The following is a 72,089-nucleotide window of genomic DNA, read 5'->3' as shown; positions in this document are numbered from 1 at the left end:
CTGTACAGTTAGTATGTTTCTATATGTCAGCTTGTGTTAGCCTTGTCAGCTTTCCAGATTGTATAGTTCTTATCAGTTATGCTTATGCTTGTTCAATTTATCCATTTATTTTCATGATTAGTATATTATCAGCAAGTTTAGTGATGATCGACACTTAGTGTCGGTTATCCGTCGCAGCCCTGGGCTGGGTCGTGACAATCTCTAGGCCTCACTTTATGAACGTATATGGAACTATGACAAGTTGTCCCTATGGGAATCTATAGGTGTACTGAAGTTCTTCGCTTGATACTTTGTCGAACTTACGACTATTGTTATATTTTTTATAGCCTCGGTTATTTATCCTTATTGCTTTACTGCATCTAAGTAGGTGATCAGGGAACATCTGAAGTTATTTTCCTGATCCACCTAGGGATGATACTATACTTCAATGACCGTATTTCATAGCATTCTAACGTGATTCATCTTATGGGGGTATTCTAATCCTGTGCAATTCATGAAATTCCTTCTCTTTGAATCATTACTCAATCGAAGGCCTAGATGTCGTCCTCTTATTATTTATCATAATTACACCCTTATTCTACTACCAGGGTAGCATTCCATCTCTTTTAAATGTTCCTAGTCTTAAACGACTCCGATTTCATTCAGGCTATACTAAGCTTTCTATAACTTACGAAAACTATCAGCTCTCTTGTTTTGATGGGCTTAATCCCAAGGCCTTACCTATTCTCATCTCCTTCTCACTCACCTTTTCTTATCCTTACTCCTATCTACCTAAAACATTGTTGCTCTAACATACTTTAGCTTGCGACCTACACATATCTATTTATACTTCTCGCAACCTTCCTTTAACATATTAGCACCATAGATTTTCTTATGTTATTCTGAAACCTCAAGAGAGACATGACATCATCTCTAAATCTTCTTTACTCTCTTAAATAGACCTCTCGGTACTTGGAAATCATAGGCTAAAAGATATGCTACTGACAATACCACTATCAATTCTGGATAATGAATCACGGTGCTTCTATCCCTCTATCTAAAGTCTGGACTATTCACAACCTTCTGCACTTGAGTATCTCATACCTTCTTTACCTTTACCTTACTTACCTTTAAATCTCGAATTGTATCTTCTGCCGCCTTCATAACCTTCCTTCCACATAGGTGGAATTCACATCCATACCTCAAAGCTCTACTATAATACTCGCATCTCTGGTGTATACACAAACCATCAGGAGCTTCATACTGACTTCTAATAAGGCTGGTACTCTTCTAATTAGCTTTATCGTAGAGCCGTTACAGAGTATAGTTGTTTTAATATCTCTCTTGTACCTCTGATATTAAGAGTGATTCTGCATTATTCTGAGTCACGATTTCTATAATTATCTAGGTCTATAAATCAGACTCCTGATTAACTTAGCTATTGTATCTCTCAGGCTTCCTCTTCTCTCTCAGCCTTTATGTTGGCTTAAGCTATCTTCCAATTTGTGGCTCGGGGTATTAGTTATTACTTTAGCCTTTCATGGACACTATGGAACATCCATGTTATAATCTTCTAACAATTCAAGCCTTTATCTGTGACGTGGACTCAATTCTTTCTTTAGACTTATATCGGAGTATCTTATAACTATAAGAATGTCAACATATATGATGCATGGATAATACTCTAAAATCTTAAGTGTGGTCATAACATAACTAACTCTGGGTCATAGATCGAATAATTCCTTTTGTGCCTTCTCAGTTGTCTTTAAACGTAAGCAATTACTTTTCTTGGTCGTTCTTCCACTTGTTGCATGAATACTTGGTTTATCTTAGAGCTCACGCATATTGGAATTTTGTGCAACTCATATGATCTCGAATAATACTTTTGATTTACTTCCCGTTCATTAATCACGATAGGTGCCACTTTCTTATGGAGTGCATACAATATAGTAGTGAGACTGTTGTTACAAGATCATTTCTTCTTCAGGTTTCTATGCTTAGGTTGAAGCCTTCTGCCTTATTTCTTCAGCTGGTCTTTCGTTGTAGTATTCAGGGGAGACCCTCTGACTCTAGTAAAGCTGCGAGCTCATTATATCGTATACCTAACAGAATTTTTGATATTCTTACTTGTCTATAGTTATTCTTAGTTACTTACCTCTATGCCCTTGTGCTAGTAGGTTTACTTCTGAACTCAAATTTTGATTATCTCCAGAGTGGCACTCTCTTTTATTTCCGTAACAGCTATACATTACCTTTAACTACCCCAACTCCTTTCTGAATATTTCTCAAGGATTACGATCTCGTATCTGCGAGACTCAATTCCCTATGATGGGGTTCACTATATGTATCTTGCAGGATCTGATGATTTATCTGTGACCTCTTGTCTAGTCATAACTAGGCTCTTCCTGAATCAACTACTAACTACTCATTGGTCCATTTTCATATCTATATTCTGCGTAATCTCTCTTGGGTTATGTTATTCGTCTTAACTTACCTCTTGCACTGGCTCCTTATGTATCCATTCACACTTATATATTAATAACATCCTGGCCGGGAACCCTTACTGCCTTTCTCCGATGTCGTGCTTACAGAATATTCTGGAGTCGTAACATATATGTAGGATTTACATAAATGTAATCTCATCCCTTACGCCTTTTATCGCATTCTTCCCTTACCATTCCATAGTTACCTGAACCATTTAACTCCGACTTAATACCATATCACACTATCTTCCCCTATTTAGGGGAGTACTAGCATTTAATGCTCTAAAGTTTTACATGCAGATATTTTACCTCTTCATCTTCGGCGTCTTTCCATATTTTCAATGACCCATACTTGCCTTGCAGTAACCCTTCTGTGCCAGTGATAGCCAAATTTCTTACACACGAGAGTAACACCAACTGTAACTGGCACACTTAGTCCCTTAAGCTTAACTCTTCTCACAGTGCTTGCTTTAGGGAAGTGTCTTCCTAGATGACCTTTAAATGTTATTCTTATATTGTCCATTCTATTATTGCCGGAATACGATCTCTAAAATTCTCACGATGTCAACTATTATCAAATCCTTCGGTCCCTAATTCATTTCTATTATATCTTGTTTACTAGCCAATACTAATTTCTATTACTCTGTGGGGTCTAACTTAGCCTTCTGGTAATCATGTTGGAGTCACCAACTCATTTCTCGAAATAAGGATATGACTTTATGGCATATACTCTTTTATTGTCTCAAGGTTCTCCTCTTGTCTTTTCCTTCACTTGACTATAGACTCTATCATCCTATCATATTTTGATTTACCATTATCACCCATTTATCACATCTTAGTCATAATGCTTCATTTACTCTCTTTTTATTCTCATGGTAATATTTCTATCTATCATTTTATTTTGAAAACTTCAACGAAACATTCTTTCGCTTTAGCTCCCCTTGCTCCATCTTACAGGCTCTTCGGGTTGCCTAACATTATCTCTTTACTAGGGACGGGAGTCATACTAAGGTAAATATTTATCCCTTCTGGGATTCCAGTGCCTATATTCTCAATTTTCTGAACATTCTAGTATTTATATCTGACTGTACTTTTCTAGAGTGCACCACCTGGGTGTCTCACAAGGAGAACTATTATCATGTTTACAATATCCTTCGGAAATGTCAGCTAATGCTAACAATCCATCCACCATTTTGGGTTACTCTAGCCCCAACTGGATCATGATATCCCATCCTCTCTTAAACTATATATGTTAGCTCCCATAGGGCATAACTGAGATGGTTGTTCCCCATTGTACATACCATTGTTATTATTGAAGGTAACTCAGAATGCTTATATTTTTCTATCTGAATTGTAAATACTTATAATCTTCACTAACTGGGTAACCCGTACCCTTCTTCACCTTGCTTCTTTTACCCGTTGAAACTTATACTTTTACCTTCTGATACTCCCAAGGCCTGCTATTGGAGGGGTGTGTTAGATATTCCCGTCTTAGGGTGTTAAGCAGGAAATTTGCACATCCAGTATGCACGATCTGATAGGGCCTCATACTGGGCCACATCGTCATGGACTTTCTCAACTACTGCCCTTGGTTGTTGTTGTATTAGCCCTCTAGCTAGATGTAATCTTTCTAATTGTAAGCAACTTTGTATCATTAGCAAACATAAGTCCTGGCTCAAACAATTATAACTCAGCTATATAACACGATTTGGATTTGAAAGAAGGGTAACAGGCTCCTAAATGCCTTGTAGCTTCCTATTTATATAATGTGGTGCACAACACATCTATAAACAAGACTCTACCAGATGCGGCTTGTAGACTCCCTAGGACATAACTGCTCTGATACCAAGTTTGTCATGCCCCAAACTCTGGAGGGGTAGCCATCAACTTAGGCCAATGAGGCCTACCTACAAGATGAGAATACCAATCAAGGCCGATGAGGCCATATTCTGAATCATCTAAAAATATCGTCTATCTCATCCGAGGGGTAGACATACCCAAAATCTCATATACATAACTGTGTAGGCCAACGAGGCTACCATGAACGTCTACAACCAGTAATACCAAACTAAACATGCACACAGGGCTGGCAAACCCACAATACTAACATACAAAATATACACGACTCATCTACAAGCCTCTAGAGATAACAAAACTATATCATGGTTAGAACATGGCCTCGAGCTACCTATTAAACCTGTATATACAAAATGGACTCCAAAGTCTAAACTTGGTAACTCCGGGGGGATTGGAGTTTATCGATCAAGTTGATGCTTAGTTCTTTCTACTAACAAGGTCAATCTGGTTGTCTATCAGGACCTGCAGGCATGAAATGCAGCGTCCAGGGCAAAAGGGAAGTCATTACAAAATAATATACCAAGTATGTAAGGCAATAGAATAACTGAAAGCTAAAACAGAACTGATAATATAATAACTGAAAGTAACTGGGAGTCAAAGATGATCTAAAGATATGCTTACCTGCTGATACTGACTCAAATCTCTCAATATAGTAAGTAAAATAGTTGTCCGACCCTATATGTCTTGGTACATGTAACTGCTCGGCCGTAGTAGGCTCGCTCATAGGCGCTCGGCCATACTAGGCTTGGCATCTTGGCCATTCTAGGCTCGCTCATATGCACTCAGCCATAGTAGGCTCGGTATATAACTTACTATCCGATCAGAGGTTGCCCAATAGGGGCCTGCCCACCGATTATAGCTCGGTGGTGGTGAAAATACTGTAACGCTGTTATATATATATATATATATATATATATATATATATATATATATATATATATATATATATATATATATATATATATATATATAGACCCTATGCTCTCTTGAATGAAAGAAAATAATACTTAATTGAATATAAATTCACGATAAGGGAGAATAGAATAACTTATGAGATAAGGATAATGTACATAAGTTTAGGAATACGAACTTTTCTTTGTGTCTCGTTATCAAATGCATATAGCTATGGGATCATGCCAAAATGAAAGAAAGGTTTAGCCTTAACATACCTTATCACAATCGGTCCATAACCACATTGAACTCGTCTCTTCACAATTTAATCTAAAGCAACAATAATAATGCTATCGTTAAGCTACGAAAGATGCAACTATCGTACAAGGAACGACAAGCTTATTTTATATTAAAACGGGCAGCATCTCCCTTGTTTTTCTTGCTTTTCCCAAGTCCATAAAAATAACAAGAACACATACAACCTTAAACTATATACATTCAGCACCACGACACAGCCAACAACCCAACAACACAAATCAATCTACACAACAAGTGCAAAAATGTCACCAACGGAACTACCATTTAACACGACAAGCGGTAAGCTTGAATTGAAACCAAACCAAAACTCTTTCTCCCTTATCCCCTGTACTTACAGCATGATCAACAATTCCAGAATATAAACATATATATTGACATGATATTCCAACCTTATATCCATCATAAAAGTAACATCAAACACCCCAACCAGATATAACAACAACATAAATAACTTCTAGGTATTGTGTGGTCGCTTCTTCTCCTAATTACAACATCATCAACATACTCAACATATTGAAAAGAATAAAAATAATAAAAACATTATAACCAAGCTATTCCCCATGTCCAATAACAGATAGCAACTTCTTATAACACTTCAAGTTCTATCTTGAAACTCTTCATCCAAATAACATAACCAACACATGGATAAGATTAAGCACAAGCAATAGGGTGTTATACTTACCTTAAATAATCCGAAACAACTTGAACCAAAGCTTTTGTTAGCTTACAAGCACCCTTAATGACATCACAACACCATATAGACTCCTTTCTTCACTTAGGCTAACATTTGAGGTTAGGTTTAGGTAAAACCACCTTGGATTCGACTTGGAACCTTGGAGAAATGTTATAGAAGTGTTGAGAGAGTTTGGTAACTTTCCTTGGTCGAAATTGACCAAAAATGAGCCTTCCAACCACTTTAAAATGTTCAAGGGTCGTTCACCGCCTAAGTGGGCCCCATAGGGAGCAGCTTGCGCAGTCTCATGAAAACGCGAATATCTATCTATCCCAATGTCACATTAACGAATGGTTTAATTATTTGGAAACTAGTCTCATAGAATTTTTTCGATTTATCACCCTAGAACTCCGAGTATATTAGGAGAAAAGCTCAGTGATATTAGACTCAAATGTCAGTAAAACTTATGAATGTAACTTGTGATGACTTTTGTTCCACAACTCGCTTGACTTCAAAACTTAACACCCGACTATCATATGACTAAAATAACTCATCAAATAACCTTCATATCATGTTAAGCACCCTAGTCTCACCCCAAAGTATAGGTTATAACATTCCTAACTTGTCGACTTTCGACAAAACTTATTTTCTCCTATTCATTTAGCTTCTAAGCCTTCCAACCCTCTTTGTACTTATTTTTCATGATATTAATTATTTGTAAGATCCAAGGTAACATAACTAATTTAATTTATATACTTTCAAAAGTGATCTCATTTCCGAGCTTACATCAGTTGACTTACGACATACTTTTAAGCATAAAAACATGGGGTGTAACAGTTTTGGGGATTGAGATTCTTGTTCTTGGTTGTATTTATGTTATGATATCTGAATTTATATTTTTGACCACGTTTGAACATTTATATAATATCAATACTTATCTATGAAAATAGAAAAATTTTGCTTATTTATTTCTTTGCTTGTTATAAAATATGTTATGGATTATTGATCGATGTGTTAATAATTGTTGTCTTGCCTAACGGCAACACTGGGCGCCATCATGACCTATGGTGGGAATTGGGTCGTGACAGCTTGGTATCAGAGGACTAGGTTCACTTAGGTCTCACGAGTCTTGAGCAAATCTAGTAGAGTCTTGTGAATTAATACGGAGATGTTTGTACTTATCTTTGAGATGATATAGGACTATTAGGATATATTCCCTTCTTGATTCCTTATCATGCGACTTGATTTCGGTTTAAGCTTATGTCTTCAATTCCTTCCTACTCATTCGAACGCGATATCAAGCATTCGATATCAGTTGGGCACCGACGAATTGTGGTGGTGCTATAGATGTGGTGCAAGATGTTTTTCCAGTGTTATGAAGAAAGAATACTATCATCGTCTTGTGGGGGGGTGTTCAGTCATTTTAGTCCAGTGTTGGTATTGCCACGGGTTCAGGGCTATACATGATGTATTGTGATATTCCTTGTGTTATTATCACGCAGTGTTGGTGTAAATGGTAGGGTGTTCCTAATGTGTCATGGCAGGGAATGCCTTGGGAGGAGGATTATTCGATTCGTTATTGGGAGTTCGGTATTTATTCCAATGCGAGAGAGGCATTTGGGCTATAAATGTTTAGGTTTTGGCTGACGGGTTACGAGATTGGGTATTTCTGAAGTTGGTAGGTTTTTGCTTGTGTTGTTATGCGGTCATCCTTGTTGAATGCACTAAGGCTCGTCAGTATGATGATATTCATTTTGTTTTCATTGAGGGTACAATGTTGCGAGTGGTGTTTAAAAAATGGTTATTGGAGATGATAATGTGTTGCGACTTCAAGATGAAGCAGTGTTTCCAGTGTTGATGGCTCGAAGGAGATGATCTTAGAGGAGGCTTAGAGTTGATGGCATTCTATTTGATTGGGTGCTATGGAGATGGATCGTGATTTGAGGCAGTATGGTTGGTGGCGGAGGATGAAAAGGTTATTATCGGGTATGTCTCATGGTGGTTGAATCCTTAGTAGGTCAAGTATGGGCAAAAGAGATCGAGTAGTTTGCTTTGGAAGCTGGCTAGACCATAGGTGAAGTGGCAGCGTGTCGTATGGATTTTGTGGTAGGGTAGCCACATCCTTTGAGAAAGCTTAGTGTGATTTGGGTCATGGTGGACAAATGACCAAGATTGTGTATTTCAATAGAGATGGTGGATTCTATACTTAGGAAGTTCGAATATGACGAAAAGAGTTTGTTTGGAATGTAGAGGAATGTGAATACTTGATTATCGTTTGAGGCTGCAATATAGCTTCGAGTTTTAAGCGTATTGTTGGACCTTCAGTTGATGTTAATGGAATGAACAGACTCTTACAACGGGTGGATGAGTGTGGACTCAAGAGGATTAACTGATTTCATAGTGGTTATAACCATGGCAATGTCGTTGGAGGATGTCGATATAGGGTTACACAGGTGGGCTATCTCATGTGAGAAGGTTAGGGGTAGCATGATTTCTTATGAGGTTCGTATGAAGAGTTTTACCTTCTATCCAACGGAAGGCATGTACTATGATGCGGGCCTGGATCACTTGAAGAATGTGGCGCGACTATCATGAGGTTAAGTGTGCATTTGGGGCTGATAATTTGGAGGTGTTATGATTAGTGAAACAAGAACTTATGAGAAATTTGGTTGAGTAACAGTGCGAGATCATGGTAGCTAGGAGGAGAAGTCATTGTGAGTCCTTGGATTTTGTGATTGTGGCTTAAAGCCAAGTAGTGGAACCTACCATCGATGTTTGGGTCACCTGGTAATGTGTTTTTGTAGTTTCTGGATGTTGGTATATTATGGATAGATATGACTAAGGAAGAGGACATCAGGGATAATTCCAGCAAGAAATTTGATGGATGTGTTCTACATTTCACCATAATGATACAAGAAATTTGGTACAAGAAATTTGGTACATTATTGATAAGTGAAGGTTGTGGAATGCCTCAGATTTGTTATTTCTTTATGAATGTGATGTGCAAAAGAAAAGATTCATTCAGTTGCTTCTTTTGGAGTATCCATGTGCTAACGGAGCACTAGTCATTTGGTTATATATTTGGGACTAGCTTAGAGTGGGCGACATTCAACGATGGTTCTAGTGGGTTCAAGATTTAAGGTGTGGTGCCTAATGATTTTCAGCTTCGTTGTGTGGCTAAAGATTAAGTTTTGCAGCGGAGTGTGAAAGAGTCTTGGAGTATTTCTATGTTATTACCGGGTCCGTAGTGCGATGTTAGAGAGATGGAAGAAACAGTTTTGGGTCCGCAGGTCTCTTCGGAACGAGCGTATCAGTTGGAAGTACTATAGAGTGCATGAGATGGTATAAAAAGGCTTACGGGTATTAAGGCGGTGTGGTATTGCGAGTTGGGGTCACTCGAAACGAGTGTTGATTGAGATCCATCATGTGCTGGAAAAGAGAAGTATTATTATGAAAGCAAGCCAAGAGGAAAAATCTGAAGTGGCAAGTTTAGCACTGGCTTGGATCATTATGGTAAGGGAGATGATCGATTCCTTCAATATGATAAGGCAATACAAGTGCTTCATGGCTATACTTATGGGTTTGGTAGTCTGTGTGACTCGATTGATTTAGAGGGATTTAGTCATGATGGCTTGGTTATGTGCAGATGGGTCCCAAAGAGTTTATGACGGTTTCGACCACGACTTGAGGTTTGTGTCTTTAGCGGTTATGGGATGTTGGTTGTGTGTTGTGATTTTTCTCCTGAAATGAGTTATGTGAAAGGTTTCTAGCCGATGAAGTGCTTATTCTACTTATGGTTCAGGATTTATGATGAAATTATTGTATTCTCTCGTAACAACATGATAAGTGTAGTGAGCGTTGTGGAAATAAATGTTGCGGCTCAGTTTTGACAGGGATGTCACGAGTTTGAAGGAGCGGGGGAGATTTCAGATGTTCAAAATCTACTGGCGCTATTTTAGTATGGCCTGAGAATGTGTTCCGCGGAAGAGGCATTGTGTATTGACTTGCGGATTCTTGATTAGCATTAGAGAAATGGCATGGTTGGTAGCCATAGATGTACAAATTTTGTTACTTGTTGCGGAAGGTTGTGGAAGTATATCCCATGGGATGATTGTGTAGGTGTCATGTGTCAAGTGGGAGAGATTGAGATTAGGTATGGAGGTTTTGGTGCTGTCGTAGATTGGGGAGTTTATGTTTGAGAGACGCATTATTCCTTTGGTTGTGGACTATGGAAGTTTGTTCAGGATTTAACGGCTGATTGTATGTGTCAAGGATGGGGTCATTATGGATCTTGAGAGAATATTTACTTATTTTGAGATATTCGGAATCGGTTTAGAGGTCCATTTGCAAGCCTAATGTGAATGTATATTCTACACCATATCGGATATGTTTATTAGGCACAACATTTGCCTATGGATGAGTATTCGGGCATGATGGATATTATTCATGTCATCATCTATTTTATGTGTTACTCTTTTATGTTATGTGGGTTGTGAGGCGCTTGATTATTCACATGCGTGTTGTGGTCCTATATAGGTTATATGGTGTTATATGAGCGAGATGGCTCTCGAGATGCATGTATGTTTATTGCTCCTTAGTCGTGCTTGGTCTTTTTTCGTACCGCATTATGCTATCCATCTCCCTAGTGTTATGTTTATGCACTTGGCATGCTTGTGGTTGATGTACGTGTGTCTAGTGAGTATGAGCATTTTGGCTCGATGGGCATTCGCAGATTATTATGTGTGGATCGGGTGGCACGCCGCCACATAAATGATGTTTGGATCGGGTTGCACGCTGCAATAATATCATCTATGGATCGGGTTTCACGCCAGGCTAAGCGTGCATCTGGGGCAGATGTGCTAATGGATGGAGGTGGCTGCATGCTGCATCTAAGAGTTTAGTTCTATGAGACTGAATAACATGTCCTGAAGCGTAGTAAACTCACTTTGCTTAACACAGGGCAACAATGGTGAGATGTTGGGTACGATTCCTTACACTTATTTTATGTATTTTGTTTCTCCTCTATGGGATAGAGTCATAGAATTTATTTGGTTGTTTTATTCGTTACGCGGGCTAGATAGTTCTGTACTTGGGTTTCCTTTCCTAAGTAGTCATATTGAAGTTGTGGCTTGTTTGACTCATAGATCACGTCATATGATATTTTAGATGGTGTTTGATATGGCTCTTTGGCCGAGCTACTTGTACTGGGTGAGACGAGATTGTTAGACCTGGAATTAGTGCAATCGGATTGATATAATGTATGTTTGGAGGAGGAATGTCGCTAATCAGTTCAGAATAGAGTAATTGTTCCTGTCGAGCGGAGGAACTCCGTGATTTATTGATTTGACATGTAGCTATGAGTTTTTGCACATCTCTTTAATCATTGGAGTGTTGCAAGAGTTGGAACAGGGCTTTTATGTGTCATGAGGTATATTACAAGTATCGGGTTCGAAAATTTGCTGCTATTGTGGTTGGAAGGTATTACTATAGGATATGAGCTATGCGGTATATTGTGCGGTTACAACTTGGGTGTATGAATATGCTTTGGTACAACATGTTGAGGGTGATACATTGTAGGTATGCAAGAATCGGACCAAATAGGAAATTTCGGATGTTAGAATTTTTCTAAGGCTTGTGGGCTAAGGTAGCAGGAAGGATCATCGATCGTGGTTGTGCTAATGTGCTTATGTGAATTTAGGTGGCACGAGTATGTGCATGATGAGTTACACAGTGATTTGGAAGCTTGTGAATAATTTTTGGCACGTTCGAGGACGAACATACGTTTAAGTGGAGGAGAATGTAACGGCCCGACCAGTGGTTTTAAGCAATAACCTATCGTTTGGTGGTTAGAGACCATGAGTAGATTCACTTTATTTATTATGACTTTCATGTGTAGTTGGTTTCATTTTTGAGAGATTTGGAGTTGATTTGGAAGAATAATTCTCAATTCAGAAGCTTTAAGTTGGAAAGGTTGACCAAGGTTTGATGTAAGGCCCCATAAGAACTTCACCTAAAACCCAGGATTTCGTGGTGCCGAGGTAGTCTAATGTACTTGAGAGTTGTAGAAATTCTTCGCGGCAAGCTTGCTCGCCGTGGTACGGACTTTTTGGGTTGAACAATGCGTTAGGGGGTTGAAGAAAAATTATTGCAGAACAGGGCATTTTTGCCATCCATTATGCGACCGCAGAACTGATCTGCGAACCACAGAACTGATCCGCGGACCTCAGATCCGTCGTAGAGCGAAGTAAAGAAATGGCCAAATTTTGGAAGATATTTTGCGGCCCATTATGCGACCGCATAACCGTTTCGCAGGCCGCACATTCGTCATAGAAGACAGCATGAGAAATTTTGGAAGGAGGTTCTGCGGTCCTTTATGCGACCGCAGAATTGGTCTGCGGACCGCAGACCTATCGCAGACCTACACAGAAATGCCCAGTTCTGGAGGGCCATTATGCGGTCTATTTTGCAGACCGCAGAAGTGTTATGTGGTCGCATATGCGATCGCAGATTTGCATCGGGGCTTTATTTTTTAAATTTTATAACCCAACCCCATTTCATTTTATTTAGCAATAGGGGTCATTTGAAGGGTTATCTGGTATTTTAGAGAGAAGAGAAAGCTATTTTAGAGAGAGAAAGGGGGGATTCAAGGATTTCATTACTCAACTTAGATTAAGCCGTGGAATTTCATCAAAAGATTTCTTCCCCCAATTCTCCAATTTCTAATTCTGGGTGATGAGAGTAGACATATCACATGCATGAGCTAATAGGTATTGTGGGGAAGTTGTTGGACAATCTTGGGTGGTTTTGTTGTTGAATTAGTTGAGTAAAGGTAAGATTGTCATTGTAGTAGCTCTTTCCATACGAATACCTCTAACCGTTCTTGTAATTATCCCCTCTTCTATAGATTGGCATCGTTAGGAGTGTCAGGACTTTATTGTTACACCACAGAAGGCTCTTTCGAGGTATGAAGGCTAAACTCTTATTCTAGCATCGGAATTCCCGTATTCTTACAAGACTCCATCGTGTGTAGTTTGAACTTGAAACACTGTTGAGGTGGGATATTCAAGTTAGTAAATTGATTCTCAAATTGCATAACGTGTCCAAACCCTCATGTGTTAATGATTTTCTATTTTCACTTAATTATGTTATACCCCTTTTTGCGAAGAAAATTTTGTACGAAATCAATGTGATCAAGTTATTATTTCTCATATGATGAAATCTTATGAACTTATACTTGTTAAGGCCAAAGGTGCCAAATGGTTGATTTGAAAAGAAATCTTTTGTGCAAACTATTATTGTTTTTGGAATCCGAAGTGTGATTGTGAATACACCTCCACCCTCACATATTGGGGTGAGGCGGCAGGGTTGCTTTGTGTAGAGATTGTGATTGTGAATACACCTCCACCCGCAAACATTTGGGTGTGGCGGTAGGGCCTCTTTGTATAAAGATTGTGATTGTGAATACACCTCCACCCACACACAATGGGGTGAGGCGGCGGGGCTGCTTTGTGTAGAGATTGTAATTGTGAATACACCTCCACCCGCACACATTAGGGTGAGGCGGCGGGGCCACTTTGTGTAGATATTGTGGCATTATGGTAAAGGTCATATAGAGGATTCCCAACTTGAAATTTTTAAATGTTATTGAACGCTTTAAATTAATTTGCTATGGTTTTTAATGGCTATTTAAGCTGTTTTATTGCTTCCATGATTCGTCATATTCATGTTGCACTACCAATCCTTGAAGGGGGTGTTTGGTTTTCATACTAGTACTATTCAACATGCACTAACGCCCCTTTTGCCAGGAGCGCTGCATCTTTAATGGATGCAGGTGGTACCACAGCAGGCGACTTTGATCAGTGATAGCGGTGCACCCTCTTCCCAACTGACTTGGTGAGCCCTACTTCATTTCGGGGTAGTATATCTTTTGCTCCTTATGTATTTAGTTTTGAGGTATAGCCGGGGCCTTGTTGTCGGCACTATCATTATACTCCTTAGTATATATTAGAGGATCCGTAGACATAGTGTGGGTAGTATGTTGGTGTTGGGAAGATCAAACTAGTGATGTTGTATTTGTACCACATGTCCCATTTCAAACCATGAAAGTGTTTGTATTTTGAGACTTAAGAATGATGTGACTAATGAAAATGAATTGATGTTGTTTACATGATCCTCCTCATTTTCTAACTAATGAAATGTATCTTCTCTTTATTCATGGGTGAGTTCGGATAGAAGGCATTGTACAGGCTTGCTTGGCTGGGTTATCTCGGTTGAGTGCCGACCGCGCTCCCCGAGGTCGGGGCATAACATTTGACTTTTGCATAAATGACCTCAAAATCGATATTTGAAGGTTCCTATGGGTTTCTTAGGTGATTTTAGACTTGGGCATATTTTGGGTTGAGTATCAGATGGTCCAGGAGCGATTCAACGCTTATTGTGGGAAGTTTGCATTTTGATGGTTTTTGAATTTACTAAGTTTGACCTGGAGTCAAATTTATCAGACTCCAGTTGGTGTTCCGAGACCTTGGATAGGTTTGTTCAGTTGATTGGAACTTGTGTGTGAAGTTTGGTCATGATCTGGAATGTCTAAGTGTGATTCAAACACGTTCGACAAAGTTTGAAGGTATGGAAGTAAATAGAAGGATTTGATTGTAGATTCTTGGTTTGATGTTTTTCATGGCATTTTGGGCCTTTGGATAAGTTTGGATAAAAATGTGGAATTTTTGGTATGATTGGACGAGGTCCCAGGGGCCTCTGGTGTGTTTCGGGATGATTTCAAACCATTTCTCTTTGATTTGCAGTTGTTGGCTTCGGGTGTCAGGGGTCTGCATTGCGATCACAGAGAGGGTCTCGCAATCACAGAGTGTTCTGTGGAGAAGGGGAGAATTTTTTATTTTGCGATTGTGATAGTGGGTATCGCGATCGCGGTAGGTGATAGGGTTGTGCGTCGCGTTCATGTGGTGAGGGTTGCGAACGCGATAGGTTACTTAGGCTGGCCTTGGTCAAAAGTTGTTCAACGCGATCACATAAGGGCTTTCGCGATCAAGGAAGATGAATTTCTGAGGCTGAAGGATTTGGCCTTCGTGTTTGCGGAGCTGAACTCCCGTTCACGTAGGTGTGGCCGGCTGAGGGTCGCGATTATGAGAGGACTTCGCGTTCGCAAAGGAGGATTTCTCGGCGAGACTGGTTTGCCCTTCGCGATTGTGAGGGTGCTTCTGTGATCGCGTAGAACAATGTTTGGGTAGTGTACAAGAATGAAAATCGGTACTTCTCTCATTTTTATCTCAGTTCTCTCATTGGAGTTGATTTTGGGGTGATTTTGAAGGGGCATTTTCATCATCTATCACAAGGTAAGTGATTTCTACTCATTTGGAGCTAAATACATGGATTATATATGGATTTAAACATAGAAATTTGTAGAAATTATGAGATTTTGGAAGAAAACCTATCAATGATATTTGTTTTAGTTTTAAACACGAAATTGGACTTGAAATTGGGAATAAATCATATATTTGGGTTCGTAATGCTATGGGTAATATTTATCTTCGAAAGAAATTCGGAATCCGGGCGTATGGGCCCAGTGTGTGGAGTTCAGAATTGTATCTAATTGTTAAATTACGAGTCTTTAAGTACAATTTGGATGGTTTGCACATTCTTTGACTAGTTTCAGATCGTTTGGCATTGGTTTGAGGTGTTAGAGAGGCGTTGGAGCCGGTTATCAGATTTTGGAGTGAGGTAAGTCTCTTGTCTAACCTTATAATAGGGAATTTACCCTCGTAGGTGCTATATTTGTTATGTTCTATGTGTTATAGGAGCTCGCACGTAAGAGATGACGAGTGTTCGTGCGCATGCTAGATTCTTGATAATGTCCGGGTAGGCGTAGACTCACATCATGCTTTAATTGTACTACTGGAGTTATTCTTGCCTGTTTAAATGCTTTAATTTATATTTTAGCTTGAGACTGGACTTGCGTGAGTATCTAAATTCGCTATTCTAGAAACTTGACGTGCTACTTGATTAGCTGCAAAAATTACACTTTCTCTTATGAATTCCTCTGCTGTTGTACATATTTGTCCAAAAGATTCTTGAGTTCATAACTCACACATAAATTCGTGAGTTGGGCTGATGACCCGTCAAACATTTTGTCATTCTTATAGGATCGGACTGAACGCCTCATCAGTACTATTATGGATCACGCCATATGGATCATGCCATATGACCTCTACAGTATTATGAGATGCATCTATGGATCGGATCATACTCTCTCGGTAGAATCGTGCGTAATATTCAATAAGGAGTCAGCGTACCTATGAGTCTTCCTGACTTGAGATTTGACATTTTATTTGTTATGGGTCATATATATATATATATATATATATATATATATATATATATATATATATATTCCATTCGAGGTAGTATTCGGTAACTGAGGACTTCGTATTTACCCATCTATTGAGGATCGTGGTATACACATGTATATGTTTTCATTGCTTTTACTTGCTATGCTTCGTACATGTCTACTTTTATTGTGCTTTGATTATCAGAACACTAATAAGTGTCATTGTCGACCCCTCGTCACTACTTTTTCGAGTTTAGGCTAGATACTTACTGGGTACATGTTGATTTACGTACTCATACTACACTTCTGCACTAATTGTGCAGTTATAGTGACAGGTATGTTTGGGGGTCATACTGGCACTTAGGCGCAATTGCTGAGAAGTCTTTGCAGTGATCTACTCTGCATGTTATGATCCGCAGCACATGGAGTCCACGTTCTATTCATTTACTGTATTCTTTCTATTTTCTATTCCAGATAGTTATTGTAGCAGTATTGTGTATTCTAGTAGATGCTCATGCACTTGTGATACCGGATTTTGGGGATTTACATTCTCGTTCTTAGTTGTATTTTTGTTATGATATCTGAATTTATATTTTCGACCACGTTCAAACATTTAATATAATATCAATACTTATCTATGAAAACAGAGAAATTTTGCTTATTTATTTCATCTCTTGTTATAAAATATGTAATGGACTATCGATCGGTGTGTTAATTAATTGTTGGCTTGCCTAACTGCAGCATTGGGCGCCATCACGGCCTATGGTTGGAATCGTGACATTGAGACAGAGTTGTGAAAGTAGTGAAAGTGAAGAAGTAAAAATGATGAGTAGCAGAGAAGTTATAGACGGCAAAAATCATGGTCATGATTACCTCGAAAACCGGCAAAAATACTTGCTGAATCACGGGGCAACACGTGTTCGGGTTATAAAATATGAGGAGACGTGCGTCCCTTCAAGTGTCAGAGACCATTCAAGAACTTTCCCGCCAATAAAAGAATGCTCATCTACTTTTCGGTAACACTGAGTTGCGTCACCGGAAAGTAGGGGGACTATCTGTATGGGGTAAAATTGGTTGGTAACAGGTGGTCAAATGGAGATATAACACGTGAAACCGAAGACAGGAAAAAGATGAGTCAGCAAATAACTAGCACCAGGTACAAAGTGTATAATCGGTACAGGATGGATCCCGAAAGAAGCATAACCGATAATAAAGATTCAAAGGTTTGACATCGGATAGTATTTAATAAGCAGCCGTTACCGAGAATATCTGCATACAAAGCCAGTCATTATGCACCCATCAATGGCGTTTTTATTCTCATTCAAGAGGAGCTTGATTTTAGGATCTTGTCTTCCTAAGTATAACTATAAACACCAGGATTAACAACCATTGTAGGACATTGAACATTCTGCACACAAAAGCTATAATTTACTATTTTAAGCACGATCTAAACAGCTTTATCGTTGCTTTCACCTTTTCTCTTGGAAAGACTAAGTTCAGAGTCAGGCTTGTCATCTTCTTTAATTTCAATCGTTAATCTTATTTTTGTTCCTATTTCTTTATCATTTTTGGATCATGTCAATTCCCTTGTCTATAAACCATACTATAAATTCAATTGTATTGTTTTACAGGTAAACAATTGGTGTTATTTTAGAACTCATGCTTTTGACTACTCCCAATTTTAGTTCTCTCAGTTTTCAGTTCTCTTAATTTTGTTCTCTTAACTCTATGCAATTCGTGTATTTTAGTGAAAATTCAGGTGCTTTTGGCATCAATAACAATAGGGATTGTATAGGGTAAAATTGATTTATATCAAAATGATCGAATGGCAACGTGACATGTGGAACCGAAGACAGAGGGATCCCAATTTATGGTGTGAATATCATGGAACTCACGGCCAAAGAACTGGGGACTGTCGGCATCTGTGCGAGGAGGTGGCAACACTATTGAAGAACAGCCATCTCAAGGTGTTCTTGAGAGACTGAGCCAAGAATAATTACAGCCGCAGCCGGGACAACATAGAACCCTCAAAAATAGGAGAAGACCCTCCTTGGTTGACTATCAATATGATTTTCGAAGGGAATGAAAACAATGGAGTAACCTTCTCGGCGGCCAAGAAGACAAAGGTATCAGTGACCCACAGCAAGAGACTTTGGGAAGTCGTTGAAGATGACATCACCTTCACAGAGGAAGATGCCGATTGACTTCTTCTTCCGCATAACGATGCCCTGATAATCTCTCTTAATGTTCTTGATTTCAAGATTAAGCGTGTTTTGGTTGACCAAGGAATCTCAACCAACATCATTCAATGGCGAGTGGCAGAACTAGTCAAATAAATCGGAAGTATCATTTCGGCAACAAAGCTCCACGTCGGGCTCAACTTGGCGAGTGTGACAACTCGAGGGGAGATCCTACTGCCCACGAATACTGAAGGGGTCACGAAGATAACCTTATTTGAAGTGGTGGATGGTGACATGGGCTACAACATAATTCTCTGTAGACCATGGTTACATGGGATGAAGGTCGTACCATCAACATATCACCAATTGCTAAAATTCCCGACCCTAGAGGGGATCAAGCAGATAAGAGGAGACCAACTGGCAGCAAGAGAAATGAATGCAGTGTTGATTTCCAGCAGTATAGGAAAGGAGCCCAACAAATAGCAATTACAGGAACTGATGCCTGCTTCCATGTCAAGTGAAGATGATAAGGGCGAGGATTCATCAGAATCCCACCAGGCACTAAGATACATTCAAGTACCGAAAGAGACAAACGCAACAAAATACACAACAGAAGAACTCGAACAAGTTGCCTTGTTTGAGGAATTCTTGGAGAGAAAGTTTCACTTGGGAACATGACTCAATCCCAAACTCAGGTCAGGATTTATTGATTTTCTTAAAGTTAACACTGATTGTGTTGCATGGTCGCACTCGGATATGACAGGTATCCCGCTAGAGGTGGCCATGCACAAGTTAAGCCTAGACCCGAGCGTCCCTCCGGTAAGGCAAAAGAAATGCCCTATAATCGAGGTTAGAAACAGGTTTGTTAAGGAAGAGGTAACTCAATTACTCGACATCGGTTCAATCCAGGAGGTAAAGTATCCCGAATGGTTAGCTAATGTAGTTGTAATTTCAAAAAAGAATAACAAGTTTTGAATGTGCATAGGTTATAAAGATTGAATAAGGCGTGCCCTAAAGACTTGTTCCCATTGCCATACATAGATCAAATGATTGATGCAACTACCGGGCAAAAGTTAATGAGTTTCCTCGATGCCTATTCCGGGTACAATCAAATAAAGATGAACCCGGAGGATTAGGAAAAAAATCGTTCATAACGAACTTCGGCACACATTGTTATAATGTGATGCCCTTCAGGCTAAAAAATGTCGGAGCCACTTATCAGGGGCTCGTGAACAAGATGTTTGAAAAGCAGATAGGTAAAATAATGGAAGTGTATATAGATGACATGTTGGTCAAGTCTTTGAATGCAGGTGATCATTTAAAGTGCCTCTAAGAAACATTCAATATCTTGAGGAAGCACAACATGAAGCTCAACCCGAAAAAAAAGTGCGTTCAGGGTTGGCTCCGGTAAGTTCTTGGGTTTCTTGGTTTCACAAAGAGGGATCGAGGTAAATCAAGACAAGATCAAAGCCATCGAGGACATACCGGACCAGTTGATGAGCGTAAAAGAAGTCCAAAGGCTAACCTGAAGATTGGCCATTCTAAGCAGGTTTATCTCTCGATCCTCGAAAAAATGTCATCACTTCGTCTCTCTTTTGAAGAAGAAGAAGAAGAACTATTTCGAACGGAATCCAGAATGTCAGCAGGCCTTGAAAGACCTGAAATGTTATCTATCAAGACCCCCGCTATTATCAAATCCAGGGGAAGGTGAACAACTGCTAATATACTTAGCGGTCTCAGAGGTAGCGGTAAGTGCCATTCTAGTTCGGGAGGACGAAGATACGCAATTTCCTATTTATTATGTTAGCAAAATTTTGTCAGGGGCAGATACTCATTATCCACACCTCGAAAAACTAGCCTTAGCTCTCGTAGTCGTCCCTCGAAAGCTTAGGCCTTATTTTCAATGCCACCCGATAGTTGTTGTGATGACCTTGCCTTTGCGGAATGTTCTTCACAAGCCTGAATTGTCAGGCCGATTAGCCAAATGGCCAGTCGAAATTAGTGAGTTCGATATTGAATACAAGCCTAGGACTGCGATCAAATCACAAGTGTTGGCCGACTTTGTGGCTGATTTTAGTCCCGAGTTATTGCCCCTGGCTGCTAAAGAAGCAGTGTTGGTATCGGAAATGACATCAGAAGTTTGGACCTCGTTCACGGACAGAGCTTCCAATGTGAAAAGGTCCGGGCTCGGGCTGGTCCTAATCATGCCTTCGGGGGGAACCCTGAGACAGGCCATAAAAATTATTCTGTTAACTAACAATGAAGCCGAATATGAGGCTTCTGCTGTAGGACTAGAACTGGCTCGGAGACTTGGATCCTAGGTCATAGAAATCAAATGTGATTCCTAACTGGTTGTAAACCAAGTGTACGAGATTTGCGACGCGGAGGAGGAATGCATGCAACAGTACATGACTAAAGTTCAAACATTGCTTACACGATTCAGGGAGTGGTCGATCACGCACATCCTGAGAGAAGAGAATGTAGAATCAGATGCATTGGCCAATTTGGCGTCGTCCACGAAAATGAAAGGATCTAACTGCGGTACTATCGTTCAACTTATGCATTCGGTACTAGATGTGGATGGCTATTGTGAAGTACATACACCAACCTAGTCTGGGACTTGAGAAATGAGTTCATCGATTATCTTCAGCTTGGCAAGCTGCCCGAAGACCCGAAGGCGTCCCGGGCACTACACACCAAAGCAGCTCGCTACAACCTCTTGGGTAGACAATTATATATGAGATCATTCCAAGGCCCGTTGGCCCGATGTTTAGGATCCTCAGAGGCGGACTACGTAATGAGAGAGGTCCATGAAGGAATTTGCAGGAACCATTCCGATGCAGATTCGTTGGTGCTAAAGGTGGTTAGGTCAAGATACTACTGGCCCCATATGGAACAAGATGCAAAGGTGTTCATTCAGAAATGCGACAAATGTCGGCGTCATGCACAATTGGTGCACCAGCCGGCAGAACTCTTGCATTCGGTACTATCCCCATGGCCATTCATGAAATGGGGGATGAATATTGTTGGGTCGCTGCCACGGGGCCTCGAAAAGGTAAGATTCCTTTTAATTTTAACCGATTACACTAAATGGGTTGAAGCAGGTCCTTACCAAAAGATCGGTGAGCGCGAAGTGATCTACTTCCTATGGAAATACATTATTTGCCGATTCGTAATACCGAAGGAGATTTCCTGTGATAACGGACCACAGTTCATAGGCTCCAAAGTCACCAAATTTCTTGAAGACCTAAAAATCAACAGGATTATACCCTCTCCATACCATCCGAGCACTAATGGGCAGGCGGAATCGACCAATAAGGTGATTATTCAAAACCTCAAAATGAGGTTAGAAGCTGCTAAAGGCAAGTGGCCCTAAGAGTTACCAGGCGTGCTATAGGCGTACCAGACAAAGGCAAAATCAAGCATGGGTAAGACATCTTTATCTCTTGTATACGGTGTAGAAGCTCTAATCCCGATGGAAGTAGGAGAACCAACCTTACGGTTCTCTCGAACAGATGAAGAAGCAAATAATGAGGCATTGCTGGTAAAGCTAGAACTGCTCGATGAATGCAGGGACTTGACACACATGACGATGGTGGCTCAGAAGCAAAGGATGGAAAGATACTATAACCGGAGAGCCAATCTCTGCTACTTTAAAGTAGGATACTTGGTTTTGAGGAAAATGACTCAGAACACTCGGGAAATCAATGCTGGGAAGCTGGGTCCGACATGGGAAGGCCCCTACCGAGTTTCAGCTATCACCGATAAGGGATCATACGAGTTGGAGAATAAAGATGGAGTCAAATTGCCTAGCAATTGGAATGTGAATCACCTCAAAAGTTATTATTGCTGATGGATCCTGTCTATAATGAAAGTATGTGCTGTACTTTTTTTCCCTTCGACCAGTTTGTTTCCCAATCGAGTTTCTCTGGTAAGGTTTTTAACAAGGCAGCAACAAAAAGCATACTACAGAGGAAGCGTCATCCGCAAAGTTAAGACCTTTAAATGACAAGGCATTGAGATAATAAACCACTATGGGATGGTTAGATAATCTTTGGCTCGATGGCAAGTTCCTAATGGGAAACAAAACTTGCCATCGAACTAAAGACTATCCAACCGTTCACAAGTGTTTAAACAATGTAGCAATACCTCCAATGTTCCAGTTTGCATATTTCACGTTCGAACACTGGGGGTGATAGTACTGGATACGGCAACAAGGATGCCACAAAAACAGGGACTAGGAGACCCGAGAATGACAATGTCTCGTCGGGACCGGGGATAGCATGGCCAACCCCGTAGAAACAATTTGTACAAGTTAGCCACATGTATTGGCAATTTCTTTTCTTCAGCAATCGAATGCTTATGTACTTTTAAAGATGGAAGGAATAGAATAAAGTCCTTTTGTTTTTATCTTGTTTCTTGTCCAAACGATGAGTTAATTTTATCATTTGAAAGTTAACAGAAAACTTCAAATACTTATGCCGGAATGAACAGGAGACGTCCTCTTTAAGAGCACTGTAAATATAAAAGGGCCCTCTCTTATGAAACCCTCATAGTAAAGGCTTGGTTCCGGTTATGCCTGGTACCCAAAAGCTATCGGACAAAAATACACCCGAAGCCATATCTAATTTGATACAAACAGAATAAACTTTGCGTAATACTTAAACAAAATTCTTCTTTATTTATCAACATGCCAAATGACATAAGTACAAAAGTACAAAGGGAAAACAGCAAAAGAAAAAAGGAAATATCTAAACATAATCGCCACCAAAATGCGGGGGGAGAGAGGCATCTACGCCCCCCGGGAGAAGTGGGCGGATCAGCCACCAATGCGGGACCTGGGCCTTCATCATCATTCTTTTGAAGTTCCTTCTCGGTTCTTGAATATTCGGAACCGGTACTCAAAGAGTTAGTTGCGTCAGGATTAGTCGGGAGACGTTCTCGAGCAGTTAACTCCAGTGCTTGGGCCTACGCGATTTCATCATCAATATCAACGATGACCGCTTTAGCTTCCTCGAAGGTTTTTCTCCTCATATGATACATAGCGTATGTCATCTCAAATACAATGGAATCTTCTTGGAACTAGAGTTTTGACTTAAGCTTGTCAACCTCGACCTAGAGACCATCTCGCTCGGATCTTGTGGCGACAAGGCTAAGATCAAGATCACGGATTGTAGATATGTCAACCTGGTGTTGCTCCATGATCTTCTTAAACCTCTCTTCCATCCAGGCCCGCTTCTCCTCGATGGCAGCAGCCTCTTTGGTTTTGGAGCTCAAGGCTGCCTCCAAGTTATATGCTTGCTCAACAGAGGCAGACTCGCGCTTGGCAGGAGTAAGAGCGGCATCTTGAACCTCATCCCACCTAGCCTTAGCATCTTGAAGTTGTGCATATAGCTGAGTGGCTTCTTGGCAGTGGGCCATCGCCTCTTGCTCACTCTACTGCAACCGGGCCTCAAGCTCGGCCGCATCAGCAGACTTTGCCTCCAGCACCGAGAGGCTCACAGCAAGTTGATTCCTTTCGGCCAACAGTTGATCACGTTCGGACATAGGTTCTTCTTTATCAAGGATCAATCTCTGAAGGCCCTCGGATGCAAGGAAGTTGGCCTACAAAATGTATATCAAAGTCAAAAAACCCATTATAATATATAAACAAAGAACAAGCAGTAAGATAACAAGTACAGTACCGCTACTGCATTGTGCATGGCATTGTTTAACATGCACTCCCCAGAAAGAGAGTGTATATTCTTCTTATCTTTCTCTGAAGCCAGCGGCTTCAGATAGTTGGCAAGCTCCACCAGCCTGTGCAACAGATGGCACCCCTTCGAAACTGAGAGAGTGACACTCCTCCTTCCTAGGGGATCTAGAGAAAGGGTTAGTAATTGTCCCCCAAATTCCCATGGTTAGGGGACTGGAGAAGAGAAATACCCTCTTTTCGGGCATCTGTGGCCGGCGGAGAAGATGCAGTGGATGTTGGTGGCGTAGGAGCACCTGGCGTACAGGGGCGTGAAATTGTTGGTGTTGTAGGTTAAGAAGAAGCTGCAATAGGAGCAGTGCTAATTAATGGTTGCTCATTAGCCGAAGACAGAAGAGGCCCGAGTCCCGAACGCATTGGACCAGGAACAACAACGAGGACAGGACAGCGGGAGTTGGCATTATCTACTAGATCCATCTTGCCCCACAGTGCTTGGGCCTCTTCATCGGTTAGTTCTAAAAGCTCTCCCGGTTGAGCATTCAGTTGAGCTGATGAAGATCGTTGTCTCCACTGAAGGGAAGCCTCTTTATCACTAGATTCCCCGCCATCTTCAATGACCACTGCGGCCCCTGCCAGCTCAGGTGTGGCCTTCTTTAATTTCTTATTTTTATCCTCAGCGAAGGAAGATCGCCGCCTTTTTGGTTGCTTGTTCTCCGAATGGGGACTCCGAGAGGAAGTGCCCCCACCGGAAGCAGACCCAAGGTCACTGCTCCAAGTGAGAGCATCTTGTAGCAATCTCGCAGCCTCCGCAGGGTCGGCCAAAACCTTGACCTCGGGGCAGGTAACAGAGCCCTGCGGGAGTCCTGAATCAAATAAAAAGATATGGTTAGCAAGTTTACTTATGTACATTTAGAGGCAGAAAGTAGAAGGACTCAGTTTACCGTGGTTCTTGGCCTTCTACCCATATTTAGGGGCCATCTCCTTCCACCGACGGGTTTCTAGCGTAGTAATATCCACTATCTTCTGAACCATTGGTCCAGGCCTTCAACCCTTGGTGGTGTCCACCGAACAGCTGAAACAACAGAAACAAAGAGATCAATAATGACAGGAAGCAATCTTTTTACGAGTGAAAGAGATGAATAAATCACAAACTTACTTGAATGGCTCCATGATTCAGGAAAGGATGGAGTTGTGGCCGGGATGATATCCCTAGTAGAAATGATGACAAACAGCTCCATCCATCCACGGTCATTGCCATCATCCATACTAGTAAGAAGGGAGTGGTGGCCACGTATACTGAAATTTATTACTCCCCCACGGAAAATTTTGGGTGAGTAGAGGTTCATCATATGTGCCAAGGTTAGGGTTTTCCTTATCTCCGTGCACAGTCGGCGCTGACAAGCCACTGTTCGCCACATAGAAGGTCCTACTTGTGCCAAGCAGACCTGGTACCGATGGCATAACTCCAAGATCACGGGGTCAAGTCCCCTGCTCAAAGAAAACATGACCAAAGTGAAGGGGTACGTATAGACATACGTAACACCTTTATTGGTGAAGGTAACCCCCTCTACCAGGTCAGGAGCAATGATGTCTATGTAAGGCCCCGAAAGATTTCACCTAGAACCTAGGGCCCTAATGTGTTTGAGGATTGTAGCTCGCCGCGGTACGGACTTTTTAGGTTGTACAGTGCGTTGGGGAGTTGGAGAAAAGTTGTTGCAGAACAGGGCATTTCTGCGGTCCATTATGCGACCGCAGAACTACTCTGCGGGCGGCAGATCAGCTACGGAGTAAAGCAGAGAAATGGGCCAATTTTGGAGTTTGTTTTGCGGTTAACTATGTGACCGCATAATCGTTTCATGGGCCGCACATCCATCACAGAACCAACAGGAGAAAACTTTGGAAGGAGGTTTTGTGGTCCATTATGCGACCGCATAATTGATCTGCAGACCGCAGATCAGTCACAGACCTGTCCAGACCTGCCCAATTCTTTGGGCCATTTTTGCGGTCCCATTTGCAGGCCGCATAGTTATTTTGCAGTATGGTCTGTGACCGCAGACCCGGCTTCGTAAGTTTAAATTTTGGAAAATTCCACCCGACCCCATTTTTATAAAACAACCTTGGGGGTTATTTTAGAAGGTTCAAACTGATATTTTAGAGAGGGGAAAGTGGTCTAGAGTGAGAGAAAGGATCCCTAAGCTAGTTTTTCATCAATCCTTGCTCAAGACTTCAATTTCGAGTAAGGTTCCAAGAGGTAAGGTTCCATACCCTAGTCTTCAATTTCGAGTTTGGGGTAGAAGATGGATAATGAGGGGTGTGATTCTTAGGTATGGGGGTGTTATCTATGCATGCATGTACCAACAAAGTTGTGGGAAGGTTGTTGAGCTCAAAAGAGTAGATATTGGGTTGTGGGATGAGGGAATCCACCATAGGAGGACCTTGACATCATAATGCCCACCTAGTGTTTGATAAAATACTCAAATGAGCTGAACCCCCAAGTATCTTCCTAATTATGGTTTAATTTTGTTATGTTTCTAAATAGATTAAAGTTGCTAGGATTTCTGGAACATTGTAGTAATTTAAGGAAGCTCAAAACGAGGTATGTTGGCTAAACTTATCTCTTAGAATTGAATCCCACGTTGTGCTCGTAAGTTTCAAGTATGATGGGCCAATTCCTTATTTCTCATGTCCCGAGTTGTTCTTTATAAATTTGATTATTTCGAATAAGCTTTGTGTCCAAAGATATGTGTCCAAAATGCATTCTGAATGCTCTTGTCATATTATATTATCATTTGAGAATGTGTTCAAAGTATGGGTTGTGTATTAAATTGTTATGACTTCAAGCCGTGCTTCAAATGAAAGTTATTATGCCAAATTGTGGAAGAAAGCTCAATGTGCTTAAGACTCTTAATTGCTCATTTGTATACTTAAAGTCTTGATTAAAAAATGCTTTTTTGGTGATAATCCGTGATGATGCTTGAAAGTGAAATGGGTGAGCATGAACTATGAAACACGGTCGACGTCCCAAGAATGATATTACATTTGTGGCCACTAGTTCCAATGAAATGAAAAGATGTGTAAAAGGTTATGAATTAAGATAAAAATCCTTTTTATAATAAACATTTTGGGAGTATCGTTAGTCACCGAGGAAGGGTAGGTCGAAATAACCTAACCTTGAAACTACATGTGCCGGTGTAGGAGTGATTTAGGGGCAAATCCCCGAACTGATGTGCTGAGAATATTTTCCCTTAAATGGGATGGTATTGATGTGTTGAGATTATTCCCCTTAATTGGGATGAGATGATTGCTAGTTGTGGTTGATGTCAATCCACATGGCATTGTGGTGAGACGACCTAGCTAATCGGGTCGCGATTGGACGTCATGACACACACATGGTGGTGATTTTGATTGAGATTGTGATTGAGATTGTGATTGGATGTCTTTGGATAAGACGGACTAGCCGGTCGGGCTATAATCAGACTCTGTGCTAAAATTACGGTGATATATCGGTACTAAAGATCTCCCAACCTAAAGCAGTGAAGTTTACTTTAAAACTTATCTTGCTCCTAACTTGATGCATTGGTATTATTTGAGGCTTTAATTTTTATCCTATAATTATTTCTCATTGTATTGTTACTCGTTCTATTGGGAGGGTGTTTAGTATTACATACTAGTATTATTCCATATGTACTAACTCCCCTTTTTGCCGGGGGCACTGCATCTTTAATGGATGCAGGTGGTTCCACAGCAGGCAACATTGATCAGTGATAGCTGTACACCCTCCTCCCAGCTAACTTGGTGAGCCCCACTTCTTTTCGGGGTCTTGTATCTCTTGTCTTCTATGTATAGTATTTTGAGGTATAGCCGGAGCCTTGTTGCCGGCACTATCATATTACTCTTTTGTATCTATTAAAGGCTCCGTAGACATAGTGTGGGTTGTATGTTGGTGTTGGGAAATTCAAACTAGTAATGTTGTATTTGTACCATATGTTCCACTTCAAACTATGAAAGTGTATGTATTTTGAGACTTATTAATGATGTAACTAATGATAATGAATTGGTGTTGCTCACATGATCTTCCCAATGTCTAATTAACGAAATATATCTTCTCTTTGCTCATGGGTGAGTTTGGGTAGAAGTCATTGTACACGCTTGCGTGACTGGGGTATCTCGGTTGAGCGCCGGTCGCGCTCCCGAGGTCGGGGCATGACAGTTTAGGTCTGGGCAGTTACAGTCCTCCTTCATAGTAGGAATACAAGAAGGGCAAATAGAAGAAGGATACCTGCTAATAGCCCAAGTCCGTGGATGCACAGAGGGAAACTTCTCTTGGAAGTCATTAACGGTGCTCAAGTGTTTGGGTATGATGGTTCTTGCCGTAGGAGGATCAACATCGACATCAACCTCTTTATCTTTGCTTCTCCCCGGTCCTCCACCGAATAGAAGACCAGAGTTCTCAAAAGATTCAGTGAATGAAGCCATAATACTAAGAAGATGATGGAGTTTTTGAAGAAAATCGGAAAGAGATGAAAGCAGAAGAAGGCTAAATGCAAAGAGGGTAAGAAACTTATGAAAGTTTTGGAAGTGAAAGAGGTAAGATAATGAGTATAAGTGTAGATATAGACGGCAAAAATCGAGGTCATGATTACCTCGATAATCGGCAAAAATATTGCTAAATTGTGGGGCAACACGTGTTCGGGGTATTAAATGTGAGAAGACGTACATCATTTCAAGTGTTAGAGATTGTTCTGAAGGTTTTCAGAAGATTTCTCACCAAGAAAGGGGATCTTCACCAACTTCCCGGTAACATAAAGATATGCCACCAGAAAGCAGGGGGACTATCTATATAGGATAAAATTGATTTATATTAAATGACCGAAAGATAACGTGACACGTGGAATCAAAGACAAGTAGAAAGTAAATTTTGTAGTAACCAGTACTAGGAACAAAAATTGTGATTGACATCGGGCTGACCTCGAAGGGAATATGATCAGCGTGAGCGGAATCAAATGCTTGCCATCGGATAACATTCAATGAAGAATATTCCCTGGCATTAAATGGAAAGTTGTTGCAAAGAATATTTGTATTCATGGCCTGCCGTTACATATTCATCATTGTTCTTCTTTATTGTCATTTAAGAGAGGCTTGATCCTAGGATTTTGTTTCTTTAGGTATAGCTATAAATAGTAGACTCAACAGCCATTGTAAGACACGAAATCTTTGGCAAAACTTATGCTATATTCTATTCTCAAGATAAATAAAATAACTTTACTGCCCTCGGAGGCATTGCTCGGAGGCATTCTCAAGCTTATTTCTATCCTCGAAAGCATTGCTCCCGGAGCAAGGTTTGTCATTTCTTTCGATCCTGATCGCTAAGTCTTATTTTGAACATAATTTATTTATTATTTTGGATCAAATCAGTTCGCTTGTCTATAAATCATGTAACAAATTCAATTGTATCGTTTTATGGGTAAACAAGGATATACACACAACCCAGTCATTTGAATTCGAGCAATAGTCGCTAGGAGCTTAAATTTTTATTTTTTATTTTTCTTCTTACATGAGGTGTAGGTGAGAAATATGTCAAATTTAATAGTGTATTCAAGATAATATTTAATTATTTTTTTGTAGATTAAAAGTGTCCACTTTTTCTGTAACACCCCAAAAAATTTTGAAGTATTTCAGTGTAAAGCCCCGTGAAATTTCGCAAATGAATTCAAGGTTTCGTGGTGCCGGAGTAGGCTTACATGTTTGAGGATTGTATAAAATATTTGCGGCGAGCTTGATTCGGACTTTTTGGATTGAACAGTATGCTGGGGATTTGAAGGAAAATATTGTGCAGAAGTAGGCATTTATGCGGCCCATTCTGCGACTGCAGAACCACTCTGCGGACCGCAGAATGGTCGCAGAGTGAGTCAACTTTCTGGGTTATTTTGATGTCAATTTTGCGGCCATTATGTGACCGCATAACCACTTCGCGGGACACACTCTTGTCGCATACTCAGTTTTGGAATTTCTCGGAGGGAGGTTCTGTGGCGCACTATGCGACCACATAACAGTTCTGCGGTGCATTATGCGATCGCAGAATAGGTCTGCGGGCCGCATAGTGACCGCAGACATGGTCAGTTCCTTTCCAATTTTAGCACCCAAATTTCGCGGTCATTTTGCGGACCGCATAATCATTATGCGGTCACATATGCGACCAAAGAACCTGTTTCGGAGCTTCATTTTTGTGTTTTTACAACCCGACCCTACTTCGTTAAATACACGATTTGGCCCATTTTTTAGCTAAAATCTGACATTTTAAAGTGAGAGAGAGTGCCCTAGAGTGAAAAGGTGTTCCTCAATTATTGTTCTTCAATTCTTGCTTAAATTGTGGAAGACTAAGAGGGGAAACTCACTTGGTCTTCATCCTAGAGGTAAGATTCTACACCCTAACCCTCAATTTCGAATTTTGTCTAGAATTGGGTAATTAGTGAGATAATATTTAGGCATGGGAGTTGTCCATCTTACATGCATGTGTTAGCAAAATGTGTAGGAAGATTATTTAGCTAAAAATGGTAAAGAATGGGTTGTGGGATGAAGGAATCCTCCATAAAAGGACCTTGAAACCTTAATGCAAACCTAGTATTTGATAAAATGCTCAAATGAGCAAGAACCATGATCATCTTCCTAATTTTGGTTCAATTTGTTATATTTCTAAAATAGATTGAAATTACTAAGAATTTTGGAACATTTTAGAGTTTAAGGAAGCTCCATTGAGGTATGTTGGCTAAACTTTCTCTCTTAGAATCGAATTCCATAATGTTCCCGTGAGTTTCAAAGTATGGGTTGCGTATTAAAATGTTATGGCTTTGAATCGTATTTCAAATGAAAGCTAGTATGCCAAATTGTGTGAGAAAATCTCAATATTCTTAACAATCTTAATTGCTCATATGTGTACCTAAAGTCTTGATTGGAAATGTCTTAATGTTGATAATCTATAAAGATGGTTGGAAATGAAATAATTGAATTGGGGGTATAGTGTGTGGCCAACGTGCCAAGAATTTAAGTTATGATTGTGGCTAGTAGTGCAAATGATTTGAGAGGATGCGATAAAGAATATGAAATGAGCCTCGACTCAATTGGTTAAAAAAATAATTTCGAAAAATAGATTTGCCTAAAACTTTTGTACTCAATTCATGCCCATAAGTGGCTGCTTTAACTAATGCTTTACTTTACAAATATATCCAGTGTGATTCGAGTTCCTACATACTCAGGTGTTAAAATTGTATATTGTCATTTCTGGGAAAGAGTATTGCAAGAATAAATGGTGTATTGATTGCTTATGATTTTGATGTGTGCTTGTATTGCTGGTTGGTATACTATTTGGGAAGAAACCTTTTGTGTGTAAAGTTTTCATTACTAATAAATTTGAGTTATATGATTGCTGAAATATTCTATATGTTGATATTTGATGGTGATCTTTGAAATTGAAAGAGGTGAAAGTGTGGAATATGAAATACGGCCATCGTGCCAGGAATAAAGATTCTTGTGAATGGACAAATGAGCCAAGGGAATATTCTTGTTATGAGTGTCTGGATATACTAATAAGAATTTATACAATGTGAAAAATATTGAGGTGAGTACAATTGTATTTATATTACCTTTGTGTGCAAATCAAATCAAAAATATTTTTGGGAGCATCATTAGAAAAACTGAGGAAGGGTGGGTCATAAGGTCCAAACCTGAAACTACACGTGCCGATGTAGGGGTGGATTATTATTATTCCCCTTATTTGAGATGAAATTGAAATATTGGAGAAATTATGATATTATTCCCCTTAATTGGGATGAAACTGGTAACAATTGTGGATTGGAAAAGTCAACCCACACGGCATATGTGGGAAGACGGCCTAGCTGATCGGGTGGAGACCGGACTCCATGTTGCGTACATGATGGTACTACTCTTAGTAATAACTTTCTTTCGCATCACCTGTCAAACCACATTGTCCGTGGGGAGATGACCTAGCCGATCGGGCATGATCGGACTCCGTGCTAACAAAGATGGTGGAATATCGGTGCTAATGATCTCCTAACCAAAAATGGTATATGAAGTTGTATTTTGAAAATTATTATGTTTTAACTGGACATTTGGATATTGTTGATTGTGACTTGCCATTTCTATGTGTTGTCTTTTCTTATATGGTCATTCTATTTTGAAAGAGGACTTTTAACTTTACATACTAGTAGTATTCGACAGTACTAACATCCTTTTTGCGGGGGGCGCTGCATCTTTAATGGATGCAGGTGGATCCATAACAGGCGGCATTGATGCGTGATAGCGGTACACTTCCTTCAGCTGACTTGGTGAGCCCCATTTATTTCGGGGGTCATGTATCTTTTGTTTCTCACGCACTATGTTTTGAGGTATATCAGGGGCCTTGTTGTCTGCATTTCCCTATTACACTTCTATTGTACTTAGAGGTTGTGTAGACAGGTTATGAGTTGTGGTTGATGTTGGGAATTGAACTAGAAATGTTGGTATTTGAAATCATGTTTTTCGTTAATTCTATAAACTTGTAATATTTTTGAAATTATGATTAAAGTTGATAATGAATATGAAAGGGTAGTTGTTAATGAAATCTTTTTAAATTTTGATTAATGGAGTACATCTCCTCTTTGTTCATGGATGAGTTTGGGTAGAAGAAAATCTAACACGCTTGCTCGGCCGGGTTCACTCGGTTGAGCCGGCGGCACTCCCTGAGTTTGGGACGTGACATTTTCATACATTTAGGACTATAACACGAAGGCCTTCATATCCTTTTACATCAAGGACTATTTGGTGTTTTTTCTTTTTGTTTGTGACTTCGTTCACTACTTCCACAGGTTCTGCCTTCTGCTCAGTCCGCTATTCATCGCCGGCGACACCAATGGCCTTTATTCGTTTGCATCTCCTACTCTTCTCATCTCAGCACTTCAAGATCTCCGCTCTGAAGCACCCTGCCTTAAACCCCAGTAGATTCTTTTTCACAGAGGCTCCTCCTGCTAAAACAATAGAAGAAGAATTTGCAGCAACTTTGACTAAGCAAGAAGAGACATCTGACGTCTTCAAACAATGGGGTTTCACAGAAAATGACATCTCCAAGATTTTCAAGCGCCTCCCATCTTCCCACATAATGTCACAGACCCTTCTTCAATCAAAGCTCCAGACACTCACTGACTTGGGCATTACATCCTCCCACTTTACAAAGATTATAACATATTGTCCTGGTCTCTTACGCAGGCGAATCGAAGGTTGCTGGGAACATCGCCTTCAATTTTTGAAAAAATTGTTTGGGTCAAATGAGGTATTTCTTAAAGCTATTATGAGAAATCCATCATTGCTTACTTATGATTTAGACGACAAAATTAGGCCTGTGATTAGAATCTATGAAAATTTGGGTCTTAGTAGAAGTGACTTAGTATCTATGTTACTGGTTCGCCCTGAAATGATTTCAAGAAGTTCTGTAGAAGATGAGAAGCTTGATTTAATTCATAGAACGAAGGTGGAAAAGGGTTCCCGGATGTATAAGTATATCGTTGCATTGATTCTAGTTTCGCGGGTTGAAACTATCCGTGAAAAGGTGGCTAATTTGGTGAAAAACGGGTTACCGAAAGATGAGGTTTTCCAGCTTTTCGGAAGATCACCACTCGTGAGCACGCTTTCCATTGATAAAGTGAAAAGGAATATGGATTTTGTAATAGGCACTATGAAGCTATTTGCCAGTGTAGTACTTCACAAACCGAGTTTGTTGTTCTTGAATTTGGATACCGTTATTAAACCACAATTTCTTTTAGGGGAAAAGCTAGAAAATATGGGGCTTCTCCCCCAGTTCAAGGGTCCTGCGGTTTTCACAGCATTGAGGATGAAAGAGAAGCTGTTCATGGAGTACTTTATATATTGTCATCCGGAGAATGCTAGGGATGAGCTGCTAGCCTTCTATAGAAGTGCCAAAAGCCCTTTATCTGAAACGAATGCCGAATGTGTTAGAAAGTTGGCAGAGAGTTCTAAATGTAATTTTTTTGTTGATTAACTCTTTAGAACATGAGTAACAATGCTAACTGATTTTTCTTCTCAGGTATTTTGATTTCCTTTCCAAGAAATAATCTTGCATAGTGTATTTTATATCCTTTTATGTTTTTGTTGCATTGATAGGACATGTATCTTAATGGTCATATTATCTGCATTACTATAGTTATTCACATTTATAGAGAGCGTCACTTATTGCTTTTCAGTTATAAGAGTTATATTTTGAAGCTCTTCAGTATGGTAGCAGACATCTTTTGGAGTAAAATACTTTTGTTGTGACTCTAATTAGTTTATGTTAAGAAATGTGGTTAAGGTCATTTGTAGAACCAAATTAAGTTTTCTTTGAAGGGAGAAGTTTCTCAATTTTCTTTAAATGATTTAAAAGAACACAATTTGCATCTTGTGCTCATTTTGTAATCTTTAGACTGCTGCTTTTTAAAATATGATAACTAGCTTTAGTTTTCAACTCAAAAATGGTCTTGAATGATAATTAAAGGAGAGCATTGGAGCAATGGTAAAGTTATCTACGTGACCTATAGGTCAGGGGTTTGAGCCCTGGAAGCAGCCATTAATGCTTGCTTTAGAGAGGTTGTCTACATCACAACCCTTCGGGTGGCTGGACCCTGCATGAACACGTGATATCTTGTGCCCGGGACTGCCTTCTTCTTCTCTCTTTCATTTTTTTGAATAGCTTTCTTCCAGAGTCCCCCCTCTCTCTCTCACCCGCACAGATATTTGAACTTGTCTGGAACATTTAATGAATTTATGTTTTGGGGGTTAAGATGCTCATGCATAAGTTGATTCAGCTTGTTCTTTAACTTTTCAGTATGCCCATTTTGTTGGTCCTGTCATGTGATGTGACACTTGAGCTTCACTTTTGGCAGGTGAGCTTAACAAAGCTTAGTTGTCCACATGTTCAATTCTTTTACCTCATTCTGTTTGCTCCTGGTAAAATTTTGTCCGTTTAACTCCATCTCTCCCTAATATTATGGATTGACAATATTAACCTCAGAAGAAAAACAAAATGAAGAAAATCAAAAGTACATAAGTGAAAAGTGAAATCATAGAGGCTGCGGCAACCATCTGGAGCATCGTAAAATCTCTTCTTCCTCCCGGAGATACTCCCACCAGATAGTCATTCCATTGGAAGTAGCGCTGCTTATCGGGTTTATGCTTAATGGTTCGGCTTATCGGTTATTGGCTTGTAAATGTATTAATCCACTAGCCACCGGATAAGATATCAGGTGGGTTGGTATCGGTTTAGATATTATCAGGCGGTTTATCGGGTAAATCAAATAGACTGTATGAAGGAAACGAGGAGGTGACTTGATTCTTAGAGAAGAGAATGGGCTTTTCGTTGAGTTGTTGCCTTGTTGGTGTCGTAACTCGCAAGAACTGTTTGGTTGAGTTGTTGTTGCCTTAAGTTCAGAGACATGTAGTACTAAAGTTGAGACCTTGAGACCTTTCTGTGGAATCCTTTGGTAGTTTGGTTGAGTTGTTTCCTTGCCTCAACCCTCAAGTTTGGTTGAGTTGTTTCCTTGCTTCAACCCTCAAGTTCAGAGAGTAGAGAGTAGAGACTGAGAGGCGAGAGCGGCGAGAGAGAATGTTTCTGACTGCTGAGGGAAATTAGAAATTAAGAATTCAAATTTTAGCGTTTCAAATAGTGGAGGAGATATTATATACATAGGGATAAAAATATAAATATAAAAATTCTTAATGGGTTAACGGTTTATCCGATAAGAAAATTGAATAATCCTCTCCCAAACCGATAAGCCGTTAATTAAAAAATTTCAAATTGTTCACCATCCGATAATCCGATACCAATAAGCCAATAAGCCAATTTTGCAGTTCAGTTTTTGGTTTCGGTTCGATTTTGAACACCCCTAATTGGAAGACCTCATGGGTCTCCCAGAAGTGTGACCCAGTAGAGTTTAAAGGTTGTGGTGCTATTCACACTTATCCTTTCCATTCACATTTCCTCCAAAACTTTGGACAAAGTAAAAAAACGTGAATTGGATAAGAAAAACAAAAAATTCTTTACTTTCGAAAATTGCTCTTATGAATATACGATGACAAAGAGAACTGCAACATTTATGGGAATCAATGGGGTCCAAAGGAGAGGATGAAAATGAGGAAACTGAAGGTTGGGAGAGAGTGGGCTCAGTTAGTTCGCGCTATGCTAACAAAGAGAAGTGCAAATTTTATGGAATCGGTGGAAGTTAGGGTGGGTCATATGTCCGAGGTAGAGAATGTGGAAACGGCAAGATAGGAGAGAGTGGCCTTTAGTTTGCACTAAGGGTGTTAATCGGGCCGGCCTGGCCACTAACAATCCTGTTCAGCCCGGTTCGGTAAGGGGTGGGACGGGTTGGCTAGGGTAGGGGTGTTGTGCCACACAGGGTCGGGTCTTTTTTGGCTACTGGTGCACCGGAACCCGGTTAGCCCGCTAACCTTTCTAGCCCGGTTTATGTTGTAATTTTTTTTTAAAATTCTGACCGGTCAAAATAAACAATGATCATTGGGCAACGGCCATTTTTTGCACTTTTAGCTATTTCGGCCTATCCCCTTACTAAAATAGCCACGCCAGCCCCTAATAATTGATAAATTACATTCTTAGCCTTTTAATAACTATTAAATAGCACTCCTCTTCTTTATTTTTTTCACAACTTGGTCTCTTCTTCTACTTTAATTCTCTCTCAATTTTCTTTTGATTATTGAATTATTTATTGCTCTCAAGTTCTCAATTAATTAATATTTCAAGTTTTATCAATTATTTAAGGTAGCCACTATAAAATTATAATTATCAAGTGAAGTGTGGTTACCATTTTTGTTAGGTTCAAGTTAAATCATGCCCCGTGCTTCTAGAGTGCATTCACATATTTGGGAACACTTTGAGATGGTAGAAAAAAATGAAGAAGTTCGCAAAGTAGAGTGCAAGAACTGTTGTAGAGTCTTTAATGTTCATCGAAAGTGGGAGGGCACAGCTGGTTTAAGGAGGCATATCAAGTGTTGATGTGCGTCCTCCACGAATTCGTATTTAAGTTGATTTGAGTCAATTTGGATTATTTTGAATTTGTTAGACTTAATTAAGTTTAATGTGTTAGTTTATATGACAAGTTAATTTGAAGTATTATTATGCAATGAAAATATGAAATGAAAGCCTTTGAAGTTTGATTCTTACACATATTGGTCTTATTAAATAATTTTATGTAGCAACTTAATTTTAATTTTCAAATTTCCTCTTTAAAACTTTAAATTTTAAAGTTTAAAACTTTAATTTTATGCCTTAAAATACTTATTTTATGATTTAAAAATTTACAAACACTTAAGTAACAATTACATTGAACAAGAAAACATAATACACTAAAACAAAAAATTAACCCGGCCCGAACCGGACCCGATAAGCCTGAACCCGGACGGGCCCACCAAAATACGGAATATCTCAGCCCACTAACCAGCCCGCCCATTAACCGGACGGGCTATTTTTTCCCATGTCCAGCCCGGTTCAACCCATCCGGTAAACACCCATAGTTTGCACTCCTGTTTAGAAAAAGGCAGCTGCTGATAGAAGAATAGGGAGATGGGTGGGCGAGAGAAAGGTATAGATAAATTATCTTTTTCATCTCTTACTTCATCGATTAATGTGTATCATAATTCTTTCAAGCGTGTTAACGATTCTTGGTTAAACCCTCGAATAAGAGGACAATGTACTCCTTCCACCCAACTTCGTGGCACACTTTTTTAAAAAATATTTTTAAAAAAGAAGGATATGTTTTTATATTTAAAAATAATTTATTTTTAATATTCTCATTTTATTCTTAATTAGATGATAGTCATACAAAAGTCTATGATTTATTTTAAACCACAAGCTTCAAAAGTCTTTCCTTTTTTATCTCCGTTCCCAGCCAAACAATGTCACATAAAATGGGACGGTGGGAGTAATATCCAATAGGCCTCACATAAATGCAGTAGGTATGAAGCACTGATTTGTTGTTGGTAGGACATTTGTTTCTATGAACTTTAGGTCCTGGAGTCCTAATTTGTCTGTCACTTTTCATTTATTTAGAGGCAATTGGACCAACCTATAGAGTTAAATCGTGCTCAGATTTATTTCGTTGTTATAGGCGTCTTTTTCCCAATTTAGAGCATCGAGCCACTAATTCTAGCTCGTGCCTACTCTTTGGTTTATTGAGCCTCTGCGCCAAGCTTTATGTTTTAATCTGTTGTACTATTTCACATTTATTTAAATATTATGCTCGTGAAAAAACAAAAATCGCAAGAACAAGAAAAAAAGGTTTAATGCAGGTGTAGACCTTAGAATTGGGTTACATGTGATGGAGAATGTTAAGGATGATTAACATTGCCCATATCGGATATGTAAAGGTATCCAAATATTATATAAAGGTCATTGATTACTCTATCTGTTATCTTAACATTTAGATTGGATACTCAGATTTTTTAACTTTTATGTTTTTATCAGTGGGAAAAAAAGTTTTTGATTGAGATCTTGGAGCAGACGACCTGGTTGGTGGAGAAGTTTGCTGGTGAAGCACATGATATGATATAGATGGTGGAGCAAGAAGAAAAAAGTTGTTGATTGTAATTGCATGCCAGAAACAGTAAAGGTAATAAGATTGTTGAAAAAGGAATAAAAGCGTAAACTGCTTCTCATGCCAGAAGAAGCATGAAGCATCAGTTAAAAAGAATATTCAAAACATTATTGGGCCAAAGAAATAGGGGTTAAGGAAAAATTACTATTACGTCCTTTATGATTTCTTGGTTGTATATTTGAATTGCCCAGCTTAAATTCTTTTTTTTTGCTCAAAGTCTTGCTATACCTTTTAGGTGGATCCGTTATTAGACAACACAGTATAATACAGTTACTTTGATACGACCCCTATTTGCTTTTTTGTTTTTACTTCACTTGTACTCAGTTTTGGGGCAAGCATGAAGTGAAGCGAAACAACAAAGCTCTGATTCGCTTAAAGCGTGAAGCATGAAGCGAAGCGAGCTGTCGCGGACCCATTTTCTGGGGGTTCGGCAAGGGCAGCAAGATAGCCTGACTACTACTCTTGCTTCAGCCCTTAACAAGAAACAAGCACAAAATCGTGCTTTGGACCAAGGCAATCACACAAACTCAAAGGTTGGAGGGATAACGAAATGAAAGACACAAAGATGGGAGGCCAAGGCCAATTTTCGGGGTTTATCTCATATACAAAAGAAGGAAATACAAGTAAGGAGATCTGCCTTCTAACAAGGCCTAAGTATCCTATTTATAGAGAAAAATGTCCACACGCAGCTAAGCTAGCTGTGGGCCCGTCCAGCCTATGGTGCACTGCTTTGTGCTGACTTCATGTGATTTCCAAGAAGGTGTTGGCAGCCTATGTGCCAATTGACTTGTCCAGCTACTGTGCCCCAGTTCTTGCTGGCAGGTAGTTGCTCCCGTGTTCATCCAGATAGGATATGGCCCTACCTAGCTGTGCAACACAAGCCTTTGCTGGCAGCATGTTGCTTCTATGAATGTCCTGGCAGACTGTGGTCCTGCCCAGTTGTGCTGCATGTGACTTTGCTGTCAAAACGTAGCCCCTAGGAGGGCCCGAACAGCCTGGCGGATTGTTGCCTCCATGTGCAAAGACCTTCCCGAACAGCCTGTGGGATTGTTGCCTCCATGTGCAAAGACCTTTTGGTTTTTGGCAGCCAAGTTTGGCTCGTTTGGCAGCCCTTTAGGCGGCAAATTTGGGCGAAAAATATGCGGGCCGGTACACTCTCCCCCACTTGAAATGGCGACGACCTCGGCACCACAACGATTCAAGTAGTCGTGAACTTGATCTTTGAACGGCCACAATGCCTCATATTTTTCCCACGTTGCCCCTTCTGGCGGTTGCCCTTTCCATCGGACAAGAAATTGGGCGCTTGAATTGCCCCAACCTACTCCTTGTATCACCCGATACTTGATAATGGTTTCGACCTTTTTGTCGACGACCCAAGAACTTGTGAAAATATTTGGTCGCCTGGATTGCCTCCGCTCCATATCACCCCTGTCTCTACAAGGTGCCTTTAACGGACTGCCATGCCTCGACCCAAGTTGCTTTCCACGTTGCTTCCTTGAATCCTCCAACTTTGGAGGTGCCATGTACGGACCCATGGCAGGCGGCTTCGCCCACGGAATGAAGTCCTTACCCTTAAGGACTCGTTGTTCAGAAGGAGTCAAGGCTTTGTCTATCTTGACATCCTTAGTCCCTATCCCGACTGCCAAAACCGGTGCTCCCTCTTTCTTGAAGCCTTTTACGATTTGAATCGCGGACAGCAAACTAACAACTTGCGGTACCCGAACTGTCGGTATTACACACGGACCCCTTGGGTCATAAATGTAGATCTGGTTGAGAAATGGGCATATGAATGCCTTCACTGCATCCCAATAGTCCAGCCCCAGTACCAGATCAAACACATCCTGGGAAGCGACAAAGAAACTCACATTTCCATGCCAAGTTCCTAAGTTGAGCTGCACATTGCGGGCGATCCCTTTCACGTTGGTGGTTTTGGCGTTCACCGTCTTCAGTACAGAACTGCTAGGACCGAACATAAGGCCAAGTGACTTAGCCTTTACTTCGGACACAAAATTGTGTGTCGCACCGGTGTCTACATGATACGGACTGATTGTCCATTTAATTATGCCTCCACGAACAGTGATCCCGGTTCTCCTGACTGGCGCTCCTTGCCAATCACATCGTCGCCTAAATTGTGAACTAGTTTGACAATGTCATGCTTAACTTAGGCTGTCTGCTTCAAAGCAGGCTTTTCTACTACTACTGCTCCTAGTACCATGTTGCCAAGATGAGCTACGTATGGCGGTTGTTGAACTTCTGCTTTGGCTTGTTCATCAGCTTGAATCCTTTCCTCTGTTAGCCTTCGCTCGGCCATAATTATGGCACCGAGTTTCTTCAAAGAAGGACAATCCTTGTAGCCATGACTAATGTCCTTGCAGATATAACAACCATTGCGGGGACCAGCTTCCTTCCTCCTTTGGTTGTACCGGTCGCGCCAATATGCCTTGTTGCCTTGTTCTCTGGAATCGCGGTTAGAGGCAGCAATTTGGTTACCCTTGTCCCGATATCCATGGTCTCCATCTGGTTGGAATTTGGCATCCCTTGCCTTTGTGGCTTCTGTCCTATAATCATTTAAGGACTCTGCCACCGCGATAGCTTCATCGAAGTCTTAGACTTGACGTCGCTGCAATTCCTGCCTTGCCCAGTCTTGAAGGCCTCGATGAAAGTGAATAACAAGTCATCGCTTGCTAAGTTTGGAATTTGCAGAATGAGTTTCGTGAAACTTTTCACGTACTCTCTTATGGAAGTTGTTTGCCTGAGCTCTCTCAACTTCCTACGTGCCTCGTTGACAACGTTTTGGGGGTAGAACTAGCGCTTCAATTCGAACTTGAACTAAACCCAGCTCTTGATGGAGCAAGTTTCCTTCTCCATGTCGGCTTTCTTCCGTCTCCACCAAAGCATGGCAGTATCGGCAAGATACATCATTACTGCCCGAATCTTGGCAGCCTCATCAACGATGCAAAGGTGCTCAAAGTAGTCTTCCGTCTTTCAGATGAAGTTCTCTACTTCTTGAGCGTCTCGTTCGCCCCTAAACTCCTTCGATTTTGGGCCCTTGATCTTGGTTTCCCGCACTGTCACATGACCAGTGCCACCGGATAACTCTACTGCCTTCAGTTGTTACTTTAGGATTTCAATTTCCCTGTGCAACGCTGATACATCCTCGATTAGCTTAAGCTCAAGGTTGGTCAGTCCTTCCTTGTGCTAAAATATTGCTTGATCTACCGACTCTTTGACTTCTTTAGTCCATCTAGAGTCGTAGACTCAAGTGCTTGGATGTTGTGCAGAACATCTCCCATGTGCTGGTTTAGAGCATCTAAACTAGCTTCTGTGAGACCCATTCTCACGTTTAAAGGATTTGAGGAAGAAGCCTCACAATCTTCACCACGGCTAACCTGTTGTGGGGGCAGCAATAAAGTTTGTACCTCACTTGTTACGGCTATGGCGGGATCTCGTACTTTGCTTATTCCTCTCTTTTTTGGTTTCTGTCACTTTTTTGGTGACTCGTCTCTGCCACGAATGTTGTCTAAATTGACGTTATCTCCATTAGTTGTCATGGTCGATAACCTTAGCTCTGATACCACTTGTCGCGGACCCATTTTTTGGGGGTTCGGCGAGGGCAGCAAGATAGCCTGACTACTACTCTTGCTTCAGCCCTTAACAAGAAACAAGCACAAAATCGTGCTTTGGACCAAGGCAATCACACAAACTCAAAGGTTGGAGGAATAACAAAATGAAAGACACAAAGATGGGAGGCTAAGGCCAATTTTTGGGGTTTATCTCATATACAAAAAAAGGAAATACAAGTAAAGAGATATGCCTTCTAACAAGGCCTAAGTATCCTATTTATATAGTAAAATGTCCACACGCAGCTAACCTGGCTGTGGGCCCGTCCAGCCTGTGGTGCACTGCTTTGTGTTGGCTTCATGAGATTTACAGGAAGGTGTTGGCAGCCCATGTGCCAATTGACTTGTCCAGCTGCTGTGCCCCAGTTCTTGCTGGCAGGCAGTTGCTCCCATGTTCATCCAGACAGGATGTGGCCCTACCTAGCTGTGCAACACATGCCTTTGCTGGCAGCTTGTTGCTTCCATGAATGTCCTGGCAGACTGTGGTCCTGCCCAGTTGTGCTGCATGTGACTTTGCTGGAAAAAAGTAGCCCCTAGGAGGGTCCGGACAGCCTGTCGGATTGTTGCCTCCATGTGCAAAGACCTTCTGGTCTTTGGCAGCCAAGTTTGGCTCGTTTGGCAGCCCTTTAGGCGGAAAATATGCGGGTCGGTACAGAGCGCTTCATTGAAGTGAAGTGATATTTCCAAAAAAAGACCAAAATCAACCTTCCACAAAGACAATATATATGAGCACATATATAATTTAAACACTAAAAAGTAGAAAGCACAAAATCCTCCATTAGACAAGCTAATTCAACACTAAAATATAAATGGATCAACATCCTAGACTTCTACGGTCAGAATCTTGTATTCACCATCACATTGATGATCATTTTTTATTTTTTGCCTTTAACTTGTCCATTGTAATGAAAATCCAAACTTGTTCTATTCTACTTTATGATCCGCCATAATTGTTTTGGTCTCTTCCACTTCTTTAGCTAGATTAGGCCTTTAGCTTCATGAAAAATGGATGGTTTCTTCCAAGACCAAATTGGCCTACAATGTCAATGAAGGCTCCAAAAGTGTCATAATTGACACAATTGAATGGGAGCCATGCACCATACATCCATCTTGTATAAGCTGTAATTGATCCCTCATAATCTCCCTAGGAAAAATATGTTGTAAAAGTGATTAGTAAAATAATTGATACTGATATAAATATATTCGACATGGAATATATGGAATTTTTCATGTATATATATATGTTAATTAATATTATATATTTTATTAAGTTACAAATATAAATATTTTTATTAGATGTAGAACTTAGGTGAACCAAATTTCACATTAGCATATTTTTAAAAAACAAAGAAGATAAATAAAGAGAATGCGTGCCTATGTATGTGCAACTCTAATACATGAATCTTCGTGTACTTGTTATTAATACGCGTATTCAGCAGGTATTTTGATATATTTATTTCATTTAGATTAAAATGTAGAACATCTGGTTTTACCAAAATTTGGTTCTATTCAGAAATGAGAAACCAAAAAATCTAAAACTGAAAGAATAGCAACTTAGAAATAAGTGGGCACGCAAGGAGCAGTCTCTTCATTGAATTGCATTTCAGTTGCCTATTCCTTTTCTTCCGCTTTTACCTGTTTGTTGTTCCTTTTTTATTTCTTAATTAAACATTTCTTGTTGATATTTTCCAATCACCAATCGGAAACTGTATAGAGTAGTGACCAAAATGATAATTAAAAATGTCATAGCTGATACATTAAATCACCAATCAATCAAGAGTAAATATAGGTTAATCATGAAATATCAAGTACTATCTTCGTGCATGAAGCAAATCAACTTAAATATTGTAAAAAGAATGGAAAAGGGCCAAATATACCCATATACTTCTATATATTGTCTATATTTAACCTCCGTTATATTATCAGGTCAAATTTACCCCTACCGTTATACTATCGGGCCAAATTTACCCCTACAATCAGCAAACTTTTAAAAATACCTCTAGATCTGTTAAGTAATCTAAAATCTCCCAAATTCTTTTTATTTAAATCACTTGTTCTTCTTGCTCCATTATTTTCAAAAATTACTATTGATGTGAATGCTAAAGTTACTAGACTATACAAATTATTCATAATTTTTTTTAATTACCAATGCACCTATTTCTCTTCTTGTAATAAATTAAATTGGTTTAGAATTTTATTTATTTTTCAATCATATACACACCGTAGAATTTAGTGGGTCTATTTATTGTGTATTATATGCAACTGATCATCATGTATGTACATGTATATTCAAATATATTTTATCATTGCCTGGTTAGTATAGAGTTCGATCGACTAACTTAAGAGTACACAATGTGTAGGCCTTTAGTTAAAGCAAAGTTGAATTAGACAATGTAAAGTCTCCGAGGAACTTCAACTCCAATCAATAATACTTGAAAAGTCTCTATACATTCGGTGCAACGAATTTAATAAAATTGGGATGTTGTAAATACTTTTAGAATTTAGAAAAGCTACCTAATTTAGATTTTTTAATTTACTATACTTTGTTTATTCGGTTGTATTATTTAATAATTTTTCTCTTATTTTTTTTTCTCTAATTCAGAAAGCAAGTAAATACCAATTATTTCAAAAATAGTGGACCAAGAAGAATAACAAGTGATTTAAATAAAAGAAATTTGGGAGATTGTAAATTACTTAACAGATCAAGGGCTATTTTTAAAAGTTTGTTGATTGTAGGGGTAAATTTGGCCCGATACTATAACGGTATGGGATGAAATTGAAATATTGGAGAAATTGTGATATTATTCCCCTTAATTGGGATGAAACTGGTAACAATTGTGGATTGAAAAAGTCAACCCACACGGCATATGTGGGAAGACGGCCTAGCTGATCGGGTGGAGATCGGACGCCATGTTGCGCACATGATGGTACTACTCTTGGTAATAACTTTCTTTCGCATCACCTGTCAAACCACATTGTCCGTGGGGAGATGACCTAGCCGATCGGGCATGATCGGACTCCGTGATAACAAAGACGGTGGAATATCGGTGCTAATGATCTCCCAACCAAATATTGTATATGAAGTTCGTATTTTGAAAATTATTATATTATAACTGGACATTTGGATATTGTTGATTGTGACTTGCCATTTCTATGTGTTGTCTTTTCTTATATGGTCATTCTATTTTGAAAGAGGACTTTTAACTTTACATACTAGTAGTATTCGACAGTACTAACATCCCTTTTGCCGGGGGCGCTGCATCTTTAATGGATGCAGGTGGATCCACAACAGGCGACATTGTTGCGTGATAGCGGTACACTTCCTTCAGCTGACTTGGTGAGCCCCCTTTATTTCGGGGGTCATGTATCTTTTGTTTCTCACGAACTATATTTTGAGGTATATCAGGGGCCTTGTTGTCTGCATTTCCCTATTACTCTTCTATTGTACTTAGAGGCTGTGTAGACAAGTTATGAGTTGTGGTTGATGTTGGGAATTGAACTAGAAATGTTGGTATTTGGAAATTATATTTTTTGTTAATTCTATAAGCTTGTAATATTTTTGAAATTATGAATGAAGTTGATAATGAATATGAAAGGGGAGTTGTTAATGAAAGCTTTTGAAAGTTTGATTAATGGAGTACATCTCCTCTTTTTTCATGGATGAGTTTGGGTAGAAGAAAATCTAATACGCTTGCTCGGCCGGGTTCACTCGGTTGAGCCGGCGGCGCTCCCTGAGTTTGGGACGTGACATTTTCATACATTAAGGACTATAACACGAAGGCCTTCGTATCCTTTTACATCAAGGACTATTTGGTGTTTTTTTTTTGTTTGTGACTTCGTTCACTACTTCCATAGGTTCTGCCTTCTGCTCAGTCCGCTATTCGTCGCCGGCGACACCGATGGCCTTTATTCATTTGCATCTCCTACTCTTCTCATCTCAGCACTTCAAGATCTCCGCTCTGAAGCACCCTGCCTTAAACCCCAGTAGATTCTTTTTCACAGAGGCTCCTCCTGCTAAAACCATAGAAGAAGAATTTGGGGCAACTTTGACTAAGCAAGAAGAGACATCTGACGTCTTCAAACAATGGGGTTTCACAGAAAATGACATCTCCAAGATTTTCAAGCGCCTAGCATCTTCCCGCAGAATGTCACAGACCCTTCTTCAATCAAAGCTCCAGACACTCACTGACTTGGGCATTACATCCTCCCACCTTACAAAGATTATAACATACCGTCCTGGTCTCTTACGCAGACGAATCGAAGGTTGCTGGGAACAACGCCTTCAATTTTTGAGAAATTTGTTTGGGTCAAATGAGGTATTTCTTAAAGCTGTTATGAGAAATCCATCATTGCTTACTTATGATCTAGACGACAAAATTAGGCATGTGATTAGAATCTATGAAAATTTGGGTCTTAGTAGAAGTGATTTAGTATCTATGTTACTGGTTCGCCCTGAAATGATTTCAAGAAGTTCTGTAGAAGATAAGAAGCTTGATTTAATTAATAGAACGAAGGTGGAAAAGGGTTCCCGGATGTATAAGTATGTCGTTGCATTGATTCTAGTTTCGCGGGTTGTAACTATCCGTGAAAAGGTGGCTAATTTGGTGAAAAACGGGTTACCGGAAGATGAGGTTTTCCAGCTTTTCGGAAGATCACCACTCGTGAGCACGCTTTCCATTGATAAAGTGAAAAGGAATATGGATTTTGTAATAGGCACTGTGAAGCTATCTACCAATGTAGTACTTAACAAACCGAGTTTGCTGTTATTGAATTTGGATACCGTTATTAAACCACGATTTCTTTTAGGGGAAAAGATAGAAAGTATGGGGCTTCTCCCCCAGTTCAAGGGTCCTACGGTTTTCACAGCATTGAGGATGACAGAGAAGCGGTTCATGGAGCACTTTATATATTGTCATCCGGAGAATGCTAGGGATGAGCTGCTGCCCTTCTATAGAAGTGCCAAAAGCCCTTTATCTTAAACGAATGCCAAATGTGTTAGAAAGTTGGCAGAGTTTTCTAAATGTAATTTTTTTGTTGATTAACTCTTTAGAACATGAGTAACAATGCTAACTGATTTTTCTTCTTAGGTATTTTGATTTCCTTTCCAAGAAATAATGTTGCATAGTGTATTTTATATCCTTTTATGTTTTTGTTGCATTGATAGGACATGTATCTGAATGGTCATATTATCTGCATTACTATAGTTATTCACATTTATAGGGAGCGTCACTTATTGCTTTTCAATTATAAGAGTTATATTTTGAAGCTTTTCAGTATGGTAGAAGACATCTTTTGGAGTAAAATACTTTTGTTGTGACTCTAATTAGTTTATGTTAAGAATTGTGGTTAAGGTCATTTGTAGAACCAAATTAAGTTTTCTTTGAAGGGAGAAGTTTCTCAATGTTCTTTAAATGATTTAAAACAACACAATTTGTATCTTGTGCTTGTTTTGTAATCTTTAGTCTGCTGCTTTTTTAAAATATGATAACTAGCTTTCGTTTTCACATCAGAAATGGTCTTGAATGATAATTGAAGGAGAGCATTGGAGCAACGGTAAAGTTATCTATGTGACCTATAGGTCAGGGGTTTGAGCCCTGGAAGCAGCCATTAATGCTTGCTTTAGGGAGGTTGTCTACGTCACAACCCTTCGGGTGGCTGGACCCTGCGTGAACATGTGATATCTTGTGCCCGGGGCTGCCTTCTTCTTCTCTCTTTCATTTTTTTGAATAGCTTTCTTCCAGAGTCCCCCCTCTCTCTCTCACCCGCACAGATATTTGAACTTGTCCGGAACATTTAATGAATTTATGTTTTGGGGGTGAAGATGCTCATGCATAAGTTGATTCAGCTTGTTCTTTAACTTTTTAGTATGCCCATTTTGTTGGTCCTGTCATGTGATGTGACACTTGAGCTTCACTTTTGGCAGGTGAGCTTAACAAAGTTTAGTTGTCCACATGTTCAATTCTTTTACCTCATTCTATTTTCTCCTAGTAAAATTTTGTCCGTTTAGCTCCATCTCTCCCTAATATTATGGATTGACAATATTAACCTCAGAAGAAAAACAAAATGATGAAAATCAAAAGTACATAAGTGAAAAGTGAAAACACAGAGGCTGCGGCAACCATCTGGAGCATCGTGAAATCTCTTCTTCCTCCCGGAGATACTCCTACTAGATAGTCATATCATTGGAAGTAGCGCTGCTTATCGGGTTTACGCTTAACAGTTAGGCTTAACGGTTATCGGCTTGTAAATGTATTAATTCGCTAGCCACCGGATAAGATATCAGGTGGGTTGGTATCGGTTTAGATATTATCAGGCGGTTTATCGGCTAAATCAAATAGATTGTATGGAGGAAACGAGGAGGTGATTTGATTCTTAGAGAAGAGAACGGGCTTTTCGTTGAGTTGTTGCCTTGTTGGTGTCGCATCTCGCAAGAACTGTTTGGTTGAGTTGTTGTTGCCTCAAGTTCAGAGACGTGTAGTACTAAAGTTGAGACCTTGAGACCTTTCTGTGGAATCCTTTGGTAGTTTGGTTGAGTTGTTTCCTTGCCTCAACCCTCAAGTTTGGTTGAGTTGTTTCCTTGCTTCAACCCTCAAGTTCAGAGAGTAGAGAGTAGAGACTGAGAGGCGAGAGCGGCGAGAGAGAATGTTTCTGACTGCTGAGAGAAATTAGAAATTAAGAATTTAAATTTTAGTGTTTCAAATAGTGGAGGAGATATTATATACATAGGGATAAAAATATAAATATAAAAATTCTTAACGGGTTAACGGTTTATCCGATAAGAAAATTGAATAATTCTCTCCCAAACCGATAAGCCATTAATTAAAAAATTTTAATTTGTTCACCATTCGTTAATCCGATAACCCGATACCAATAAGCCAATAAGCCAATTTTGCAGTTCGATTTTTGATTTTGGTTCGATTTTGAACACCCCTAATTGGAAGACCTCATGGGTCTCCCAGAAGTGTGACCCAGTAGAGTTTAAAGACTGTGGTGCTGTTCACACTTTTCCTTTCCATTCACACTTCCTCCGAAACTGTGGACAAAGTAAAACAACCCGAACTGGATAAGAAAAACAAAAAATTCTTTACTTTCGAAAATTGCTCTTATGAATATATGATGACAAAGAGAACTGCAACATTTATGGGAATCAATGGGGTCCAAAGGAGAGGATGAAAATGAGGAAACTGAAGGTTGGGAGAGAGTGGGCTCAGTAAGTTCGCGCTATGATTACAAAGAGAAGTGCAAATTTTATAGAATCGGTGGAAGTTAGGGTGGGTCATATGTCCGAGGATAAGAATGTGGAAACGGCAAGATAGGAGAGAGTGGCCTTTAGTTTGCACTAAGGGTGTTAATCGGGCCGGCCCGGCCACTAACAACCCTGTTCAGCCCGGTTCGGTAAGGAGTGGGATGAGTTCTCTAGGGTAGGGGTGTTGTGCCGCACGGGTTCAGGTCTTTTTTGGCTACTGGTGCACCGGAACCCGGCTAGCCCGCTACCCTTTCTAGCCCGGTCCAACCCGATTTATGTTGTAATTTTTTTTTTAAATTCTGACCGGTCAAAATAAATAATGATCGTTGGGCAACGACCATTTTTACACTTTTAGCCATTTTGGCCTATCCCCTTACTAAAATAGCCACGCCAGCCCCTAATAATTGATAAATTATATTCTTAGCCTTTTAATAACTATAAATAGCACTCTTCTTCTTCATTTTTTTCACAACTTGGTCTCTTCTTCTACTCTAATTCTCTCTCAATTCCCTTTTGATTATTGAATTGTTTAGTGCTCTCAAGTTCTCAATTAATTAATATTTCAAGTTTTATCAATTATTTAAGGTAGCCACTACAAAATTACAATTATCAATTGAAGTGTGGTTACCATTTTTATTAGGTTCAAGTTAAATCATGCCCCGTGCTTCTAGAGTGCGTTCACATATTTGGGAACACTTTGAGGTGGTAGAAAAAAATAAAGAAGTTCGCAAAGTAGAGTGCAAGAACTGTTGTTGAGTCTTTAATGTTCATCGAAAGTGGGAGGGCACAGCTGGTTTAAGGAGGCATATCAAGTGTTGTCTTGTGCGTCCTCCAGGAATTCGTATTTAAGTTGATTTGAATCAATTTGGATTATTTTGAATTTGTTAGACTTATTTAAGTTTAATGTGTTAGTTTATATGACAAGTTAATTTGAAGTATTATTATGCAATGAAAGTATGAAATGAAAGCCTTTGAAATTTGATTCTTACACATATTGGTCTTATTAAATAATTTTATGTAGCAACTTAATTTTAATTTTTAAATTTCCAATTTAATACTTTAAACTTTAAAGTTTAAAACTTTAATTTTATGCCTTAAAATATTTATTTTATTATTTAAAAGTTTGCAAACACTTATGTAACAATTACATTGAACAAGGAAACATAATACACTAAAAAAAAAATTAACCCGGCCCGAACCAGACCCGATAAGCCTGAACCCGGACGGGCCCACCAAAATACGGAATATCTCAGCCCACTAACCAGCCCGCCCACTAACCGGACGGGCTATTTTTTCCCATGTCCAGCTCGGTTCAACCCATCCGGTAAACACCCACAGTTTGCACTCCTGTTTAGGAAAAGGCAGCTGCTGATAGAAGAATAGGGAGTTGGGTGGGCGAGAGAAAGGTATAGATAAATTATCTTTCTCATCTCTTACTTCATAGATTAATGTGTATCATAATGCTTTCAAGCGTGTTAACGATTCTTGATTAAACCCTCGAATAAGAGGACAATGTACTCCTTCCACCCAACTTCGTGGCATATTTTTTTTTAAATTTTTTTTTAAAAAGAAGGATATGTTTTTATATTTAAAAATAATTTAATTTTAATATTCTCATTTTATTCTTAATTAGATGATAGTCATACAAATGTCTATGATTTGTTTTAAACCACAAGCTTCAAAAGTCTTTCATTTTTTTAATCTCTGTTCCCAGCCAAACAATGTCACATAAAATGGGACGGTGGGAGTAATGTCCAATGGGCCTCACATAAATGCAGTAGGTATGAAGCACCGATTTGTTGTTGGTAGGACATTTGTTTCTATGTACTTTAGGTCCTGGAGTCCTAATTTATCTATCATCGCTGTTATAGGCGTCTTTTTCCCAATTTAGAGCATCGAGCCACTAATTCTAGCTCGTGCCTACTGTTTGGATTATTGAGCCTCTGCGCCAAGCTTTATGTTTTAATCTGTTGTACTATTTCACGTTTATTTAAATATTATGCTCGTGAAAAAATAAAAGTCGCAAGAACAAGAAAAGAAGGTTTAATGCAGGTGTAGACCTTAGAATTGGGTTACATGTGATGGAGAATGTTAAGGATGATTAACATTGCCCATATCGGATATGTAAAAGTATCCAAATATTATATAAAGGTCTTTGCTTACTCTATCTGTTATCTTAACATTTAGATTGGATACTCAGATTTTTTAACTTTTATGTTTTTATCAGTAGGGAAAAAAGTTTTTGATTGAGATCTTGGAGCACACGACCTGGTTGGTGGAGAAGCTTGCTAGTAAATCACATGATATGATATGGATGGTGGAGCAAGAAGAAAAAAGTTGTTGATTGTAATTGTATGCCAGAAACAGTAAAGGTAATAAGATTGTTGAAAAAGGAATAAAAGCGTAAACTGCTTCTCATGCCAGAAGAAGCATGAAGCATCAGTTAAAAAGAATATGCAAAACATTATTGGGCCAAAGAAATAGGGGTTAAGGAAAAACCATTATTACGTCCTTTATGATTTCTTGGTTGTATATTTGAATTGCCCAGCTTAAATTCTTTTTTTTGCTCAAAGTCTTGCTATACCTTTTAGGTGGATCGGTTATTAGACAACACAGTGTATTACAGGTACTGTGATATGGCCCCGATTTGCTTTTTTTTTTTTTTCACTTTGCTTGTACTTAGGTTTGGGGCAAGCATGAAGTGAAGCGAAACGACAAAGCTCTGATTCGCTTAAAGCGTGAAGCATGAAGCGAAGCGAGCTGTCGCGGACCCGTTTTCTGGGGGTTCAGCGAGGGTAGTAAGATAGCCTGACTACTACTCTTGCTTCAGCCCTTAACAAGAAACAAGCACAAAATCGTGCTTTGGACCAAGGCAATCACACAAACTCAAAGGTTGGAGGGATAACGAAATGAAAGACACAAATATGGGAGTCCAAGGCCAATTTCGGGGTTTATCTCATATACAAAAGAAGGAAATACAAGTAAAGAGATCTGCCTTCTAACAAGGCCTAAGTATCCTATTAATACAGAAAAATGTCCACACGCAGCTAAGCTGGCTGTGGGCCCGTCCAGCCTGTAGTGCACTGCTTTGTGCTGGCTTCATGTGATTTCAAGGAAGGTGTTGGCAGCCCATGTGCCAATTGACTTGTCCAGCTGCTGTGCCCCAGTTCTTGCTGGCAGGCAGTTGCTCCCATGTTCATCCAGACAGGATGTGGCCCTACCTAGCTGTGCAACACATGCCTTTGCTGGCAGCATGTTGCTTCCATGAATGTGCTGGCAGACTGTGGTCCTACCCAGTTGTGCTGCATGTGACTTTGCTGGCGAAAAGTAGCCCCTATGAGGGCCCGAACAGCCTGTCGGATTGTTGCCTCCATGTGCAAAGACCTTCTGGTCTTTGGCAGCCAAGTTTGGCTCGTTTGGTAACCCTTTAGGCGGCAAATTTGGGCAGAAAATATACGGGTCGGTACACTCTCCCCCACTTGAAATGGCGACGACCTCGGCGCCATAACGATTCAAGTAGTCATGAACTTGATCTTTGAAGGGCCACAATGCCTCATATTTTTCCCACGTTGCCCCTTCTGGCGGTTGCCCTTTCCATCAGACAAGAAATTGGGCGCTTGAATTGCCCCAACCTACTCCTTGTATCACCCGATGCTTGATAATGGTCTCGACCTTTTTGTCGATGACCGAAGAACTTGTGAAAACATTTGGTCGCCTAGATTGACTCTACTCTATATCACCCTTGTCTCTACAAGGTGCCTTTAACGGACTGCCATGCCTCGACCCAAGTTGCTTTCCACATTGCTTCCTTGAATCCTCCAACTTTGGAGGTGCCATGTACGGTCCCATGGCAGGCGGCTTCGCCCACGGAATGAAGTCCTTACCCTTAAGGACTCGTTGTTCAGAAGGAGTCAAGGCTTTTTTATCTTGAACTCCTTAGTTTCTGTCCCGACTTCCAAAACCGGTGCTCCCTCTTCCTTGAAGCCTTTTACAATTTGAATCGCGGACAGCAAACTAACAACTTGCGGTACCTGAACTGTCGGTACCACACACGGACCCCTTGGGTCATAAATGTAGATCTGGTTGAGAAATGGGCATATGAATGCCTTCACTACATCCCAATAGTCCAGCCCCAGTACCAGATCAAACACATCCTGGGAAGCGACAAAGAAACTCACGTTTCCCTGCCAAGCTCCTAAGTTGAGCTGCACATTGCGGGCGATCCTTTTCACGTTGGTGGGTTTGGCGTTCACAGTCTTCAGTACAGAACTGCTAGGACCGAACACAAGGCCAAGTGACTTAGCCTTTGCTTCGGACACAAAATTGTGTGTCGCGCCAGTGTCTACCATGATACAGACTAATTGTCCATTTAATTGTGCCTCCACGAACATTGATCCTGGTTCTCCTGACTGGCGCTCCTTGCCAATCACATCGTTGCCTAAAGAGTGAACCAGTTTGACAATGTCATGCTTAACTTGGGCTGTCTGCTTCAAAGCAGGCTTTTCTGCTACTACTGTGCCCTGTACCATGTTGCCAAGATGAGCTACGTAAGGCGGTTGTTGAACTTCTGCATTGGCTTGTTCATCAGCTTGAATCCTTTCCTCTGTTAGCCTCCGCTCGGCTGTAATTATGGCACCGAGTTTCTTCAAAGAAGGACAATCCTTGTAGCCATGACTAGTGTCCTTGCAGATATAACAACCATTGCGGGGACCAGCTTCCTTCCTCCTTTGGTTGTACCGGTCGCGCCAATGTGCCTTGTTGCCTTGTTCTCTGGAATCGCGGTCAGAGGCAGTAACTTGCTTGCCCTTGTCCCGATATCCATGGTCTCCTCCTGGTTGGAATTTTGCATCCCTTGCCTTTGTGGCTTCTGTCCTATAATCATTTAAGGACTCTGCCACCGCGATAGCTTCATCGAAGTCTTGGACTTGACGTTGCTGCATTTCCTGCCTTGCCCAGTCTTGAAGGCCATCGATGAAAGTGAATAACAAGTCATCGCTTGCTAAGTTTGGAATTTGCAGAATGAGTTTCGTGAAAATTTTCACGTACTCGCTTATGGAAGTTGTTTGCCTGTGCTCTCTCAACTTCCTACGTGCCTCGTTTACAATGTTTTGGCGGTAGAACTGGTGCTTTAATTCGAACTTAAACTAATCCCAGCTCTTGATAGAGCAAGTTCCCTTCTCCATGTCGGCTTTCTTCCGTCTCCACCAAAGCATGGCGGTATCGGCAAGATACATCGTTGCTGCCTGGATCTTGGCAGCCTCATCAACGATGCAAAGGTGCTCAAAGTAGTCTTCCATCTTTCAGATGAAGTTCTCTACTTCTTGAGCGTCTCGTTCGCCCCTAAACTCCTTCGGTTTTGGGCCCTCGATCTTGGTTTCCCGCACTGTCACATGACCAATGCCACCGGCTAACTTTACTGCCTTCAGTTGTTGCTTTAGGATTTCAATTTCCCCGTGAAACGCCGATACAGCCTCGGTTAGCTTAAGCTCAAGGTTGGTCAGTCCTTCCTTGTGCTTAAAAATCGCTTGATCTACCGACTCTTTGACTTATTCTAGTCCATCTAGAGTCGTAGACTCAAGTGCTTGGAAGTTGTGCAGAACATCTCCCATGTGCTGGTTTAGAGCATCTAAACTAGCTTCTGTGAGACCCATTCTCACGTTTAAAGGATTTGAGGCAGAAGCCTCACAATCTTCACCACGACTAACTTGTTGTGGGGGCAGCAATAAAGCTGGCGCCTCACTTGTTACGGCTATGGCGGGATCTCGCACTTTGCTTGTTCCTCTCTTCTTTGGTTTCTGTCGCTTTTTTGGTGACTCGTCTCTGCCACGAATGTTGTCTAAATTGACGTTATCTCCATCAGTTGCCATGGTCGATAACCTTAGCTCCGATACCACTTATCGCGGACCCGTTTTCTGGGGGTTCGGCGAGGGCAGCAAGATAGCCTGACTACTACTCTTGCTTCAGCCCTTAACAAGAAATAAGTACAAAATCGTGCTTTGGACCAAGGCAATCACACAAACTCAAAGGTTTGAGGGATAACGAAATGAAAGACACAAAGATGGGAGGCCAAGGCCAATTTTTGGGGTTTATCTCATATACAAAAGAAGGAAATATAAGTAAAGAGATATGCCTTCTAACAAGGCCTAAGTATCCTATTTATACAGAAAAATGTCCACACGCAGCTAAATTGGCTGTGGGCCCGTCCAGCCTGTGGTGCACTGCTTTGTGCTGGCTTCATGTGATTTTCAGGAAGGTGTTGGCAGCCCATGTGCCAATTGACTTGTCCAGCTGCTGTGCCCCAGTTCTTGATGGAAGGCAGTTGCTCCCATGTTCATCCAGACAGGATGTGGCCCTACCTAGCTGTGCAGCACATGCCTTTGCTGGCAGCATGTTGCTTCCATGAATGTCCTGACAGACTGTGGTCCTGCCCAGTTGTGCTGCATGTGACTTAGCTGGCGAAAAGTAGCTCCTAGGAGGGCCTGGACAGCCTATCGGATTGTTGCCTCCATGTGCAAAGACCTTCTGGTCTTTGGCAACCAAGTTTGGCTCGTTTGGCAGCCCTTTAGGCGAAAAATATGCGGGTCGGTACAGAGCGCTTCATTGAAGTGAAGTGATATTTCCAAAAAAATACCAAAATCAACCTTCCACAAAGACAATATATATGAGCACATATATAATTTAAAAACTAAAAGTAGAAAGCACAAAATCCTCCATTAGACAAGCTAATTCAACACTAAAATGTAAATGGATCAACATCCTAGACTTCTACGGTCAAAATCTTGTATTCACCATCACATTAATGATCATTTTTCATTTTTTTCCTTCAACTTGTCCATTATAATGAACATCCAAACTTGTTCCATTCTACTTTATGATCCTCCATAATTGATTTGGTCTCTTCCACTTCTTTAGCTAGATTAGGCCTTTAGCTTCATGAAAAGTGGATGGTTTCTCCCAAGACCAAATTTGCCTACAATGTCGATGAATGCTCCAAAAGTGTCATAATTGACACAATTGAATGGGAGCCATGCACCATACATCCATCTTGTATAAGCTGTAATTGATCCCTCATAATCTCCCTAGGCAAAATATGTTGTAAAAGTGATTAGTAAAATAATTGATACTGCTATAAATATATTCGACATGGAATATATGGAATTTTTCATGTATATGTATATGTTAATTAATATTATATATTTTATTAAGTTACAAATATAAATATTTTTATTAGATATAGAACTTAGGTGAATCACATTTCACATTAGCATATTTAAAAAAAAAAAGAAGATAAATAAAGAGAATGCGTGCCTATGTATGTGCAACTCTAATACATGAATCTTCGTGTACTTGTTATTAATACGCGTATTCAGCAGGTACTTTGATATATTTATTTCATTTAGATTAGAATGTAGAACATCTGATTTTAAAATTTGGTTCTATTCAGAAATGAGAAACCCAAAAATCTAAAACTGAAAGAATAGCAACAAAGAAATAAGTGGGGACGCAAGGAGCAGTCTCTTCATTGAATTGCATTTCAGTTGCCTATTCCTTTTCTTCTGCTTTTACCTGTTTGTTGTTCCTTTTTTATTTCTTAATTAAACATTTCTTGTTGATATTCCCAATCACCAATCAGAAACTGTATAAAATAGTGACCAAAATGATAATTAAAAATGTCATAGCTGATACATTAAATCACCAATCAATCAATAGTAAATATAGGTTAATCATGAAATATCAAGTACTATCTTCGTGCATGAAGCAAATCAGCTTAAATATTGTAAAAAGAATGGAAAAGGGCCAAATATACTTATATACTTCTATATATTGTCTATATTTAACCTCCGTTATATTATCAGGCCAAATTTACCCCTACCGTTATACTATCGGGCCAAATTTATCCCTACAATCAGCAAACTTTTAAAAATACCCCTAGATCTGTTAAGTAATCTAAAATCTCCCAAATTCTTTTTAATTAAATCACTTGTTCATCTTGCTCCATTATTTTCAAAAATTACTATTGATGTGAATGCTAAAGTTACTAGACTATACAAATTATTCATAATTATTTTTAATTACCAATGCACCAATTTCTCTTCTTGCAATAAATTAAATTGATTTAGAATTTTATTTATTTTTCAATCATATACACACCGTAGAATTTAGTGGGTCTATTTATTATGTATTATATGCAGCTGATCATCATGTATGTACATGTATATTCAAATATATTTTATCATTGCCTGGGTAGTATAGAGTTCGATCGACTAACTTAAGAGTGCACAATGTGTAGGCCTTTAATTAAAGCAAAGTTGAATTAGACAATGTAAAGTCTCCGAGGAACTTCAACTCCAATCACTAATACTTGAAAAGTTTCCATACATTCGGTGCAACGAATTCAATAAAATTGGGACGTTGTAAATACTTTTAGAATTTAGGAAAGCTACCTAATTTAGATTTTTTAATTTACTATACTTTGTTTATTCGGTTTTATTATTTAATAATTTTTCTCTTATTTTTTTTCTCTAATTCAGAAAGCAGGTAAATACCAATTATTTCAAAAATAGTGGACCAAGAAGAATAACAAGTGATTTAAATAAAAGGAATTTGGGAGATTTTGAATTACTTAACAGATCAAGGGCTATTTTTAAAAGTTTGTTGATTGTAGGGGTAAATTTGGTCCGATAGTATAACAGTATGGGATGAAATTGAAATATTGGAGAAATTGTGATATTATTCCCCTTAATTGGGATAAAACTGGTAACAATTGTGGATTGGAAAAGTCAACCTACACGGCATATGTGGGAAGACGGCCTAGCTGATCGGGTGGAGATCGAACGCCATGTTGCGCACATGATGGTACTACTCTTGGTAATAACTTTCTTTCACATCACCTGGCAAACCACATTGTCCGTGGGGAGATGACTTAGCCGATCGGGCGTGATCGGACTCCGTGCTAACAAAGACGGTGGAATATCGGTGCTAATGATCTGCCAACTAAAAATTGTATATGAAGTTCATATTTTAAAAATTATTATGTTTTAACTGGACATTTGGATATTGTTGATTGTGACTTGCCGTTTCTATGTGTTGTCTTTTCTTATATGGTCATTCTATTTTGAAAGAGGACTTTTAACTTTACATACTAGTAGTATTCGACAGTACTAACATCCCTTTTACTGGGGGTACTGCATCTTTAATGGATGCAGCTGGATCCACAACAGGCGGCATTGATGCGTGATAGCGGTACACTTCCTTCAGCTAACTTGGTGAGCCCCCTTTATTTTGGGGGTCATGTATCTTTTATTTCTCACGCACTATGTTTTGAGGTATATCAGAGGCCTTGTTGTCTGCATTTCCCTATTACTCTTCTATTATATTTAGAGGTTGTGTAGACAGGTTATGAGTTGTGGTTGATGTTGGTAATTGAACTAGAAATGTTGGTATTTGGAAATCATGTTTTTCGTTAATTCTATAAGCTTGTAATATTTTTGAAATTATGAATGAAGTTGTTAATGAATATGAAAGGGGAGTTGTTAATGAAATCTTTTGAAAGTTTGATTAATGGAGTATATCTCCTCTTTGTTCATGGATGAGTTTGGGTAGAAGAAAATCTAACACGCTTGCTCGACCGGGTTCACTCGATTGAGCCGGCGGCGCTCCCTGAGTTTGGGACGTGACATTTTCATACATTAAGGACTATAACACGAAGGCCTTCGTATCCTTTTACATCAAGGACTATTTGGTGTTTTTTCTTTTTGTTTGTGACTTCGTTCACTACTTCTACAGGTTCTGTCTTCTGCTCAGTCCGCTATTCGTCGCCGGCGACACCGATGGCCTTTATTCGTTTGCATCTCCTACACTTCTCATCTCAGCACTTCAAGATCTCCGCTCTGAAGCACCCTGCCTTAAACCCCAGTAGATTCTTTTTCACAGAGGCTCCTCCTGCTAAAATCATAGAAGAAGAATTTGCAGCAACTTTGACTAAGCAAGAAGAGACATCTGACGTCTTCAAATAATGGGGTTTCACAGAAAATGACATCTCCAAGATTTTCAAGCGCCTCCCATCTTCCTGCAGAATATCACAAACCCTTCTTCAATCAAAGCTCCATACACTCACCGACTTGGGCATTACATCCTCCCACCTTACAAAGATTATAACATACCGTTCTGGTCTCTTACGCAGGCGAATCGAAGGTTGCTGGGAACAACGCCTTCAATTTTTGAGAAATTTGTTTGGGTCAAATGAGGTATTTCTTAAAGCTGTTATGAGAAATCCATCATTGCTTACTTATGATTTAGACGACAAAATTAGGCCTGTGATTAGAATCTATGAAAATTTGGATCTTAGTAGAAGTGACTTAGTATCTATGTTACTGGTTCGCCCTGAAATGATTTCAAGAAGTTCTGTAAAAGATGAGAAGCTTGATTTAATTAGTAGAACGAAGGTGGAAAACGGTTCCTGGATGTATAAGCATGTCGTTGCATTGATTCTAGTTTCGTGAGTTGAAACTATCCGTGAAAAGGTGGCTAATTTGGTGAAAAACGGGTTACCGGAAGATAAGGTTTTCCAGCTTTTCGGAAGATCACCACTCGTGAGCATGCTTTCCATTGATAAAGTGAAAAGGAATATGGATTTTGTAATAGGCACTATGAAGCTATCTGCCAGTGTAGTACTTCACAAACCGAGTTTGATATTCTTGAATTTGGATACCGTTATTAAACCACGATTTCTTTTTGGGGAAAAGATAGAAAATATGGGGCTTCTCCCCCAGTTCAAGGGTCCTGCGGTTTTCACAGCATTGAGGATGACAGAGAAGCGGTTCATGGAGAACTTTATATATTGTCATCCGGAGAATGCTAGGGATGAGCTGCTGGCCTTCTATAGAAGTGCCAAAAGCCCTTTATCCGAAATGAATGCCAAATGTTTTAGAAAGTTGGCAGAGGGTTCTAAATGTAATTATTTTGTTGATTAACTCTTTAGAACATGAGTAACAATGCTAACTGATTTTTCTTCTCAGGTATTTTGATTTCCTTTCCAAGAAATAATCTTGCATGGTGTATTTTATATCCTTTTATGTTTTTGTTGCATTGATAGGACATGTATCTTAATGGTCATATTATCTGCATTACTATAGTTATTCACATTTATAGGAAGCGTCACTTATTGCTTTTCAGTTATAAGAGTTATATTTTGAAGCTTTTCAGTATGGTAGCAGACATTTTTTAGAGTAAAATACTTTTGTTGTGACTCTAATTAGTTTATGTTAAGAAATGTGGTTAAGGTCATTTGTAGAACCAAATTAAGTTTTCTTTGAAGGGAGAAGTTTCTCAATGTTCTTTAAATTGTCCTCATGCGACTGCGAAGAGTAACACTCAAACTCCACTGCTGCCTCACTTCTTCTTCGCCAACGCGGCCTAGCCCACGCGTTCGCGGTGCACTACCTGATAACCTTATTCGATCGCGTCTTCATATTCGCGAACGCGAAGAGAAATTTTAGTTGACCTCTCTGGTGACCTACGCGATCGCTGGATCTCCCTCGCAAACGCGATGAAGAAAAATATCTGCAATAATACCAGAAAATCTGCCAACTCCTTAAGTCCAAAAATGACCTGTTGAGTATCCGAAACACTCCTGAGGCCCCCGGGACCTCAACCAAACATACCAACCAAATCCTAAAATACCATACGAACTTAGTCGAGCCTTCAAACCACATCAAACAACGCTAAAACCACAAATCATACTCCGATTCAAACTTAAAGAACTTGAAACTTTCAAATTCGACAACCGATGCCGAAACCAACCAAACCATGTCCGATTGACCCCAACTTTTGCACACACATCATATTCAATATTACGGACCTACTCCAACTTCCAGAATCAGAATCCAACCCCGATATCAAAAAATTCCATTACTGGCCCAAAACTCTAAAAATTCGACTTTCGCCATTTCAATCCTAAATAAGCTACGGACCTCCAAAACACAATACGGACATGCCCCTAAGCCCAAAATCCCACAACGAAGCTAACGGAATCGACGGAATTCCATTCCGGAGTCGTCTTCACTTAGTTCTGACTACGGTGCCAATCATAAGGCTTAAACCTCCATTTAGGGACTAAGTGTCCCAAACACTTCCAAAAACCAAAATGAAACCTTTCGGCAAGTCATAATAGCAGAAAAAGATATGGGAGAAGCAGTTAATAGAGGATCGAGGCTATAAATCGAAAAACAACCGGCTGGGTCGTTACATCCACTTAACTCAATCTAGGAGAACATCGCAAGATGCAACAAACATTCCATGCATCTGGAAGACATCAACCGCAGATTATGGTCAAAACCATCGCAAACTCTTGGAAAACCATTCGCACATAACCAAATCATCAGAACTGATTCTCTTTAAATCAACCAAGTCACGCAGACTGCCAAACCCAAAAGTATTTCCATAAAACACTTGTGAAACACTTTTATTCCAAAGGAACCGATCATTTCTGCTGCTATGTTTTTCCAATCCACTGCTAAGCTAACCTAACTTCTTCAAATTCCTCTTAACTTGCCTTCAAGATGACACCTCTCTTTCTCAGCACAGTATGGACCTCAATCAAGACTCATCCCAAGTGGTCCCAATATGAACACGTCACCCTAAGACTCGTAATCCACTATATTCCCTCTCAAGAATCCAATAGTACCTCAAACCGAAATGCCCGCTTTGAAGAGACCTTTTGTGAATCCAGAGCTATTTCCTTCATCTCTATAATACTGCAACGTAGAATCAATAATAATATAGAAATACTGCAAGTCTCGGCACTCTCCTATGCAAATCTCATTTTTTAGCCATACACAAATCTGGGAATCCTTAAATACCACATATGAATCTTGAACCCATTAGAACCTTCTCAAGAGTAATCCACTCTCCTCAATTCTCCAATGCATAGCCAATACACGCTGAATGACTTGTGCTCTACCAACACATGAATATCCTAAAAGAAGCAACGAAGCGATTCTTTTTCCTTGCACAATACATCCACATAATATCAAGCCTGATTCATTCCAAGATCTCCATATACCCATAAAGTATAGTACATCATGCATCCAGCAAATTCCTTGCTCGAGTTATCATCGAAGCTGTTACACCCCATGTTTTTGTACGTAAGAGTACATGGTAAGACAGTTAATGTAAGCTCACAAATGAGATCATTATTGAAAGTACATAAAGTAAGTTAATCATGTTACCTTGGAGGTTACAAATATTTAAAATCATGTATAACAAGTACCAAGAGGCTTGGAAATCTTAGAAGTAAAACAAATTAAAGAAAATAAGTTTCGTCGAAAGTTGACAAGTTTGGAAGGTTATAACATATAATTTTGGGGTGAGACTAGGGTGATTAACATGATAAGTAGGTTATGTTATGTGTTATTTTAGTCGTATGATAGTCGTATGTTACGTTTTGAAGTCAAGCGAGTTGTGGAACAAAAATTGGCAAAGGTCATCACAAGTTACATTCATAATGTGCTGAACATTAGGTCACATGTAGCTGAGCATTTCTCCCAATATACTTGGAATTAAGGGATGATCCACCTACAAAATTGAAGATATATGAGTATACTTTCTAACGCATTAAACCATTCATCAATACGACATTGGAGAAGATAGATATTCGTATTTTTGCGAGACTGCGCAGACTGGTAGGTGACAAGTAGGTGCATCACCTACTTGCTTAAATGAAGGGACAAAATAAATCCCCAAAAAGGGGCAGATTGAGGGCGGCCAAGGGGCCCTTTATATGGGATGATTATCTCACATTATCAACATAATCTCATGAGGAAAACATAGGAGAAAATCCCCGCAACTCCTCTCCCAAAAATCCCACACAAACCCTACGTAATTTCGGGTGATACGAAGCGATTCTAGTACCGAAAAACTCGGACAACTTACTAATTTCCCTTTCTCCTTCTTGTATCTGCATTGGGGGACTGATTTTGGATGAAAATGTACTAGGTTTCGTGGGTTGTACTTATTCCAAGGTAAGTTTATGCTTGTCTTTCCCTTATCTAAGCTTCTACGAGTTGTAGCTCGATCGTAAAGACCAGAACATGCGAGTTTCGAAAGAGTAATATGTTGTTTGTTGTGCCATCACTGTTGGCTGATTATGAAATTAATTTTAAGTTGAATTCATGGCTATTTTATATGAGAAGAGTCTTAATTATATATTGTTGGTTTTGTTTCTCTATTTGAAAGAAAAGACAAGTTAGAAACACGTTTTAGTAATCATAAAAATAAGTTTTGAGTTGCTGAAATTGTGGGACTGTTATGGGGCCATTTTAAAGTTTTATTTCGGCTGAAAATTAGTAGGGATAATTGAATATGTGGCCGTTAATGTTGTTGATAAATTCTGGAAGGAATAAGGGGTTTCAAACTATAGTTGTTTAGTCACAAACCGAGCTTGTCGCTCAAAATGGTTGTTGAAGTAATCAGAGAGTTTATTATGAATTGTATTGTTGTTGTTTGGGCTGTTTGGTGACTTTTAATAATTTATGGGATGTAGTAAATACATGGGAGGTGCTGTCCGTTTTCTTGTAGAATATTGGTTTTGAAATATGAGAGTTACAATGCTTATATGATGACGTCGAATTCGGTTTTCTCATTGTAGACGTAAGAAGATCATATTGAGCTTGGTTGACAATTGGAGAGAAGATTGCAAGGTATGTGAAGGCTATCCCTTCTTTTCTTTTAGAATGATCCATATGATATAAATGAAACGAGCAAACGGCCAACTTTCACAAATGACTCTATTCTTCGAAGTACTAGGGTTGCCTATGTTCTTGATCCCCCATATGTCCTATTATTATATCATCTATTCATGGGTCTCAGAAAATACGTAAATTGATAAAGTTTATTTCGTGATATTAACCGAAGGCTTATTAATCTTATGATATCCCGAGAGATATTATTGGATTACTTCTTATGCATTGCTTTCATTTATACATGTACATTGACCCATGACCAGATGACATTATATACACGTATATTATATGTATATGGGGTATGGGGAAAGGTTACGGCGTTATATAGGCACCACCACCTGATCAGTTGGTATACGTTGATGATTTCTCCCATAGTGGCCCAGATGATATGATGGGATGCCCTCAGAGGCTTGATGATGTTATGTACGCATATACCTATGCATGATATGACATTTATAGACATATGCATGACATTATAAATGTTTCATGATTCACAGAGCTATTCAGACTTACATGTTGAGTTCTTTACTCCATGTTTCTTTCATGTCTTTTATATACTGCTTTCATGCCTTACATACTCGGTACTTTATTTGTACTGACATCCCTTTTGCCTTGGGACACTGCGTTTCATGCCCACAGGTCCCGATAGATAGGTTGACAGTCCTTCTAGTAGGGTATCAGCTCAACAGAAGGTGTTGGTACACTCCACTTGCTTTGGAGTTGCCTATTTAGTCAGTATACTTTGGACATGTATTGATTGGTATGGTGGAGCCCTGTCCTGGCCTTTTTGACATTTATGTACTCTTAGAGTCTTGTAGACAAATATCATATATATGGATGATTGTATGGCCTTGTCGTCCTATGTTTTGAGTGTACAAATAATCAGTTCGGTCTTATAGGCTCGTATATCACACGCATAAGTTTGTATACCATGTTGGGTCGTCCTATGTTGAGTATTCTCTTATATTTAATTCTGGTTATCTCATGACGGACTTTCTGGCTCATTAACCCATGATAGTATGATAAGAAGGATATGTTACATTGGTACTCGGTTGAGTTAGGCACAGGGTGCATGCCGTGGCCCTTCAATTTGGGTCATGACAAAAGTGGTATCAGAGCAGTTCTGTCCTAGGGAGTCTACAAGCCGTGTCTAGTAGAATCTTGTTTATTGGTGTGTTGTGCACCACACTTATAAGCAGGAGGCTATATGGAATTTAAGACTATCGCTCTTTGTTCTTACTCTAGATCATGTGGTAGAGCTCAGTTGTAAGAATTCAAACTCTTAAATTCTATTTTATTCATAATACAATGATATCTACATCCAGAAAGACAGTTGGTAAGAGATTGAATGTAGTTGTGGAAGAGTTGAGCCAGAGGAACCCGATTTTGCATCATGCTTATGATGAGTAGATGTGAGGTCTTCAGCAGATCATGTGCATACTAAGAAGTGTAAAATTCTTGATAAGGAGCCCTAAGGCATGAATATTTGTCCACCCATATGGTAAAATGCAACGAGAGAATCAAAAGGTAGATACAAGTTTCAACAAGTAAAAGAAGCAAGGTGAAGAAGGGTACGAGGTACCCAATTAGTGAAGATTATTAGTATTTACAATTCAGGCAGAGAAATATAAGCATTCTGAGTTACTTTCAACAGTAACAGATATATATACAATAGACCATACTCATCTCAGTTATGACCTATGAGAGCTAACAAATATAGTTTAAGAGAAGTATGGGTCATCAAGATCCAGTTGGGGTTAGAGTAAACCATAATGATGGATGGATTGTTAGTGTTAGCTGACATTTTCAAAGGATATTGCAAATGTGGTAATAGTTCTCCTTGTGAGACACCCGGGTGTTGCACCCTAGAACAGTACAATCGGTTATGAATACTAGAATATACAGAAATTTTAGAAGATAGGAACTTGAATCCTAGAATGGATAAATATTTACCTTAGTATGACTCTCGTCCCTAGTTAAGAGAGAATGTTAGGCAACCCAAAGAGCCAGTGGATAGAGCAAGGGGAGCTAAAAGCAAAAGAATGTTTCCTTGAAGTTTTCAAAATAAAGTGATAGATAGAAATATTAGCAGGAGAATAAGAAGAGAGTAAATGATGCATTATAAGTAAGATGTGATAAATGAGTGATAACGGTAAATCAAAATATGACATAATGGTAGAGTCTATAGTCAAGTGAAGGAAAAGACAAGAGGTGATGGACCTTGAGACAATAAAACTGTATAAGCCATAAAGTCATAACCTTATTTCGAGAAATGAGTTGGTGACTCCAACATGATTACCAGAAGGCTAAGTTAGACCCCCGGGGTAATAAGAATTAGTATGGGCTAATAAACAAGATAAAATTGAAACGAATTAGGGAATGAAGAATTTGATAATAGTTGGCATCATAAGAATTTCAGAGATAGCATTCCGGAAATAATAGAATGGACAACAAAAGAATAACCTTTAAAGTTCATTCAGGAAGACGCTTCCCTAAAGTAAGCACTGTGAGCAGAGTTAAGCTTAAAGGACTAAGTGTGCCAGATACACTAGGTGTCACCCTAGTGCATAAGGAATTCAGTTATCACTGGTACAGAAGGGTTACCATAAGGCGAGTGAGGGTCATTGATGATGTGAAAATATTCCAAAGATGAAGAGGTAAAACATCTATAGGTAGATCATTGTAGCACTAAATCTTAGTACTCCCCTAAAGGGGGGGAAGATGGTGTGATGTGGTATTAAGTCGGAGTTAAGTGGTTCAGGTAACTATGGAATGGTAAAGGAAGAATGTGGTAAAAAGGCAAAAGGGATGAGGTTGCATTTATTCAGATCCTACATATATGTCGCGACTTTAGAACATTATGCAAGCACGACGCCGAGGAGAGGCAGTAAGAGTTCCCGGCCACGATATTAATGATTAATAAGTGTGAATGGACACTTGATACATCAGGAGCCAGTATGAGAGGTAAGTTAAGATAAAGTACATATCCCAAGAGAGATTACGCGGAATATAGAGATGAGAATGGACCAACGAGTAGTTTGTAGTTGATTCAAAAAAAGCCTAGTTATGGATAGATAAGTGGATACAGACAAATCAGCAGATTGTACAAGATAAACATAGTGAACCCCAACACAGTGAATTCAGTCTCGCAGATATGACGTCATAATCCTTGAGAAATATTCAGATAGGAGTTGGGGTAGTTAAAGGAACCATATAAGTGATATGAAAATAAAAGAGAGTGCCACTAGGAAGATAGTCAAAAAAATTAGTTCAGAAGCAACCCTACGAGCACAAGGGCACAGAGGTAGGTAACAAGGGATAATTATAAGCGAGCAAGGACATCAAAAATTCCGTCAGGTATATGATGTAATAAACTCGCAGCTTTACAAGAGCTAGAGGGTCTCCCCTAAGTACTACAACGAAAGACTAGCTGAGAAAATAAGAAAGAAGACTTCAACCTAAGCATAGTAACTTGAAGAAGAAATGGTCTTGTAACAACAGTCTCACTATAATATTGTATACACTCCATAAGAAAGTGGCACCTATCGTGGCTAATGAACGGAAAAAAAAATCAAAGGTGATATTTGAGATCATATGAGTTACAGGAAATTCTAGTATTCATGCAACAAGTGGCATAATGACCAGGAAAAGTAATTGCTTACATTTAAAGATAAATGAGAAGGCACGAAAGGGAATCTATGGTGCTAGCAAGTTAAAGGAAGGTTGCGAGTAGTATAAATAGATATATATAGGTCGCAAGCTAAAGTGTGGTAGAGCGATAACGTTTTAGGTAGATAGGAGTAAGGATAAGAAAATGTGAGTGAGAAGGTGACGAGAATAGGTAAGGCCTCGGGATAAAGCCCATCAAATCAAGAGAGCTGATTGTTTTCTTAAGTTATAGAAAGCTCAGTATATCCTGAATGAACTTGGAGGAGTCTAATACTAGGAGCAATTAGGAGAGATAAAATGTTGCCATGGTAGTAGAATAAGAGTGTAATTGTGATAGATAAGAGGATGACGTTTATGCCTTTGATTGAGTATTGATTTAAAGGGACTTCATGAATTGCACAGGATTAGAATACCCCTCATAAGATGAATCACATTAGGATGATATGAAATACGGTTATTATAGTATAGTATCGTCCATAGGTGTATCAGGAAAATCACTTCAAATGTTCCATGATGCAATGTGAGCCCTAGTGACAATGTGTTACATAAGAGGTTTCAAGTTATCAGTAGTATATTATGGATCAACATTAAGGTGAATAAACAGTGGATGGATAAAAGTTATAAAGTATGAGATGAGATTAGGCCGTCACTATTAAGATGAACAGTAATGAGGAAGCATTAAAGGACTTGGATTTATACATATAGGATAAGCAGCGAGAAAGTAACCTGGAGTTGGGTAGCAGTCCTCGGTAATAATAAATCAAAGTAAGAGTTATGGCATAGTATGACCTACCTATTTGTTGTAAAGCCATAAGCATAAAAAACCGAGGCTATGAAACAAGATATAGTAATAGTCATAAGTTCGACAAAGTACTGAGTGAAGAACTTCAGTATACCTATGATTCCTAGAGGGACAACTTGTCATAATTCTGTATATGTTCATAATGTGAGGCCTAGAGATTGGCTAAAAGCTAGAGGAAAAAGGAGAGAAGAGTTGCATAGGTGTACATACAAGGTCAGAGTCGTACATGCAACATGACAGAAGGTAGCAACAATTACGAGATTGGAAGAATTCCGATCACAAGTCGTGGTGTGACAAAGAGGCCTAAAAGGGGGAATGCCCTAGCCTTTGGATTTATTCACAGAACAGTTGTCTATATGGTAAGGACAATATTAAAGTATTCGTAAGAGCTATAGGTTATGAGACTGATAAGCACATCAGTTAAAATTCGAGGACGAATGTTCCAAAGGGGGGAATGATGTTACACCCCATATTTTTGTACGTAAGAGTACGTCGTAAGACAGGTAATGTAAGCTCAAAATTGAGATCATTATTGAAAGTACATAAAGTAAGTTAATCATGTTACCTTGGAGGTTACAAATATTTAATATCATGTATAACAAGTGCCAAGAGGGTTGGAAAGCTTAGAAGCTAAACGAAATAAAGAAAATAAGTTTCGTCGAAAGTCGACAAGTTTGGAATGTTATAACATGTAATTTTGGGTGATACTAGGGTGCTTAACATGATAAGGAGGTTATGTTATGAGTTATTTTAGTCGTGTGATAGTCGTGTGTTACGTTTTGATGCCAAGCGAGTTGTGGAATAAAGGTTGGCAAAGGTCATCACAAGTTACATTCCTAATGTGCTGAAAATTAGGATAAATGTAGCTGAGCATTTCTCCTAATATACTTGGAATTAAGGGATGATCCACATACCAAATTGAAGATTTACGAGTCTACTTTCTAATGCATTAAACCGTTCATCAATACGACATTGGAGTAGATAAATATTCCCATTTTTGCGAGACTGCGCAGACTGGTAGGTGACAAGTAGGTGCATCATCTACTTGCTTAAATAAAGGGACAAAATAAATCCCCAAAAAGGGCATATTGAGGGCGGCCAAGGGGCCCTTTATATGGGATGATTATCTCACATTATCAACATAATCCCATGAGAAAAACATAGGAGAAAGCCCCTGTAACTCCTCCACCAAAAATCCCACACAAACCCTAAGTGATTTCGGGTGATACGAAGCGATTCTAGTACCGAAAAACCCGGACAGCTTGCTAATTTCCCTTTCTCCTTCTTGTAGCTGCATTGGGGGACTGAGCTTGGTTGAAGATTGGAGAGAAGATTGCAAGGTATTTGAAGGCTATCTATTCTTTCCTTTTAGCATGATCCACATGATACAAACGAAACGAGCAAACGCGCAACTTTTACAAATGACTCAATTCTTAGAAGTACTAGGGTTGCCTATGTTCTTGATCCCCCATATGTCCTATTATTATATCGTTTGTTCATGGGTCTCAGAAAATACGTAAGTTGATAAAGTTTATTTTGTGATATTAACCGAAGGCATATTAATCTTATGACATCCCGAGAGATCTTATTGGCTTATTTCTTATGCATTGCATTCATTTATACATGTACATTGACCCATGACCAGATGGCGTTATATACGTGTATATTATATGTATATGGGGTATGGGAAAAGGTTACGGCATTGTATATGCACCACCACCTGATCAGTTGGTATACGTTGATGATTTCACCCATAGAGGCCGAGATGATATGATGGGATGCCCTCAGAGGCTTGATGATATTATGTACGTATATACCTATGCATGATATGAGATTTATATGCATATCCATGATATTATAAATGTTTCATGATTCACAGAGCTATTCAGACTTATATGGTTATTTTTTGCAAATATACTACTAGGTTATTCACCTAGTAGCTGATATATATATATATAATAAGTCCCAAACTGGGACAAAGTTACACAGGGTTCAAGTAAAAGAAAATAATGAAACAAAGAAAGCCAATGGCTATTGCTACCAAATACAATATAGCAGTAGCATAATGATAAACAAAAAGTACTAAACTACTAATTTGAAACATCCAATTGTTGCCGACGACAATGAATTCACACACCAGTTGTAAATAATTCCTTGTAGAACCTACAAAGCTCTCACCAGGCGCTATTTATTGAAATCCAAAGGAGTAGTTATGTATAAATCCACAAGATGTACATCAATAAAGTTCGGACATCAGTACTTTGGGGCTGAGTAATTTCAGCAGTGTTGTTGATACAGAAGAAAGGCATTTGATACTTCTTTGCTTGAGATCCAGGTTGCAGTTGTAATTTTGGACCAACAAACCAGCTAATGCCAGTTAAATTTGCATAAGGAAGAAGAAGTAGTTGAATCCATTCCCATATGGTTGTATGTCATACCCAGAATGAGCATTGTTGGATTTTGTGGCAGCAGCATTGTAGCATACGAAAGGACTAGCTGGTGAAATTGAATTGTATCTTCCCATCTGGTGATGCAACAACCACAGATTGAGCATTATGTAATGCTAATACCACTGAGTGTTGAAACATCTCCATGCAGAAAAGATACAGTCCAAAGTAATCCAGTATAGTCTGTAATCATAATAGAAGCTGCTCAATCAACAACCCAAGCAGGTCCAGAAATCATAATAGTAGCAGGAGTTATGTTTTGGTTCTGCAGAAACCAAAAAGTACTGGAGTTTCCCGGTGTTGTAACCCTACACCAGTTGAGATTGTATATGCCTCAATAATCTGAGCTTATCGCTGGAACCAACTTGAGTTGATTTGCTGAAACAGTGCATCTTGAGCCTGCTGTGAAATGATGTTATGTTAGTGTATTTGTACTAGATCCCTCCTCTTATTTGCCTCAGTTTGGTGAGCCTTTATTTGGAACCTGCAAGATGTAGC

The 72,089-nt window shown here is 39.5% G+C and overlaps 4 protein-coding genes across 5 annotated transcripts; all 4 read left to right on the top strand.

Annotated features, from left to right (window-relative positions):
* The first annotated feature begins 22,147 nt into the window (after positions 1-22,147).
* Positions 22,148-22,719, top strand: LOC138897415 (uncharacterized). The gene is made up of 2 exons (XM_070183383.1): positions 22,148-22,546; positions 22,630-22,719. Exons 1-2 carry the CDS (start codon positions 22,148-22,150, stop codon positions 22,717-22,719), a joined length of 489 nt encoding a protein of 162 aa, XP_070039484.1.
* Positions 22,720-32,687: 9,968 nt separating this feature from the next.
* On the top strand, positions 32,688-39,023 carry LOC104093811 (transcription termination factor MTERF9, chloroplastic-like). The gene is made up of 4 exons (XM_070183382.1): positions 32,688-32,697; positions 33,277-34,423; positions 35,286-35,343; positions 38,937-39,023. Exons 1-4 carry the CDS (start codon positions 32,688-32,690, stop codon positions 39,021-39,023), a joined length of 1,302 nt encoding a protein of 433 aa, XP_070039483.1.
* LOC104093810 (transcription termination factor MTERF9, chloroplastic-like) lies at positions 38,419-47,904 on the top strand. 2 transcript variants are annotated; one of them, XM_033655510.2, is made up of 4 exons: positions 38,419-38,839; positions 38,937-39,081; positions 45,964-46,023; positions 46,542-47,904. In XM_033655510.2, the coding sequence occupies exon 4, from the start codon at positions 46,586-46,588 to the stop codon at positions 47,663-47,665; it is 1,080 nt and encodes a 359-aa protein (XP_033511401.1). In that variant the 5' UTR covers positions 38,419-38,839; positions 38,937-39,081; positions 45,964-46,023; positions 46,542-46,585; the 3' UTR covers positions 47,666-47,904. The 2 variants fall into 2 exon arrangements, with proteins under 2 accessions (XP_033511401.1, XP_070038426.1); XM_070182325.1 differs by having other exon boundaries at positions 45,964-46,083.
* An 11,589-nt stretch (positions 47,905-59,493) lies between these two features.
* On the top strand, positions 59,494-60,905 carry LOC138897414 (transcription termination factor MTERF6, chloroplastic/mitochondrial-like). The gene is made up of 4 exons (XM_070183381.1): positions 59,494-59,531; positions 59,719-59,847; positions 60,116-60,377; positions 60,456-60,905. Exons 1-4 carry the CDS (start codon positions 59,494-59,496, stop codon positions 60,903-60,905), a joined length of 879 nt encoding a protein of 292 aa, XP_070039482.1.
* The last annotated feature ends 11,184 nt before the right edge of the window (positions 60,906-72,089 follow it).

The sequence above is a fragment of the Nicotiana tomentosiformis genome, chromosome 8 (assembly GCF_000390325.3).
Source record: "Nicotiana tomentosiformis chromosome 8, ASM39032v3, whole genome shotgun sequence".
Classification (NCBI taxonomy): domain Eukaryota; kingdom Viridiplantae; phylum Streptophyta; class Magnoliopsida; order Solanales; family Solanaceae; genus Nicotiana; species Nicotiana tomentosiformis.
This window is presented reverse-complemented; position numbering and strand designations above follow the sequence as displayed.

What these genes read in the sequence shown, in the direction of transcription:
- LOC138897415 (XM_070183383.1), top strand. Translation starts at nt 22,148, where the DNA reads ATGGGTAAGACATCTTTATCTCTTGTATACGGTGTAGAAGCTCTAATC. An exon ending in AATTGCCTAGCAATTGGAAT is followed by an intron (nt 22,547 to 22,629) that starts GTGAATCACCTC and finishes CCCTTCGACCAG; the next exon opens with TTTGTTTCCCAATCGAGTTT.
- LOC104093811 (XM_070183382.1), top strand. An exon ending in AATGCCGAATGTGTTAGAAA is followed by an intron (nt 34,424 to 35,285) that starts GTTGGCAGAGAG and finishes TTAACTTTTCAG; the next exon opens with TATGCCCATTTTGTTGGTCC. An exon ending in TTGAGCTTCACTTTTGGCAG is followed by an intron (nt 35,344 to 38,936) that starts GTGAGCTTAACA and finishes TGTTTTTATCAG; the next exon opens with TGGGAAAAAAAGTTTTTGAT.
- LOC138897414 (XM_070183381.1), top strand. Translation starts at nt 59,494, where the DNA reads ATGGAGTATATCTCCTCTTTGTTCATGGATGAGTTTGG. An exon ending in TTGTTCATGGATGAGTTTGG is followed by an intron (nt 59,532 to 59,718) that starts GTAGAAGAAAAT and finishes CTACTTCTACAG; the next exon opens with GTTCTGTCTTCTGCTCAGTC. An exon ending in ATTTAATTAGTAGAACGAAG is followed by an intron (nt 60,378 to 60,455) that starts GTGGAAAACGGT and finishes ATCCGTGAAAAG; the next exon opens with GTGGCTAATTTGGTGAAAAA.
- LOC104093810 (XM_033655510.2), top strand. Translation starts at nt 46,586, where the DNA reads ATGGCCTTTATTCATTTGCATCTCCTACTCTTCTCATCTCAGCACTTC.